General features: G+C 38.1%; 12 protein-coding genes and 1 pseudogene across 23 annotated transcripts; 4 read left to right on the top strand and 9 right to left on the bottom strand.

The window, feature by feature from the left end:
* The first annotated feature begins 10,399 nt into the window (after window positions 1-10,399).
* On the top strand, window positions 10,400-11,850 carry LOC112195875 (1,4-dihydroxy-2-naphthoyl-CoA thioesterase 1). The gene is made up of 3 exons (XM_024336102.2): window positions 10,400-10,769; window positions 10,888-11,079; window positions 11,558-11,850. Exons 1-3 carry the CDS (start codon window positions 10,614-10,616, stop codon window positions 11,708-11,710), a joined length of 501 nt encoding a protein of 166 aa, XP_024191870.1. The 5' UTR covers window positions 10,400-10,613; the 3' UTR covers window positions 11,711-11,850.
* A 209-nt stretch (window positions 11,851-12,059) lies between these two features.
* Window positions 12,060-13,386, bottom strand: LOC112195876. Its single transcript, XM_024336104.2, has 4 exons — window positions 12,873-13,386; window positions 12,729-12,779; window positions 12,506-12,639; window positions 12,060-12,423 (listed from the first exon to the last, which is right to left on the bottom strand). Exons 1-4 carry the CDS (start codon window positions 13,143-13,145, stop codon window positions 12,381-12,383), a joined length of 501 nt encoding a protein of 166 aa, XP_024191872.1. The 5' UTR covers window positions 13,146-13,386; the 3' UTR covers window positions 12,060-12,380.
* A 462-nt stretch (window positions 13,387-13,848) lies between these two features.
* Window positions 13,849-18,087, bottom strand: LOC112197385. 5 transcript variants are annotated; one of them, XR_005809704.1, is made up of 6 exons: window positions 17,620-18,087; window positions 17,479-17,529; window positions 17,266-17,399; window positions 14,476-14,585; window positions 14,220-14,341; window positions 13,849-14,082 (listed from the first exon to the last, which is right to left on the bottom strand). XR_005809704.1 is itself a non-coding variant. In XM_040518028.1 (4 exons), the coding sequence occupies exons 1-4, from the start codon at window positions 17,890-17,892 to the stop codon at window positions 14,543-14,545; spliced, it is 501 nt and encodes a 166-aa protein (XP_040373962.1). In that variant the 5' UTR covers window positions 17,893-18,087; the 3' UTR covers window positions 13,849-14,542. The 5 variants fall into 5 exon arrangements, 2 of the variants coding, with proteins under 2 accessions (XP_040373962.1, XP_024193800.1); XR_005809703.1 differs by having other exon boundaries at window positions 14,220-14,316; XR_005809702.1 differs by having other exon boundaries at window positions 14,220-14,585.
* LOC112197384 (1,4-dihydroxy-2-naphthoyl-CoA thioesterase 1) lies at window positions 15,092-16,312 on the top strand. Its single transcript, XM_024338031.2, has 3 exons — window positions 15,092-15,311; window positions 15,431-15,622; window positions 16,078-16,312. Exons 1-3 carry the CDS (start codon window positions 15,156-15,158, stop codon window positions 16,228-16,230), a joined length of 501 nt encoding a protein of 166 aa, XP_024193799.1. The 5' UTR covers window positions 15,092-15,155; the 3' UTR covers window positions 16,231-16,312.
* A 331-nt stretch (window positions 18,088-18,418) lies between the features above and the next one.
* On the bottom strand, window positions 18,419-22,863 carry LOC112197383 (aspartic proteinase). 2 transcript variants are annotated; one of them, XM_024338030.2, is made up of 14 exons: window positions 22,410-22,863; window positions 21,888-22,237; window positions 21,750-21,810; window positions 21,545-21,639; window positions 21,325-21,437; window positions 20,556-20,724; window positions 20,433-20,472; window positions 20,196-20,260; window positions 19,957-20,070; window positions 19,798-19,862; window positions 19,310-19,466; window positions 19,109-19,228; window positions 18,846-18,934; window positions 18,419-18,709 (listed from the first exon to the last, which is right to left on the bottom strand). In XM_024338030.2, exons 2-14 carry the CDS (start codon window positions 22,227-22,229, stop codon window positions 18,625-18,627), a joined length of 1,515 nt encoding a protein of 504 aa, XP_024193798.1. In that variant the 5' UTR covers window positions 22,230-22,237; window positions 22,410-22,863; the 3' UTR covers window positions 18,419-18,624. The 2 variants fall into 2 exon arrangements, with proteins under 2 accessions (XP_024193798.1, XP_024193797.1); XM_024338029.2 differs by having other exon boundaries at window positions 21,888-22,241; window positions 22,410-22,862.
* A 645-nt stretch (window positions 22,864-23,508) lies between these two features.
* On the top strand, window positions 23,509-26,027 carry LOC112199541 (annotated as a pseudogene).
* Window positions 26,028-26,729: 702 nt separating this feature from the next.
* On the bottom strand, window positions 26,730-34,986 carry LOC112200299 (SWI/SNF-related matrix-associated actin-dependent regulator of chromatin subfamily A-like protein 1). Of its 5 annotated transcripts, none has more exons than XM_040519036.1 (24): window positions 34,500-34,986; window positions 34,166-34,232; window positions 33,835-33,911; window positions 33,692-33,747; window positions 33,465-33,540; window positions 33,218-33,284; window positions 32,680-32,834; window positions 32,509-32,562; window positions 31,698-31,781; window positions 31,569-31,610; window positions 31,284-31,439; window positions 30,682-30,759; window positions 30,487-30,552; window positions 30,336-30,401; window positions 30,099-30,227; window positions 29,937-29,993; window positions 29,652-29,741; window positions 29,423-29,488; window positions 28,694-28,762; window positions 28,515-28,619; window positions 28,240-28,365; window positions 27,744-27,802; window positions 27,634-27,670; window positions 26,730-27,443 (listed from the first exon to the last, which is right to left on the bottom strand). In XM_040519036.1, exons 1-24 carry the CDS (start codon window positions 34,746-34,748, stop codon window positions 27,165-27,167), a joined length of 2,310 nt encoding a protein of 769 aa, XP_040374970.1. In that variant the 5' UTR covers window positions 34,749-34,986; the 3' UTR covers window positions 26,730-27,164. The 5 variants fall into 5 exon arrangements, with proteins under 5 accessions (XP_040374970.1, XP_040374969.1, XP_024197093.1 ...); XM_040519035.1 differs by having other exon boundaries at window positions 30,487-30,555; window positions 34,500-34,981; XM_024341325.2 differs by having other exon boundaries at window positions 30,487-30,555; window positions 33,835-33,908; window positions 34,500-34,979.
* A 3,045-nt stretch (window positions 34,987-38,031) lies between these two features.
* LOC112199539 lies at window positions 38,032-40,865 on the top strand. Its single transcript, XM_024340543.1, has 7 exons — window positions 38,032-38,058; window positions 38,137-38,202; window positions 38,521-39,452; window positions 39,552-39,642; window positions 39,794-39,877; window positions 40,251-40,520; window positions 40,569-40,865. The coding sequence occupies exons 1-7, from the start codon at window positions 38,032-38,034 to the stop codon at window positions 40,863-40,865; spliced, it is 1,767 nt and encodes a 588-aa protein (XP_024196311.1).
* Window positions 40,866-41,608: 743 nt separating this feature from the next.
* Window positions 41,609-45,730, bottom strand: LOC121052901. Its single transcript, XM_040518902.1, has 2 exons — window positions 43,216-45,730; window positions 41,609-42,980 (listed from the first exon to the last, which is right to left on the bottom strand). The coding sequence occupies exons 1-2, from the start codon at window positions 43,550-43,552 to the stop codon at window positions 42,718-42,720; spliced, it is 600 nt and encodes a 199-aa protein (XP_040374836.1). The 5' UTR covers window positions 43,553-45,730; the 3' UTR covers window positions 41,609-42,717.
* Window positions 41,919-42,554, bottom strand: LOC112199538. Its single transcript, XM_024340542.1, has one exon. It carries the CDS (start codon window positions 42,552-42,554, stop codon window positions 41,919-41,921), a length of 636 nt encoding a protein of 211 aa, XP_024196310.1.
* Window positions 45,731-45,942: 212 nt separating the features above from the next.
* LOC112200290 (proline--tRNA ligase, cytoplasmic) lies at window positions 45,943-51,407 on the bottom strand. The gene is made up of 13 exons (XM_024341318.2): window positions 51,260-51,407; window positions 50,974-51,057; window positions 50,771-50,856; window positions 50,589-50,681; window positions 50,041-50,157; window positions 49,472-49,659; window positions 49,167-49,233; window positions 48,582-48,704; window positions 48,343-48,495; window positions 47,523-47,807; window positions 46,842-47,060; window positions 46,353-46,446; window positions 45,943-46,223 (listed from the first exon to the last, which is right to left on the bottom strand). The coding sequence occupies exons 2-13, from the start codon at window positions 51,038-51,040 to the stop codon at window positions 46,159-46,161; spliced, it is 1,557 nt and encodes a 518-aa protein (XP_024197086.1). The 5' UTR covers window positions 51,041-51,057; window positions 51,260-51,407; the 3' UTR covers window positions 45,943-46,158.
* Window positions 51,408-52,203: 796 nt separating this feature from the next.
* On the bottom strand, window positions 52,204-54,004 carry LOC112200305 (diacylglycerol O-acyltransferase 3). The gene is made up of 2 exons (XM_024341329.2): window positions 53,542-54,004; window positions 52,204-53,181 (listed from the first exon to the last, which is right to left on the bottom strand). Exons 1-2 carry the CDS (start codon window positions 53,890-53,892, stop codon window positions 52,456-52,458), a joined length of 1,077 nt encoding a protein of 358 aa, XP_024197097.1. The 5' UTR covers window positions 53,893-54,004; the 3' UTR covers window positions 52,204-52,455.
* Window positions 54,005-55,305: 1,301 nt separating this feature from the next.
* On the bottom strand, window positions 55,306-62,875 carry LOC112198416 (protein CHUP1, chloroplastic). Of its 3 annotated transcripts, none has more exons than XM_040519135.1 (8): window positions 62,692-62,875; window positions 59,025-59,618; window positions 58,317-58,733; window positions 58,057-58,188; window positions 57,386-57,567; window positions 57,165-57,276; window positions 56,757-56,900; window positions 55,306-56,138 (listed from the first exon to the last, which is right to left on the bottom strand). In XM_040519135.1, the coding sequence occupies exons 2-8, from the start codon at window positions 59,586-59,588 to the stop codon at window positions 56,025-56,027; spliced, it is 1,665 nt and encodes a 554-aa protein (XP_040375069.1). In that variant the 5' UTR covers window positions 59,589-59,618; window positions 62,692-62,875; the 3' UTR covers window positions 55,306-56,024. The 3 variants fall into 3 exon arrangements, with proteins under 3 accessions (XP_040375069.1, XP_024195309.1, XP_024195308.1); XM_024339541.2 differs by lacking the exon at window positions 62,692-62,875 and adding an exon at window positions 59,881-60,031; XM_024339540.2 differs by lacking the exon at window positions 62,692-62,875 and having other exon boundaries at window positions 59,025-59,860.
* Window positions 62,876-66,950: the final 4,075 nt, after the last annotated feature.

Here is a 66,950-nt window from a genome sequence, read left to right as displayed (position 1 = left end):
CCATTTATTGAAAAGTCTTTACTTGAAAGTAGTTATAGAGTCTTTACTAGAGAGAGCCCACGCCACCTTAAATTTGTATTCAGTCAGTGTGCCACCTAAATAAAATGTGTTATTCTGAGTAAACTATTTGAGACAAAAAAAAAAAAAAAAAAAAGAACAGTAATATTCTTAGTTGTAAAGATTCTCTACTTTGATGGCTTTCATTCGTGCATATAAATCAACAGTAATTGGTTTGACACTCCAACAAGCTCCGAAGAACTAGTTGCATGGTGGAGTAGAAAGGTATTTACAAAAGCTGGGGGGGTTCGGGTCTATCACTGGTCTAAAGATGCATGGTGCATGTAGAAGTAGAAACCACCAAAAGGGACTTGCAAAAAGGGATCGGATATGTCCATTCATATATACATTTAGATATATGGTTCACCTTCATTAGTGAGTTAGAAAAGAAACAGAACCCAAGTGAGAAAGAGAAAGAGGGTACTTACTTTTAGCCTGGCATTGTTTCACTTAATGGAAAGAGAGAGAACTCAGAAACGACTTGGAATCCTTACAGAGTTGGTAAATTTTAGCAATGGGTTGGCTTCTTTAGCAATATTAGTTCTTCACAACAGCGTTTTATACTGTTTTAGGGTTTAGGGTTTAGGGTTTAGTGTTACTTTTTAATTTGTCTATTTGCTTGGTTCAGTAGCCATGAGTTGGAGGCCATAAGCATTAGGTTCCTTTGCCATTCTAATTAAAAAACTTTAAGACAGAAAACCATGGGCACTGTTATTCTTTCTTCGATTGGAAGTAGCCACTGTAACTTAACAAAGTGGATAAGTTCTGGGTTTGGCAGCACTGTTAGTCTAAAGATGTGAAGACACTGTGTAATACACTTGACTATTTCAAGTAATTATATAGCGATATATAAAGTCATAAGCCAGATATGAGTACAAATTACGGGTCTCTCCTCTTGCAAATCAAGCCACATTCAATAAATCTATAACATCCCAACATTTTCCATTGATATATGGAATATGCCTCAGTGGTATCCTGGGTAGACTGTGTGGTATATATCATTACGAACTTACTTCCTACTGAACAAAATTCTAGCTTTTCCTTGGTATTCTCTTATGGGAAAAGGAAAGTGACTGCGCGCCAGCCTTTTTCATTTACAATGCTGATTCTGATTGATTTGTCTTAGCTACAGACAAATGAGCATGAATTCTGCTGATGTTGCTTCATTCACGTATTAATATGTTTCATTTTAGACTCATATTAATTTTCTGGTATTTGTAATAAAAATCTTACACACATACTAAACTTTAAACAAAAACTCTTAACCTTTAACTGTACTTGCCATCACTTTGGATGTAAGCACTTTTGAGAGTATAGATCATATACATAAGAAAATGGAGACCTTGACTACGAGTTTATAAGGGTTTTCTGACACTCCATCAATTTTCAATTGGTTTTGGATGTGAACCTCATATTTATCATGGAATCAGAGAGAGTTATCCTACGTGTGCATCCCTCGCTGACACATGGGCTACACGTCACCCAATATAAGTTGTCCATGTGTATGGCTTCAAAATTTGCTACATGAATGTGTGAGGCGGCTTGAGAGTATTGTCAATTGATTTTGGCTATGAGCCCCATATTAGTTACAAGCACTAAAGAGGATCCTATATTATTTGGACTAGCCAAATTGACACTCTATATAGGCATCTCCATGCCCCTCTATAAAATGGCAGATTGTCATCATTAATGTAGCAGCTGGAAACTGCATAAACTCAAAAATATAGAGCATGTAAGTGTGTTAAGTGTGTTCCAGCCGCTTTTTCTGCATTAGTTGGTTAACTATTCGTGTGGCTTTAACTTTGAGAATATATGAAAATGGAGCATCAAACTCAAAAAGAACGACAAAAAGGGATATATGTATATAAGTGGGGATTTTACAACCAAAAGGAGTAAAAGGAAAAAAGACAACAAGGTTATGTATATTTTATATCGATGTAGTACATCTTTTAAGGTGGGACTTTAGTCCATTAATTATCTGTGCTGATTTATGGTATGGCTTAAGTTATAGAAGTTTACTAAAGTTGGTTGTTCTAGATTGATTCTCAATTGTTACGAACTTTCGATCACCGATTCATTTGATGCAGTTTTATTGAGAAAGATGAAAGAATAAACGGACTACTCATCTAACCAAGAAATTAAGAATGTTTGCATGGTCTACTCAAGTGTTTGATTAGTACTTGTTTCAGTTGGTAAGTGCATGTATTGCTCCAGTGAAATGTGCTGGTTTAATGACTTGATCAATTAATAACTTTGAAGTTTTGATTGATCACTGTTTGATATAAAGATTTAACAGAAAGAAAACCAACAACAGCAAAAGGACGTACGTAAAAGGAGAGAACTGTTCTCCACGTTTTATTGTCTGCATTATTGTAATTAACTCACAGATTACTGCACACTTCCAAGAAAATTACAGGAGATCGAAGAAGAAGAAGAAGGGGCTGAAGGAAGGAAGCATGACAAAAAATAATGGAAAGTACAATTAACCAGCTGCTCTGATCAATCAAATTAAGAGTACTACATTAATCTCTAGCTTAACTGATTGATCAAACAGCATGGTACTCAGCATCCGAAACGTGACTCTCGTAGAACCTTGCAATGAAAGCAGTGGCCTTGCGGTCGATCCCAGGCTCAGCAGTCCAACCGCCTCTGTCCTCATCGCTCGGACATATTCTTCTTCTATAACCACCACCATCATCAGAGTAAGTGTCGTCCCGGCTTCCACCAGAAAAGCAGGCCTTGAACATGTTGCAGAAGGAGAACAACGACGTCTTTCCCATGATGAACTTCTGCTTTAATTTCCCTAGCTAGTTTTGTTGGCTGGTTTTGTTAACAAGAAAGGTTTATAAGCCTGTAGTACGACGCAATGGAGTGGAATATCTGTGCCTATTTATAGTGCAAGGGAAACCTCTAGATCTTAACATATGGGAGTCCAGCTAGCTAAGATTGCTGAAGGTTCAAATTTACATGGACGGCTGGGATTCAATGATCTGATGGTTGTGAAAGAGAAGCATCAGTGTTATTGTCCTCTGCTTTTGAATTGACTCAGAGTTCTCTTTGGTGGTACAGTACCCAACTTTTTCTTTTGTTCTTACCGGTTTTCTTTATTTATCACCCAAAAGATGCTCTCTAACTCTTATAAAATAATGCCTACGGGAAACTAGATATTGCAAATACTTCTAATTCTAAAGAATCTCTTAAAAAATAATATGTATATGACCTTTAAAAATACAAATTACTGAAGTTAAAGTAGATCAGAACATGCTGCATGCATAAACCCAATTAAGGAACCAAAAGATGAAGTCTTATTTATCTTCTTGATAGCTAATGTTAGCTTGATATACACTGTTTTTGCTCATTTCCAAACACCTTAAAGTTTTTAATGCTAATAGCTTACATATTTCGAAGCCTTGTTCACACATTAGTTTCTAGCTGTTAGGATTTGAATCTGCCAATCCGGTCTAATTCTAGGTCTGAATGTATCTGGTTCTCATTTCTGTGTTGTTTGACAACCATGCAAAGTAATATTACTAAACCATAGAATTGATTGATCAATCAGACCAAGTAAATGCCACTATATTAGATATTGAGAACCAAAACTAAGACTTACGCAGAATATAGTTGACATTAACCGCTACATGCATATATATATATATATATATATATATATATATATATATATATAGTAGTGCATTCAATGGTGTTTGAAATTTGAATGGCATAATTAGGCACCAAAAAATATTTGGAAGTTAAATAAAGTGGCACCGCCTGCTCTGTACCTAGCTAAGTACTTCCCTTACAAGAAAACGAAGAAGATTGTAGGAAGATATATATCAGATATATTTAAGCAAAGGAAAAATTCAAAAGCAAGCCTTTTGTGTTTGCAGAGTGATAGCTTTCAGCTTTCTCTTAATTTACGTAGTTCTTTTGGTTCTTTTGGGATAAGCATCGGCTGTTTAATTACAGTAGCCGGGAGGTTTCTGGGAAAGCAGCTAGCTACTGAGCAGTGCATTCAAGCTGTCCAGCTTTGTGGCATCTCATCAAAGCTAGAAAACCCTCAACAGGTTAGAACCAGAGTTTGGTATACAATATCTTCTTTTCCATTCAAAATTCAGGCCACAAGATCTTCTTCTTTTCCGCCTTTAGTTTATTTGATTAATAAGCAATTCAGTATTATATGATTCCTTGGTGCAATCACATCTGTGATATTTATTATTGTATATGTTTCATAAAGAAGGGAGAGATATTGTATCTACGAGATTTGATCAAAACCCTAAACCTAAACCCAGACACGTGGCAGACGGGCAGTGACCGAATATATGTACAGATTAGAGCCTTAGAGGGTAAGTACTCCTACAAACATGAAAGGCTTAGGACCCTGGTGTGTAAACAATACAGATAAATTCCTCCCTACCAAGGTTTTTATTTTTATTTTTTTATTATTTTTATTTTTTTTAAAAGAAAAAGGTTTGGAACTCAGCCAAGTTGGGAGGCTCATCTCCACGTCTAACTTATCATATTAGAATAATTAGAATGCGTCGAGGGGGACATAACACCTTGACCTCGAGCATCAGTATTTGTCCTCGTAGAGTACATTCCGAATAATAACAGGAGACTCATCTAACCAAACATCTGAAAGATAATTAAAACTAGCAAGATGCGCTAATCTATTTGTAGCACCATTTGCTTCACGAAAGATGCAGCTAATCTGAAAAGAGTGAAAAGACGTCAAATATGACTTACAATCATCCATAATGCCCCCAATTTCATATCGATCTTCCACATCATGTTGTAGAGCAGTAACCACAAGGAAGCAATCATTCTCAAAATCAAGAGCAGTCATGTTTTGGTAAATAGCTAATAAAAGCCCTGCCCTACATGCTTCCGCTTCCATGTGCAAAGCGGAAGAAGCATGCATTCTGACTTAACAATATTATACCTTACCTAAAACCTCTTGACCATTCTTCATCAACTGAAATGCAATTAAAGTATTGAGCCTAAATTATTGGGAGTGAAGATGTAAGTTTGTCAAATTTCAATCTAAAGGTCGACTAGTTATTATTAATTTTCCCCACATTCCCCAATGCAGCCATGAGATCAAAGTTCAAATCTTCCTCGCTAATGATCAAAAACTAAAACGGTACGTATTGTCATTACAATCAGTTTGCTACTTTACATATACATTTCTATGGAAGGTAGTTTCTTTGACTTGTGTCTTTGTTGTCTTACCAGCTCCAAAAGCTTAAACAATAGGGAAATGTGATTGTTTGGTTTTTCCAACAATTCATTAATGTGATTTGTACAAGCTATGCCAAACTGGTTGCCTTTTACGACAGATAAGGTAATGTGAAATATTCCTTTCCTTGCCATTTCAAACACTGAATATTACAGTCATCTTTCTCCATAGATTTCTCTTGTGGTTGCATTAGAAGACAGTGAACTTTGATCTAATCTATCCCCAAGTTCTCAATTTATTTTCCGGAGCCTTTTGCTTATCACTTGGGCTACCATTATTGACTTTCTCTATTCTGATTCAAACCTAGAATATTGTAAATGTTGTAGAATAATAGAGGAGAGAGAGAGAGAGAGATTTAAGAGAAAGTTGATGTGTATTCCATTGATAATAGGGGCCTCTATTTTATAGAGAATTACAAGCAATATATTTCAGTACAAGAAATCCTATTAGTAAAAATTAGGATATCTAGAAGATTCTACCCTTATTTCAACTAGGATACATAGGGCTAGTTTGGGATTGCTCTGACTTAAAAAAAAAAAAAAAAATGTTACTGCTGTTTCTGTGTTATGAGAATAACCAGCTGTGAATTAAAATAGTTTCGTGTTTGGTAAACAATACTTTTAAAAGTGCGTCAGCACTCAGTACATAAAGTGATAAAACAACTTCAGAGCGTGTTTTGATTGAAAGCAGCTTTAAAAAGTAACATTTGGGTTGCTTCTAAAATATACTACCAGTGACCTATAATTTTCAATTAAAGTTATTTTTTATTTATTTACTAAACACAATAAAATCTAAAATTTTAGACAGAAGCTGATTTTTTTTTTAAAAGTGAAGCAATCCCAAACAGAGCCATAATCATGTTTGAACTAGACACACTAATATACGATTTCCTTCAAACAGTAAACTAAATATAGTTTTGCCCAACTGCGCAATGCGTTGTCCAATATATATGTTGAAAGCATGCACGGAGGGCCGTAGGATTAAAAGTCACTAAAAAAATCAACCATCTAAACATCAAACATAGGTGGAGGAAATATCATATACTTTCATTCCTCAAACCCTAGCCGAAAAAAGAGAAAAGCCGTGTGGGAGTTATCCCTGTCCGGCGGCGCGCCCTCCAGGCGTCGTTGCCGGACGGGACAGAATTGACCTTGTGTCCGGAGAGTGATCCGGTCGGAGTAGTGGTTGCGGGGCGACGGAGATGCACACCAGAGAGCCGGACGGCGTAAGGCAGAGGCGGGAAGACGGCAGGGGTGAAGCCAGTGTCGCCTGGCCTTTGGGAGGAGCATGGAGGGCCTGCTCGGTATTTCGAGGTGTTGATACTGGCTCGGAGGTTGCCGATTGTTGAAGGTAGCGTGGGAGCAGCGCCGAGACCCATTGTGTCTAGATCGGATCGGTTGATCCCGATCTGGGTTGAGTGTTTCGTTTTCGACATGAGGAAGGACGGCGTGGCTTGCAGGCGGAAGGTAGGAGACGGAGGTGCGCCGGCGAGATGGTTGGGTCACTACGTCAGCAACCAATTACTTCAACGTGGGCCGGATGCACTTTGGGCCTGGACTATTTGGTTTTTTGTTTTCAGTCTTATTAGGGTTTAGGGTTGGGTTTTAATTTTGTTTTGTTTTGTTGGTAATAAGGCACACCCAAGGTTTGGTGTGTGGTATTAGTTGTTGTTTCCAGTTGTGTTAGGTGTTAGCTGTCGGGTCGTGTGTACTACAAGATGAGGCAGAGACAATCTTCGTTTCGGCCTTCTAGTGGGTCCTACCTATCTGGTTTTGGGTCAGCAAAAAAGTCTGGCTGTGCCATAGACGAGCATTAATGGCCTTCTAGTGGGTAGTTCCTGTCTGGTTTTCGGTCGGCGGCGATGGCGAGTTGGGGCAGTTGTGGGTTGATGGTGTTGACAATTTGGTGGTGACGGTGTGGGGTTTATCTTAGTCCCAGGTCCGAATGTCCGGGAATCCTGTTGGTCGGGTTTAGGTCACAACGAGTGTTGGCTTGGTCGATCAAAAGCTAGTCAGGAGGACTCTGGTTGGTGAGTTAGTGTTGACACCAGTGAGTAGTCCAGTTTAGAGTTCTTATTGGCTGGACAAGAGGTGAGCTGTCAAAGATTCACTGCTCCTGCGTTTGTTGTCTGTGCCACACAGTTGTAGTGCAAGTTTAGAGTCAGTCATTATAGAGTTCCAGTGTGAAGTCTATTGGCCATTTCTGTATAAGAGATGTCGCCTAAAACTCGTTGTAAGCAGTTCATTATTAATGAAGTTCTTATTTGATCAAAAAAAAAAACATCAAACATTAACATAAACTGAGATCATTATTAGTACATTATGTATGTTGTGTCAAACATTAACATAGATCTTGGTGTCCAGAAACTGAGATGGCAGGGTTAAAAAACTTTAGTAAGGGCTGGGCAGAAGATTCGAATTAGATATGATTCGAACTTATAATGAGCTTTATATAGGTAAGGGTTATTGGATGGTGTGCCCAGGATGGTGAAGGTGGTGATGGGTTTTGGAAAAAAGGGTTCTTGGCTTCTTGCCTTCTTGGGAAGGACTTGTGACTGTGTTTAGGATGAGGACAATTTGATAGGTAAGGTGAGGGCTGAGAGCTTTAGAGCATTTTGGGAGAACATAATTGGAGCAATTAATTCAATGCACACAAGCAAGGTGAGGCCGTTGATCAACAGAAATCTACAGTGCATAAAAGCAATTGGAGTTGCCAAAAAAAAAAAGCAATTGGAGGAATCGCATTCACTATTAATCATCGATTTGAACATTTGTTATAGATATATCTATAAAGCCTAACCAAATCAAGAGAATGGATCCAAAACTTGCAAGTCTAGTGTGATCGCGATAGCTATCTAGAATTAGATATGTAAATGGATCGGATTTGGAGTAGATCAACCTAAATCTGAATCTGTTTAGTAATAACAAATTTGACTAAATTCAGTTTACCCCCTGAAATTTAGATCAAACCTCATGTTAGTCCATGTGGTTTCAATTTAAACAAGAACACCCTCTTGGAAGACCCCCTAAAATTCCAAAAATTATAGAGGTTATGTGGCATACTCCTTCTATTTTACAAGTTAAGGTTAATACTGATGGTGCAGCTAGAGGCACTCCCGGTCTAGCAGGTTTTGGTGGCATCTTTCGTGATCATTTGGGGCGTGTGCTTGGTTGTTTTGCGGGGGCTCTTGGGGTGGCCTATGCTTTGGAGGCTGAGCTTTAGGCAGTGATTCATGCTATTCATATTGCATCACAGAACGGTTGGCGTTCCCTATGGATTGAAAGTGACTCTGCTTTGGTAATTCATTTTTTGTCTTCTCTTCAGAGTGATGTACCATGGCGATACTCCATCAATTGGTTCAACTGTCGGGTTATGCTTGCATCTATGTCGGTGAAAGTTTCTCATATCTATCGCGAAGGCAACTAGGTAGCGGATTCTTTAGCTAATTTTGGGGCAAATCAGGTTGGTGTTCATTGGTGGGACTCTTGTCCTCCTTGTGCACTTGTGGCATATTCCTGAGATTTGGCAGGCCTTTCTAATTTCAGGTTTGCATAGTAGATGTTGGTTGCTTTTCTTGGGTTGTTCTTTTGGGGGTCCTTCCTAGTCCTCCGTTTTTTCTCTTCTTTACAGATAGGACGATTTGCTATCTTTAATGTTGAAAATTTCAGTCCAGTTGGGAGAGGTTTTGGTTTATGTCCCCCTCTTCCATCTTGTATTTTGTTTTTTATTATTCTAATAAAATAAAATAGAGGGACGGGGGTGGGTTCCCGGGTGTAGTGGTCCCCTCTCTATTTTGGGGAGGGTAGGCACCTTGCTCAATGACCACTAACGAGGGGCTAATATCGCCTAATCCTCTATTTTAATTTTTTTTTAAAATATTTAAACAAGAACAGCCCTAAACTTTCTAATTTCATCAACTGTGTCCAATTTCACTCATTCCATCCAAATTGAACGTTAACTAACGATGATGGGACCCACTTTAGGGGCTAAATTGTCAATTTGTCAATCCATGGAGTCAACGAGTCAGCCTAAATTACGTGCCATCGTCGTTAATTAACTTCCAATTTGGAAGGAGCGAGTAAAATTGGACACGGCTGATGAAATTAAGAAATTTGGAGTTGTTCTTAATTAAGTTGAAACCATCTTCTCAAAAACAAAAACAAAAAGTTGAAACCATAAGGACTGACATGATGTTGGACCCAAACCTCAGAAAAGTAAATTGAATTTTTATCCTTGACCATGATGTTCATGATTTTTTTTTCTTTTACCATAATATGTAGACATGAGTCACATGACTAGTCACACGTGCCAATTTTTATCCTTGACCAAGTAAATAGGATGTTTCTCGAGTGATATAAGGCCAAAAACGAGTTTGAGTGGGCTAGCTGGCCAGGCCAACAAGTCATGAATAAATTAATCAATTTGATAAGAATCGGTTATGATTGATCAATTTAAGAGTATAAGGGCACATGTGATTAAATTTAAAGTTTAAAGATAAGGACAATTTTTGGTGTAAAAACAAGGTAAAATGAATTTTGCTCAAATAGAAAGAAAGTTGGAAAGTGGCGTGTGGGGAGAAGAACAAGGTAGAACAGAAATGTAAAGGATACAATTAAGTCTCAGGTGGTGTATAACTAGGCGCACCAATGATATAAATGACATCAAATTACAACTCTAGAGTGTTGAGATAGCAACATAGTGATTGCTAGTTAATAATTTGCATTGGACTTGATTAAATTGGCAGATTAATTCCTAAAATCAATGAAATAGAGAAAGAAGATAAAAAAGAGATAATGATAGTGACATGCATGTTGTCGAAATTCACAGAGCTAGAGGGTGAGGGTGAGGGTGAGGGTGAGGGTGAGGGTGAGGAAGAACGACCGGGGGAGTGAGGAAGGTAAAGAACACCACGAGGCAAACGGACAAGTCACAAGGCCGGTAGCCACCTAATCCTCCTCCTCCATTGTTTACATCACCTCACCTACCACCTCACATCGTTGGTTGCGTGAATTGACTGAACTGCCCCTCCATCTTAGCACCGGGACCCCCTCCAAGCAAACAAAACCATGCCCACCACCAACCAGATGATGAAATGATATCATATTCCAAAAGTGAAGAGGAAAGTCTTCTCCGATCACTCACCCACTCACACCCGGGAAAAGCCACACCAATCATATTGAATAGAGTTGGAGTTATTTGGTTTGTGTCATCATCTATACACAAACAAAAGAAGCCGCATTAGAAGAAGGAAAAAATACACATAACCTTTACTTTCAGAACAACTATTTATCCTGATCATCTATCTGATACTGACATAGTCATGGCTCCCCAGTCTCAGTCCCAGCCACCACCACCGTCATCGGAGGACAAGACGGGGGCTCTGGATACTCCCCTTCGTGAAGTCGGGTTCGAGATTGAAGAAGTGACACCACAGAAGGTCTGTGGTTACCTCAGAGTGACCGAAAGGAACTGTCAGGTATGATCGTTTTCTTTGGTTCTTTGTTTCTTCATACATGAACTCTTTCGCGATGAAAGTCAAACAGAAGAAACTGATCATGGAATATTACTAACCAATTGCAAATAACCCAGAGCAGCCATTCAAGGTGTTACATGGAGGTGTGTCAGCTCTAATATCTGAGGCTCTGGCTAGCATAGGCGCTCACCTGGCTTCTGGTTTACAAAGGGTGGCTGGAATTCACCTCAGCATCAACCACATGAAGCGAGCTGACCTCGGTGACCTTATCTACGCTGAAGCCTCACCCATCAGCGTTGGCAAAACCATTCAGGTTCATCTTCCACACTCAATACCCTCTAGTAATTAGTTCATTACTACTGGATTTTCCATATTTACTACGAATGACTTGTAATTTGTAATGTTAATTGACTAATTGCTAATACAACGAATTTAGGTTCAAAACTGCATACTAGTTTTACATTATCAACTATATTATCCATATAAGGCAAACAATAATGTATGTGGACTCCATTTCCCATGTCAGTTTCCCAGCATTGTATAGTAGTCTATTATTAACAGATAATTTCTAATGGAATATAAAAATCTATTGGCACCATCCAGCCTGTCTCTCTGAAACTATGAAAATGTGAATGTCAATACCAAATTATCCGCAGTGTGAAGCAACTGAGACTGGGGGTTCCCTCCACGTTGGTTGTTCATCTACCAAAATTGTTAATGACTTCTATAAAATGACCTCGACAAACAGATTATACGATTCTGAATTGTACTGATAAGCTAATTTTGAATAGGTTTGGGAGGTGCGACTTTCAAAGATTGATCCTTCACACTCAGACATCAAATCCTTAGTATCATCATCAAGAGTTACTCTTGTATGCAACATGCCTGTGCCACAGCATGCAAAAGATGCAGGTGAAGCCCTCAAGAAGTATGCCAAATTATAGAACTTGTGTAATCTTGTTTATGTTCTTGTAACAAGTGTTACTGAACCTAATGAAGCAAGTAAAGAATTTATTACAAGCATACACCCCTCTACTTCAGTGTTGCATTTTCAGACAAGCTGAGGGTGTCAAACAAGCATCAAGTATGCATAGTTTTTTTATTTTTTATTTTTTCCAAAGAGATGCACTAAGCAGGAGGGAGTGCCTAAGCCTAGCTCTGGTATCAGAATATTTTTAGGGATGCGAAACATTACAGTGCAGATCAGAAGTTCAGAACCCAACTAGACAGGTCAATGACACAAGCTACTAGCTAAGTAGTTTCAGGTTCCTAGTATAAAAGGCAAAGAATCAGTTGAACAAAAATCTTCCATGATTATCCCAATCATTTGATACAATTTATTCTGTATAAATTACACTAGTTCTAACTGGTTTATAAATCAGTATCCCCCGCACTAAAGTGATAAACCATTATCACTCCAATCATGATCCCCACAACTGAAGTTCTAACTTTTTTATAATTCATACTAGTTGCATTGTTGTTGAAATCAAACTTGAGTCCCTGGCACTAAAGAAATAACTTACAAATATTCATACAGAGGACACTTGCACCATCTTGGAGTGAAGTCACTAACTTTACACCTACATGTATACGAGTCAAATCAACAGCGAACTGTCACTTCGAATTCTTCCCCCAGCCAGTTGCAGAAATCATTTTCCTTGAAAACCCAAAAATCAAACTAGTATGAGCAAAAGGGTCTGCTAAGCAAACAGAATTGGAGAAGCAAGTTATGCTAATACCTGATACTGGTAAGCTGTTTGGTTAAATCATTGACCTCAATGCCAGAGAGTTTCAGAGAAAGCAGAGTTCCAGGTACCTCCTGGGAGACCACATGGGATAGCTTGTCCACTGAAGTTGCTAATTTTCTCAAAGCCTGAAATCCCATTAAACTTGATTGATATACGCAAGGAGGATCCAATATTGCTCGATGCTCAAACTCAAAAACAGATAAAACTAACTTACATTGATAGTTGGAATGGAAAATATAGCAAGGGAGAAAAGTGCAGCAAAAGCCTTGCAATCACAGCCAGTAAAAACATGAGTCAGAAGTTACTAATAACTTTGATCATAAATTCATAATATTGTAAAATGGAGAAATGGCTTTACCGTGAAGAGGACGAAGAGGAGAGAGGCAAGGCCCAATTCGGGTGTGGGTCGAATGTGCAGTGCTCTGAGGAGTTGTACGGACGGAGAAGTTACAGAGGAAGAACAAGAAGAAAGCAGGGGTTGTGTTTGGGAGGATGGGATATTTGGTAGTTGCAACTTCGATAGAGATGGAGTATACAGATTCCGGGACACGACGGAGAAATCTCTCCGGCCGCCGTGAAAAGGGATTGCCGGCTTCAACGTCGCGGCCACTTGAAACAACTGACCCGACATCTGATCTCTCTAAAGGTCGAAGACCAAAATGATTAAATGAACGACGTTCTGTTTGTTTCTGGTTGGCTATTTCAATCTGCGAATTAGTGACTCTTGGATAGCTCATAAAAATAAATAGGGCTATTGCAGTTTAGTTGCCTATGTTCTAGAGCCTTGCAGGAAATTTGTGGCTACGTTCTTTTGAATGTGACTCGGTAAAGTTGCTGAAACCAAACATGTAAGTTTGTGGCTTTGTGACGGTGTGACCGGAATTCCAAGGAGTTGATTGAACATATATTTTAAAGCATATCCGGAAATTAGAAGGAGATTTTATGAGTGTCGAATCGTAATTATGTATTTTGTGTTCGTGATCTTTAATATGTTACGTCATTAGTTAACGGTCAAACTAAATTTTAGAAGTGAAAGATAAACAAATTTTGATTTAATTGCAATATAGAAGGTTGGAGCATGATGACTTTGGAAGGTAGGATAGTAGAATGAAATTAACTCAATAGTATACTTTCAAGAAAACTCAATAGTATACAGTAGTGACGCAGCTCGCCCATGTGACCCTGTCAGAATATGATCGAAGCCTTACGTTTTCTTGTTCTTATGGAGCAATTTTGTAGTACCAACGAGCAAAATACTTTCTAGTTTCTAGTACACGATTCACATGGGACGATGAGAATCAAATATTGCGGGTACTTAATGACAATTCCTAGTATGAATCAGATGGAATGTACTTTATTTATGGACAACTACAAAAGGCCCTGCATATCACATTGGATGCCAGAAAACACATAATCCAATCCATAATATCTTTACACTTCCATTATGATGGTTGAGTTTTACAAATGAAGTGGAAATCAACGGATTGCAGTGCACTATGCAGCTTGCGCAAATCCTACCCTGAGATTACACCGTGTGGTATGCACCCAAAAAGAGAGCTCCAATAACCCTGCAGCATGCAGTAATGTCGTAACAATGCATAGACCTCAAACACAAGGAGTTGGGGGCACCGTCATCTCTACAATGAGGCGCAAAATCACAAGAATGTGTCAAGTTGAGACGTAAAGGAGGATGATAGTGATTTACCATAGGGGACCTTTTGTGGAGGAGGCAAATCCAACGCAACAAATCCGCTAAAGTAGACTAAGACAGTAGAACACCTTTCTTCAACTTCAAGTATATACTGAACATTGAATCCAAGTTATGAACTATAAAAGAAGAATTTTAAGAACAGATTAAAACTGGGAGGTTTTGGTGGAATTAATTCCTTTCATAGCATTTGAGTTTTATCTTAAGAAAACCATATCGATCAAATAGGCAATGCATGTAAAGAAGGTAATACTTGTTTTCTAAGTTGTAGTTGAATCCAGTAGGCAATCATCTCACACAAAGTATATGAAGCAGTTTCATCAACGGATGCCTCCTTCCGAGTTCCATTTCGAACCATAATTACTGCAGAAGTATAAATTTGCATTTGGTTATTGTTATTTAGATGAAGTAACCGAATCAACTCCTCTCCGCACCAACAAAAAAACGTAAAGGGAAACTGAACAAAGTAAAACAACGACTACAAGAAAAGGAAAGACTCACTTTACACGAGGAGATCCATCTTACGAAAATAAGCTGATATATATCCACACACAGCACATCAGTCACCTCACCCCAACCTACCAACCCCAACATTGTAGGGTGAATTGACTAAACTGCCCCTCCATCCTAGTACCAGGACCATCCCAAGCAAATGAACCATGTCCACCACCAACCAAGTTCTGGTATGAAATGATAATTATATCACATGACCAAACGCAGAAGAGTCTAAAAGGAAAGAGGAAAGTCTTCTCATCTCACCCACTCACACCTTGGAAAAGTCGCACAATCGTCGAATTGAGTTGGAATTGTTTGGCTTCTGTTTGTATCATCTTTACATAAAGCCAAAGAAGCCGTAACAAGAACAAGGAAAAAAACACATACCATTAACTTTCAGAATAATAACCTAGTATTCTATCTGATACTGACATAGTCATGGCTCCTCAGTCTCAGTCCCAGCCACCACCACCGTCATCTGAGGACAAGACGGAGGCTCTGGATGCTCTGCTTCATGCATTCGGGTTCGAGATTGAAGAAGTGACACCCCGAAAGGTCTCTGGTCACCTCAGAGTCACCGAAAAGAGCTGTCAGGTATCATCTCTTTCTTTGTTTTTTAAGTTTCTTCTTACATGATTTCTTTCCCGATGAAAGTCGAACAGAACAAATTGATCAAGGAATATCACTAACCATTTGCAAATAACTTTGAGCAGCCATTCAAGGTGTTACATGGAGGTGTGTCAGCTCTGATATCCGAGTCTCTGGCTAGCATGGGAGCTCACCTGGCTTCTAGTTTACAAAGGGTGGCTGGAATCCACCTCAGTATCAACCACTTGAACCGAGCTGAGCTCGGTGATCTTATTTACACTGAAGCCTCACCCATCAGCGTTGGCAAAACCATTCAGGTTCATGTTCCACTGTATCCTCTTGTAGTTACTACTTGATTTTCCATATTTATTGCTAATGACTTGGGATGGTGATTGACTAATTGTTAATACAACTAGTAAGTGTTGGTTTCAAGAAACAGATAACACATTTCAAAACTGCATACTAGTCTTACATTATCAACAAAATTATCCACATAGGTCATAATGTATGCCGACTCCTTTTCCCTTCTCAGTTTCCCAGAATTATATAGTCGTCTATTGTTTACAGATAATTTCTACTGGAATATATAAATCTATTGGCACCATCCATCGGCATCCTGTCGAAATTATCCAAAGTGTGAAGCAACCAAGTTTGGGGGTTCTCTCCAAGTTGGTTGTTCATCTACCAATAATTTATCAATGACATCTATGTAATGACATCGACAAACAGATTATACGATTCTTAATTATACTGACATGGTAATTTTGAATAGGTTTGGGAGGTGCGACTTTCAAAGATAGATCCTTCAAACTCAGACATCAAATCCCTAGTATCATCATCAAGAGTTACTCTTCTGTGCAACATGCATGTGCCAGAGCATGCAAAAGATGCAGGTCAAGCCCTCAAGAAGTATGCCAAATTATAGAAATTTTGTAACCCTGTTTATTTTTCAACACTTATTTGTTACTGAACCTAATGAAGAAATTAAAGAATCTATTACACGCATACATAGCTCTACTTCAGTGTTGTATTTGCAGACAAGCTGAGAATGTCAAACATGCATCAACTACGCATTTTTTTTATAATTATTATTAAAAAAGATATGCACTAAACAGAAGGGAGTGCCTAAGCCTAGGTCTGGTTTCAGGATATTTTTAGGGATGAGATACATTACAGTGATGATCAGAACCCAAGTGGACAGGTCAATGCTGCATTCGCAGACAAGCTGAGAGTGTCAAACAATTATGAAGTACCCCTCTTTTTTCTTTTTTCTTTTTTTCCAAAGGGATTATGCATTAAGCCTAGCTCTGGTATGAGGAATTGAGGATAGTTTTAGGGATGAGATACCTTACGGTGATGAACAGAACCTGATTGGGCAGTTTCCTAGTCTGAAAATGGAAGAATCTGTTAAATGAAAATCTTCCATGATTATCCCCAATCCAAACTCCAATGGTTGACACAATTTGTTTTGTATAAATCATGCTAGTTATAACTTGTTTATAAATCATTTCCCCCAACATTAAAGTGATAAATCATTATCACTCCAATCATACTAATCCTATCATGATGACACAAAACTTTTTTGTGTAACTCCCACTACAAAACATCTAAATTGTTCATGAATCATACTAGTGGGCATTGTTTCTGAAATCAAAATTTCCTAATTGACATTGATGAAACTTGCAAATATTCATGGAGAGAGCACACACACAGACACCAAGTTGGAGTGAAGTTCCTATCTTTAAACTTTACACCTATGTGTACACAAATTGAATCATCAACGAGTTGTCACTTTGAATTCTTCCCCCACCGAGCTGCGGACACCATTTTCCTTGGAAACCCAATAATCAAACTAGTATGAGCAAAAGGGTGTGCTAAGCATTGTACCAAAAGAAAAAAGAAAAGAAAAAGGGTGTGCCAAGCAAAGTAACAGAGTTCAGGAAGTAAGTTATGGTAGTACCTTATACCGGTAAGCTGTTTGGCTAAATCATTGACCTCAAGGCCAGAGAGTTTCAGAGAAAGCAGAGTTCCAGGTACCTCCTCGGAGACCACATGGGATAGCTTGTCCACTGAAGTTGCCAATTTTCTCAAAGCCTGAAATCTCATTAAACTTGATTGGCATACGCAATGATCACATTGCTCAACGTTCAAACTCAAAAGATAACCAACTTACATTGATAGTTGGAATGGAAAATATAGCAAGGGAGAAAAGTGCAGCAAAAGCCTTGCAATTACAGCCAGTAAAAACATTAATCAGAAGTTACTAATATCTGCGTGTTTGATCATAATCATGTAAATGGAGAAATGGGTTCACCGTGGTGAGGACGAAGAGGAGTGAGGCAAGGCCCAATTCGGGACTGGGTCGAATCCGCAGAGCTTTGACGACTTGGACGGACGGAGCAGTTACAGAGGAAGAAGAATAAGAAAGCAGAGGTCGTGTTTGGGAGGATGGGATATTTGGTAGTTGCAACTTCGATGAAGATGGAGTATTCAGATTCCGGGACACGACGGAGAAAGCTCTCCGGCCGCCGTGAAAAGGGATTGCCGGCTTCAACGTCACGGCTACCGGAACCAACTGACCCGACATCTCTCTAAGGAGGCTCTTTTATCGTCGAAGACAAATATCTGGTAGGTTATTTCAATATGCGAAGTGAATAGTTGCCTTTGTAGAATTGTAGCTACGTTATTTTGATGTGACTTTGTAAAGTGCTGAGACCGTAGACATGGAAGTTTGCAGCTTTGTGATGGTGTGGCCAAAACTCCAAGGAGTCTATTGAACACGTTTCGAGCATATCCGGAAGTTAGAAAGAGATATTGCGAGTGTCAGAACCGTAATTATATATTGTGTTCGTGATTTCATCAATGTCATGTCATTAGTTAATGGTTAAACTAATTTTTGGAGGTTAAGGATATACAAAATTTGATCGGTAGATTGTAATACGTTAAATTGAGAAGAGCATGATGACCTTAAAATGTAGGATAGTAGAATGAAATAAGCTCAACAGTTTACTATGACGCAGCTCGCCCATATGGCTCCATCAGAAACAGAAAATGAAGCCTTATGTTTTCTTGTTCTTATGAGAAATTTTGTAGCCAACGAGCAGAATACTTTCTAGTGAATCATATATTGCGGTTGACAATTCATTGTATGAATCAGATGGGACGTACATTATTTATGGACAACTAGAAAATGCCCTGCATATCACATTGGATACCAGAAAACATTTAATCCGTAATATCTATGTACTTCCATTATGATGGTCGAGTATAAGGCTAGAAAATTTACAGATGAAGTGGAAATCAAAGGATTGCAGTCGCACTATACAGCTCTGGCAAATCCTACCCTGAGATTACCAAAGTCAAACACCGTGTGGTATGCACCCAAAAACATAGCTCCAAGAACCCTGCAGAATGCAGTAATGTCATAACAACGCATAGACCTCAAAACCAAGAGTTGGGGGCACTGTCGTCTCTACATGGAGGCGCACCATCACATGAATGCATTAAGTTGAGACGTAAAGGAGGATGATAGTGACTTACCATAGTGGACCTTGTGGAGAAGGCACATCCAAGCCAACAAATCCGCTAAGGCAGACAGTAGAACACCTTTCTTCAACTTTAAGTATATACTGAATATTTAATACAAATATGTTAGGAACTGTAAAACAAGAATCTTAATAAGAGACTGAAACTAAAAGGTTTTGGTTAAATTTATTCCTTTCAGAACATTCATAAGAAAACCATATCGATCAAATAGGCAATGTATGTAAACAAGGTGAAAATATAAGCTAAAAAAAATCCACCTGTTCAGGAGTGAGGGTGAAGGTTTTGTTTGCAATCACGAATGAAACATCTGGCATGGCTGCAACGTTATCACAGTTGACAAATGATCTTCGCACAGGATTTGGAAGCTTCTCACACAACTTTTAGACACAAAGAAATAAAACAACTTAAGAATCTATACATATATGTTATCCAGTGTGGTACTTTTAAGAAGCATTCACCTCATTCACATGCTTAAATACTTGTTCCCTTGATACTTGTTTTCTAAGTTGAAGTTGAATCCAATAGGCAATCATCTCACACAAAGTACATAAAGGAGTTTCATCAACGGATGCCTCCTTCTGAGTTCCATTCCGAACCACTGTCTCAATACGATTGCTGCAGGAAGTATAAATTTGCATTTGGTTATTGTTTTTTTTTTAAATACGAATAGACTATGAATTAAAGGTGGAAGCCTCTAGGGTATCCAGAGTTTACAACATCAAAGTGGATAGCATTAGCCACACTTCTCAGCAAAGAAGTGGACCATTGAATACCATCACTAGAACTATGTCCTAGATTTGCTTGCATTTGGTTATTGTTATTTAGATGAAGTTACCAAATCAACTCCTCTCCCAACAGAAAAAAAAATAAAAATAAAAAACTAAAAATTAAATAAAGGGAAACTGAACAAAGTAAAACAATAACTATAAGAAAAAGAAGGACTCACTTTACAAGACGAGATCCATCATACGAACATAGGCTGATATCCACACACAGTACATCAGGCCGTACCTGCACAAATGTGAGGTAAATTCTAATGCATTTCTTCATTCCTAAACAGAAGTGCTAAAGACAATCGAAGAGGCTACAAGGAAGAAGTACAAACCCCAGATACTAAATAATCCCATATCAGATTTCCATAAGTGGAAACGACAGTTTTACATTCCAAGCTCGCAAATCCTTCTGCTCCGATGGCATGGTTGATCTGAGCCACAACAGTCTAAAGGAAAAAAAAAAAAAAAAACAAAAACAGAGCTAACTAAGGATGGAGTTGAAGTTCTTGAGTTAAACTACAAAAACAAGATCAGTTAATTCAAGTCTGAAGCTTTAGGCATGATTTGATACAGTTGGACCGGCAAGTAAGGATGTCCCTGAGTCCAAAATGGCAGCACAGCCACCCTTGCAGAATCCTGAAAATTTTGAACTGTGATGTATTAGTCAAGTGAAGCTATTTCACTCCTTTACAGAAAAAAGGTGACGGTACATGAATTCCCACACTCAATCATAAACTTATCAGACTTTATCTTTCAACATAGAAAAGAATATAGCGAAACACCATAAGGAGTGGAAATGTAATAGCACCTGTTGAAAAGTCTGCAACAATAATATCTCCCACCTCAATCTGGAGAAATCAACATTTTTATGTTATCCAACTTGTTAAGGGATATATTACAAAGAAACAGCATTTTCCTTTTATTATATGACCTGCCAGTATCCATTGTGTGAAATTGGGACATAAGTGTGATCACCCGTAAAGTGCCTCCAATCATATCCTCCAAAGACGATTTCACCTCCCACTGGTGATTTTGGATCATGATTGAGCCAAATAGAGAAAATCTTCTGGCTCATACGACCTTGTTGCACCATGTTATACCTGTACCCAAAAAACTAAAAAGGCATAAATCCAATATATGCCTTTGATTTTCATTTTCCTTGACTAATATAAGGTAAGTTAAAGCAAAACAATTTTAGATGCTTTTTAGTTTTTCTTCCTCTTCTATTCACCTCTATCCCTCTCATCTCACCCTTTTCGTTCTCAAGAAACTTTACTAAAGAGCTAGCTCTTATCTGTGGTTTCCCTGTCACTATGAACCTAGGTACAGTATGTAGAAGTTCCTTTGATTTGGTGGGTGTTCCTAAAGAAACCTATAAAGAGATTGTTGAAACAATGTGGGTTGGTTCTTATTAATTTTGGCTATTGGGAGATGATTTTTTTCTGCTGAAGGGCTGGCTAGTGCTCCTCCCACTATTCTTAGCTACCGTAGCTAAACCCATAGCACCTTTGTTTTGGTTGTGGGTTTTTTTTGTATCATTAGCCCAGAGTTCACCAGAAAAGAGGTGTTTATAATATATCAAGATGATGGCATAGAAAGACACATATTAGAAGAAAAAAAAAACACATTACAAAAGAAAAACCAAAAAAACAAAAGCATGCAAGGAAGTAATAAATCAGCAGTCTATGTGCAGACTATACCACACTGGTGTGGCTTCACCAACAGAAATATCCTGAAATCCAAGTCCAAAAATCCCATCAAACCGTGCGGTTAAGAATGCAACAACTCCTTCCCTTGTAACCTCAACAAATTCCTAAAGCATGGGAACATATATAGCATCAGACATTTAGAAAATAGAAAATAGCTTATTGAACAACTTGATACAATCATACAAGCCAAAAAAGGAAGGAGAAAACCCACTTGATGCTTAACGATAATTTCCCCAACTTTAACATTATCCTCACTGAAGTAGCCGGAAATGGAACCAGAGCCATAAGGAATTTTGCAGGGTATTCCTAAATAATAAACACAACACCAATTCTGAGTTTGATTCTATCAACATTCATCACAAGCAATGTTTGTGCCAATCATAACAATAAAGGGTCATTCAAATAGGAAAAATTACCAATTTTGGTATAGGTACTTGACATAGTTGCCCTGTATTTAGAATGAAAATAGCAAGCAATCTGCATAGAGCCATTCTTAACAAGATACTCAACGAGGGAAAAGCATCATAACACATCATACTCATTGCAAAACTTACAGAAAGGATGCATCTCGAAGACGGGACCCAAAAATTGGCGCTTCCAGTATCAAAGACAACAGCAAAGGTTTGTGGGGGAGTCCCAATACCAATTTCTCCATAAAATTGGGTGTCAAGATAGTTCTTCAAATATACAATGTTAGCTTTAAGATCATCCCCATTATCTCTCTGTTGAGAATCTACTCTATTGGTGATGCTTGCAGCATTAATCCTACTTAAGTCTAAAGGATGCTTCTTTAGACTAATCCTCAGTAACCCATCATCGGATTGTGTAGCAGCCAAGTAAGCTGACCAAACCCATATCCATATTGCAACTGGAACCCACTTAAACGCCATGATCATAGAGCTCTCTGGCTATTAATCACATAAGAAAAACAGTATTAGCAGGAAAGATAAAAACTTTCACAGACATTTTCACAAATACTTGTCCTGCAAATTTTCATTTTCACATTCCAATGACTATAACATGATTCAAGCAAAGAACTTTGAGTAAATTAAAGTGGGTGATCAGAAACTTCATACCTGAGAGCAGTTTCAGAGGGTTGAAGGACGAACGAGGCAAACAAAGTTCATGGCTTTACGTGGTGAATTGGTGAGGGAGTGAGTAGCTGCTTTTAGTATAAGTAGCTTTTTGCTTCTGTTGTGCTTCTGCAATCGTTGTACTCCATTTGCGAAAGAGAGAGAGTTTGAGGAAAGCACGAGGTAGTTTCCAGGTTTACGTATGGATTGGGAGATAGTGAATTTAGCCAAGAGATATAGAGACAGATGCGTAGGTTTCTTGCCAAGTCTGCTAAGCTTCGTGGTTTGTTAATAATATGAATATACCATAGAAGACGGATTATGCTCGTTAGATTGATTATATATACCAAGACAAAACGATTACCATCTCTGATTCTCTTTCATATCTAAAATCTTTGAACTGTCATTAGTTTAGATACGGTAGTTTCTGAGAGCTGGGGAAGAGGTTCTTGGGCCAACATTAAACCTTGATGGACAAAGCTATAACATAATCAAGCTTATAAAAAGAAAATAACAAAAAAAAAAAGACAGAGAGAAGATTTTTTTTTTTTTTTTAATAGAAAATAACCACTAAACAACAAAGTTTACAATGGGGGGGGGGGACATGAACCAAAACCCCAAGAAACCGCAGTTACTTAGACCGTCAGGCCAAATGGCCTAAACTCTAACCACCAGACGCCCATTTCCAAGGCTACTTTGAACACCCGAACCCGAAAATTTCAGTAAAACCTCGTAATCAACCGCAGAAAAGGTAGCGTCCTCTTCAACACCGTGTCTGAAGGTACTAGATCACGTGTAAAGGATCGCTTACCAACAAATCGACAACAAAAGTAAACCAGAGTTGAACAAAATCGTCCTCGTCCTCGGGAATGACACCATTTACATGGCATAACACCTAGACCAAATCCTATCTCAACAGAGTAGGAGACCCAGCCCCACCCTAGCTCAGAAGAGTAGGGACTTATTAAACCTAAACAAGCCGAACAGAAAACCCTAATGAAAAAACAACTAAAACCAAAACAAATTAAAACCATGCAGCACCAACAAGGCCCAAGAACATAGGCCCAGCCCAACCCCCACTTCCCCCAACAGTAATCCAACGATGCCGCAAACCATTCCCGCCGCCGGCGAGCACCATCACTACCATCCTGCGGCCTTACCGCATCCTGATACCGCCTCTCCACCTTGCCAAAAAGCAAGCAAAGTCTACACCCATTTGACGCCCCCATCCAGATCTTAACCCATAACAGAAACAGATCCCAACAGGGATCCCATCTGCCACGATTTGATTGCATCCACCATAACCCCAACCACCTGGTCAATGACACCATAACCCACCACCAGGAAGAAAAAATCTGCCTCAGCCCCAGAACCGCCGTCGCTCCTGATCCGAGAGGGACAGATCAAGATCGATCTGCCCACCCCAAGGTCGAGAACCCACCCTCCTCCCTTGGACCACGTCTTTGCCTTAAGGACCCGCCACTAACCATCAACGACATCCCCTCTCGAGCCGGAAAGCAACGGCGGGATCGCCGGTGGCATTCGGCCAGGAGAGAACGAGCAGACTCCGGGTTTACTTTTTCTTCTTCGCGTGCGGGGCGCGTTCCAAACTGAAGACAATTGTTAATAAACAGAGAGAAGATTGAGTGACCATATAGATGAGAAAAATGCATGTTCCAATTGGTAATGAAAAATAGTCTACAGTGAGAGCAATGAAATTTCAGAGTGACACTTTAATAAGGATTCATTTACTATATATGATAGAGTATTCAGTTCACCGATATGCACTTGTACTAACGAAAATGAACGGTTAGATAATATCTAGTACATTTTTTTATTATTAAAAAAAATTGTCTATAAATTTCGATGGCTGAGATCTGCTAGTTCACTTGCACCGTCAGTACATAGAAGAATTATCAATATAGTAGAAGCCATATACTTGGACAAAAAAAATAAATAAATAAAAACTATCCACCACTACCTTTATGCATTTAAAATCCTTGATAACTATCCCGTTTTGAAATATCAAATCATCCCCTTGATTTTTATTCATAATCACATGTATTGATGTAGCTTGTTCTATAGCAGAATGGTAGGTAATGGTCATTCTAGTTTGAGATAAATGATAAATCGTTTTAGTTTGATTAAAAAAAAAAAAGAACGTCTACCCCTAATGAAGAAAAATTTAAACTCCATCTAATGATATTGAATTGACTAATTAAGCAAACCCTGTATAATTACCAAAATTAAGAATTTCACAGTTTCACCAACATATGTCGATAAAAATGGTTATCAAAATCTCTCAGTACCATTTGATCTAGTGTCATAAGTCTTCTCTTTATAAGTAAAATGTCGTGATTTCGACTCACATGCAATAGACTAGTTGATGTATAAGAATTGTTTATTTAATAAAAAATAAAAAATAAAAAAAAAGATTGATTATCTCAATCAATTAAAATTGCTCCCATAAAAAGTCACAAAGGGTCTAAAGAAAAAAAAAATCCAGTTCAAGCTAGAGCTTACAAAGTTTATTTTAATTAGGACATTATTATAGGATATAGATCAAATTTTCTGGGTTGTGCTCTTGTCAGTCTGATCTTCGAAACCTGTCGTCCCCCTCCGTACAATTCTTGGCCCGCCCTCGAACCTTCAAGAAACTCAAAGTGCTGGCAGCTGGGAATACTTCAGGAAACTACTTTCGGGTTACAACTTATGGAGAGTTTCGTCGTGCTGGTGTTAGTTTTGTAATGGATGGAGTTCCTCCTCGGAGTCAACTATCTGAAGTTGATTTGCAAACGGACCTCGACAGAATAAGGAGGCCAGGTCAGATCAGCCAACTTATCAAAACTGACACATGCAAGATACTCGCGGGAGTCCATGAAGGATTGACTATGGGGACACCAATTCATGTGTTTATACCCAATCCTGATCAGACAGGTCGATGTGGTTATGACGAAATCTCCGTAGCTTATAGGCCTTCACATGCAGATCTAACACGCGACATGAAGTATGGTATCAGATCCATACTTAAGGGTGGTGGTATATTTTCAGCTAGGGAAACAATAGGAAGAGTTGCTGCAGGAGCAGCTGAGAAGAAAATCCTCAAGGACTTGGCCGGAATCGAGGTTTTGGTTATGTTTCACAAGTTCACAAGGTTGTCCTCCCGGAGGACTTGGTTGATCATGACACCCTGACACTTGATCAGATAGAGAGCAATAGAGTTAGGTGTCCAGATCATGAATACGCAGAGAAGATGATAGCTGCCATCCATGCTGTTAGGGTTAGAGGGGAGGATCAACCTATTGGTGGTGTTGTCACGTGCATAGTTAGGAATTGCCCGCGGGGTCTTCTTGGTTCGCCTTTCTTTGACAAACTTGGAGCTGAATTTGCTAAAGCTCTGCAACAAAGGGATTTGAATTCGGAAGTGGCCTTGCAGCAGGTACCTAAAACATGAAGATAGCTAACAAGCCAACAGCTACAAATGCAAGGAACCAGAATGCAGTGAGTACAGATAAGGAGAGTGAACTAATGGATACTTGTGTTGTCCCCCGAGCGGTTCCAATGGTGGAGGCTCAAGTGGCGCTGGTGCTCATGGATGAATTAATGACTCAATATGCCTAAATCTATCTTTTGCCTTTTGCATGTATTCTTGATGTTATGAACCATGGCTTCACTGTACTTTTGTAATAAGCATGAGTTACGTTTAGACTCAAGAATGATACAACAAAATCAAATTTATGTTTCCTAGTTGAATACTTGAATTATATTACTTCGGCTCCTACCCGCTATACGTAGAATAAGAGTTAGAGGCGAGATCGAACGATGAAATTGTGGAAAAGAAAGTAGGCATACGTGGTACGTCGGAGTTAATTATGTGTTTCATGTATATGATCATGGATATTACAGGGTGTTTGTGGAGTGTGGAAGGAACTCAAGATATCGAGCATATATGAGTGAGTGTTCATTAGAGGTCAGTAAAATATTTCTTGACGGTTAATAAGAATATTATTAGGTTTTTTTTTTTTTTTTTTGTAAAGCTTGATTATGTTATAGCTTTGTCCATCGAGGCTTAATGTTGGCCCAAGAACCTCTTCCCCAGCTCTCAGAAACTACCGTATCTAAACTAACGACAGTTCAAAGATTTTAGATGTGAAAGAGAATCAGAGATGGTAATCGTTTTGTCTTGGTATACATAATCAATCTAACGAGCATAATCCGTCTTCTATGGTATATTCATATTATTAGCAAACCACGAAGCTTAGCAGACTTGGCAAGAAACCTACGCATCTGTCCCTATTATTACTGAGTGAATGAAAAAAGGGCCAACAAATTCCTAGACTACCCTTTTAACTCTTTTATACAGTGTCACTCAGGATAAAACAAGATTCTAGGAAGATCTGGCAAATTCTTCATTTTCTTGCAGTAGTATATACATCAGTCTGCATGTACATGATTATACAATTTAAGAAGCTCGCATCTTCCATATGATAGCCAATTGTACGAAAACCTGGGTCACTTGCTTAACATGGAATTCCTCATTTCTGGAAGCATATCCATTTGAGCGGTTTTGCAAGCATCCAACTAGTGAATTTACAAGTCAATGCTGTAGTAGCAAATGCATAGTCCGAGAGTGGCACTAGGATTCACTGGTCACCCAACCTGCACCCCTCTTTTTATCTCGATCCAAAACCCAAATGCTTCCTTATATCTCAACTTCTCAAAAATGGAACTACCTTACTACTACCATCCTGTAGTCTGTTACTGCCTTGGGTATTTAAATTTGGGCTCAATTTCATGGTCTTCACTGTTGTTGCAACGCTTCAAGAAGGAATCAAGTGTTTTTTGCTTTCCTGGGCTGATGTTTGACTGGTTGGTTGAAACTTTCAAGAAAGAATCCAGTGTTTTCTGCTTTGCAGGGCTATATTTCGGCTTGGCAGGGCTATATTTCGGCTTGGCAGGGCTATTTTTCAGCTTTGCAGGGCTATTTCGCGGCTGGCTGGCTGAAACTTCCAACGAATTCTCATGGCCATCCAGCATCTGATTGCCCAAAACCAGAGTTCAGTTTACAAGTCTAAACAGGAAACTTCTTATTCTTTTTCTTCCTAGATGGAATACCATCTCATGAAGACATCAAACCATTGTGACATAACTTAAAACTTAAGTGTGTGCGTGTATGTGCCGTGCTTTGTGTTTATATATAGAGCTAGGCAACAAGGGTTTAAGTTACCTGTCCCAGATTTTCCAACTTGCTCTGAACAACATCCCTGAATAGAGAATGGGTTGGATTACAAAAGATGTCAAATCAATCAGAAAACAGTCAATTGCTTAAGAGTGTACCATATGATGTCATCAACTGTGTCGTTCGCTAGAAGGTAGTATACATTGACCGAGGACACCTAAAACATGAACAAAGCTTCTTAAGGAAAAAGAAATGTGCATCACCATCTTAAATATGCGAGCATAAATAAATAAAAAATACTGATAGTTTTTCAAAAAAAAAAAAAAAATTGACGGTAATAATTTAAACCTTAACCAGTGCAGATAATTCATAACTCCTATTAAACAGGCAAATCTATATCATTTTTAGATTTTAAAGATGCACCAGATCTGATATCATCAAGCGTACCCATCAACAGAAAACGTAACAAGAACGAAACAAACCAAGCTGACCAAACATATAGTCTCTCATCATGGTATAAAGCTAAAGAACAGATAAATTATGAGACCCAAAACCCATAGGAAGGCATACACCAATCTAACCCTGGCCAAACATGATTTGTTATTGAAATTAATTTGAATTAGTGCAAAGAATGCTTCTGATCAATAATTTCACCTGGCCAATTCTGTGAGCACGATCTTCAGCTTGAATTAGGTCACCAGGAGTCCACGACAATTCTGCAAATATTACAGTGCTTGCAGCTGTTAAAGTTAATCCCACACCTCCAGCTTTGATAGATAGCTACATGATATTCAGAAAGATGAATCTTAGCATCTCAAGTCATAGAGCCACATTGAGCTATAGTATTCCAACTCTCAGTTGAACTTCTTTTAACAATTTCAACTTGCAACAAGAAAACGGTTTCATATAAACAATGCAAACTGCCATACCACTGCTGCCTTGACAGAATCTTTTTCTTGAAACTGCGTAACATATGCTTGCCTCTCTACTGTAGGTATACTGCCATCAATTCGAATACAACTCACTTTCTTCTTCTGAAAATTTTGCAGTTCTTATCAGCATCTGTTCAACAAATCTCATGGCAAAGTATGAATTCATGTGTCCTTACCAGAAGAAACTGATATATTGCATCGATCATGGATTGATGATGTGCAAATACTAGAAACTTGCAACCAGCCTACATGAACCATTATATAACAATGTTCAAACATCCAAAAAGGAATATATGTAAACCAAACTAATGAGGATGAAACGAAAGCATAAGCCAAACAAGAAATGGACATAACCCCAAAAAGTTACAAGAAAGAAAAGAAAAATCTAGGTCACTGAGCTTCATGTAAAAGACTAAAATCTCGACCTAATCTTGGAGCGACGGAAACCCTCAAAGAACCCAGATGGCAAGCAACCAAAAAATAGATAATCTGCTCATGCAGCAAATCATGAATAAAGATGGGATGATACATACAGGTTGCAAAATTGACAAATGATCTTATTATCTAAAAATATAGTATTCATTTCAACATAAAAAGAACGCAAGTACTAAGGAAATTATAAGCCTCTTTTAAAATTGTCAACCTAGAACTAGCTGTGAAAAGAATTCCATTCATGAAATGCTGTACAAAAGACAATTGAAAAGCATTAAATCCACTAAGCTGGATTACCCTGTCAGTAGAGTTAGAATACAAGCAAATTGCCACACACACACATTCATACCAAAACCAAATGTCATCAATAATTTGTCTTTGGGAACCGTTTTCCATTAATTGGTTCATACAATGACATGCAGTTGAGCACTTCAGGAGAGAAGTTAAGGAAAGATATACACGGGCCAAAGTACCTCGATGACAGTTCCCAGGTAATCCAGAACTGCTGGGATCTTGGCCTCCGCTGAATCAGTATAAATCTAGAGAAAATTTTGTTGTAAAAGAGTTTAAAGTTAGCTATCCCATAATAAAGCAAAAGATAAAATAAGAAATCTCATGACTATTTCAGCATTCCCAGTACGAGAATGGAAACATATACGCCAACCCTATGTGCCCTCCTCTGAGGATAATCAGCAGGCATACCTTATTGATAAGATTCTTCTCCATAAATTTAAGTGAATCAACTTCTTCTTTTGATTTGCAGGCCTTAATTTTCAGCTTTACCACCTCCAACTACAACATAGAATATAAAGGTTAGCTCTGCATTTGAGAAACAAACTTGATATAATGAAAACTTTATGAGGGACATATAAACAAACTTCGTCTTGAATAGTTGAACCACCTTAGAACAGTAGTTATGCAGTCTAAAATTATGAACTTGATTAAAGGGATTTCATATATAACCAAACTACCAATGATTTAAATTACCTCACGAAATAAAGCATTGATTTGTTTCATGTCCTTTTCAGCCAAATCTAGGAAGACCTGGGATCAGCGCAGGAAAAAAAAAACAGAATAATCAAAGATTGTAACAGGACTACCAAGGCCATCTCACAAGAAGCAGATTGAATATAACATACAGATGCTGACCTGTTGTCTGCGCTTCACAGGAAGTTCAGAGAGTACATCATTTTTGAGTCTCCGAATCATCACCGTTGCCTTCAACAAATTATGCAATTCTTCATGGTTACTTGCACCTTGATACATTCCAAATGTTCCCTGAAATTTCAAAAGTGTAAAGGAAAAGAAATTCTCTTACGACCTGCTAGAAGATCTACAAGATCATATAATGTAAAACACTTCATCACAAAGGAAATAGTAACTTACACCCTTGCAATATCGTTTGCCATATTCATGAACATTTTTGTATACATCAGGATACAAGGCTTCCAGCTGTTAGTGACAGAAATCAATAAAAGACTGATTAAATTCTATGTACATATATACCTGCAAATCCTAAGCTAGAATTAAAAATCACCTGCGTAAATAGTTCGATCGGTCGGGACAATGCAGGAGTTCCACTTAACAGTATTGCATATTGAGCCTTCTGGACAAGTTCTCAAAGTTAAGAGTTAGAGAGAGGGACATATGCTTTAATCTTGATTGTAGAAATATAAACTGAGAATAAAGTTAGGAGTTGCTAGCTAGACATCAGTGCACAAGAGTGAAAGACCTTGATGACAGGCAGGGAAGCAGTTGTCCTTTTTGCTTGAGCATTTTTCAAAAAGTGCGACTCATCTGCAATCACAATCTAAACAAAAACATATTATGGCAAGCGATGGGGGGAAAAAAAGAAAAGAAAAATATCCATATGATTTCCTAGTGACCATGAGTATCTCTTAACTTAAAAAAGACTCCAACTTTTGGGAAGGCAAATGTTATATAGTATTTGATCTCCATCACTGAAAGTAGAGTATATCCCTTTCTTTCTGCCATCATGTTATTAATTCCTTCTAAAAGATACCCAGAAGAAGCATTAAATGACTGTTTTGTGGTTTGTTTGAAACTTTTGAATTGTGAAAGAAACCCAAATCATTCAAGGAAATAACGTAACTTACAATTGTTTTGTCACATTCTGCTTTAACAAGTGTACACCATGTTTCCACGTTTCAAGTATACCCCAGATCTATATTGCAAAACCCTAATATTCAGCTAAGATCATTTTTCTTTTACATGTTCTCCAAAAGCCTAGCATTTTCAGCCCAAAGAATATCAATAGTCATCACACTAAATTCTGTCATAGGCACTAAACTAGATGATTGTTTCAATTCTTACCTTAAAATCTGAAGCCATCAGCAGATTCTGTAGTTTAGGGACTATGTCATAAGAGATTATGTTAAATAGGCCATCAAGATGAATGGTCCCTTTGGAACTTGAGGATACTAATGTATATCCAGCTCTGTTTGAACCCCCACATTGAGACAAAACAACCTAGTGAAAGTAAAATTCAAAATATCAATTTCATATTAAAGAAGGCATCAGGGCAGTGAGTAAGTACCCAATACTCCTGCCGTACAAACAAAAAATGAAACAAATATTGAGCCTGTGTAGACAACATACACTAATATCTGATGGAGGAATGTTCATCCATTGTTGAATCATCTACCAAAAAAAAAAGAAGCCAGAAGAGTACATCAGTTGGGGTAAGATCTGCCTTCTCAAGAACTGGTGTTGATAAAGCACACTTACAGAGGCCCATTGCAGACGCAATGAAGATGGTGTGAGTATAAGAACAGGCCATGAGTCACGAATGCAGGAAGCCACAGCAATAGCCTGAAAAACAGTGTAGGCTTTCAATCTTTGGTGATAAATATCAATTTTCTGGAGGTATCGCTATCATATTGGCACAAATCACCCTATAATTAAGCGAGGGGGAGCCCCAGTGCAGACATTACAGCAATGGTCCCTGTTATTACAGTTGCTAGAGATGATTCTGGATTTGGATGTAAGGAGTCAGAACTCAGAAAATAGGTGTAAGAGTAAGATGTAAGGTATCAATAAAATCCAGATCAGAAAGTCAATGTATTTGATTCTTAGAAATACATAACACCGTTGAAGTTTTAGATCTTCTATTACTATGAATCTTTTGATACTTCTTAAACTAGTTGGGAATTCCATTGAAGCTCATAATGACGGTTCAAATCTCTTGTGAAGTAAATCAGACTTTATTACTTTCCGTTGAATGAAACGTAAGTGCTGTTGATAAACTTATATATCTACCTCTACTTTTTCTTCTCTTCTCATGTTTCTCTGTTATTCTAATTAGTAACTTTCTGACATTCACAGGCCACCCATATATAATCATTGGCGCCAGTCACCTTATGTAGTCCTACATCATTAGTATTCTTATTTGGCTGTCATAAATAAAGTAAAGAGCTAAAATCCTTGAGACTACAAGCTGCTTAGCAAAGAAATAGGAGTTTGAGACTTGTCTTGTAGAAAATCCTTTCAAATGCATGATTCATTTTATGAGACTATTAATATAGGAACAGATGCTTGCCTGCAAAGTCTTCCCCAGTCCCATTTCATCAGCAAGGAATGCACGCCCTCCATGCTGCAAGATAAACCTGAGAAGGTGTAATACCGGAAATATATTAAAAATTAACAGTTCAGCAAAAGACTAAATATAATGGCAATTTGGAAAAAGAAAAAAGAAAGAAAGAAAAAAAACCTCACAATCATCTGCAGAATATAGTATCCTATGCAAGTTGAATACAACAGACATTAAATCAGGAACAAACTCCAGACTAACAAGATACCTTACGCCTTCTCGCTGAAATCCCAAGAGCTTTGATTCGATAAAGCTAGGTATCCTGTCATACAGGTCTGGAAGTGCAAACACCAAAAAAGGGGAAAAAAAATGTTAAAAATTAGCTTAAGTAGAAAAAGTGCAAAAGAAATAAAAATGAAAAAGAACTTGTTACTCTAAAATAGGGCACAGATATAGGATATTACAACTGAGACCCCAGTTTTATTCTTCATGAGCTTATGATCCAACTTTATAGGACTCGAAACAACATGCTTTTTCACTAATTTTCTTTTTTTCTAAGCATGTTCCAGATTTTATGAAATCCACAAGTAAATTACGTATAAAATTGAACATTGACTGAAAAAAAGACAGTTCTTACCTTTAACAAAGGTACTATTAACAGAGAATGTAACCATTACATGTGTACTGAACTTCACTAAGCTAGAATTATCATAATTACCTCGAATATCTGGAACAACAGACACAGCAGCAATGGCCCGGTGGACTAAGGGATCTAAGTTCTCTATCTGTAAAAATTGCAACAAAACAACAATCAGGATGAAACTGAAGTGAAAAAGAAGCATTGTTACAAAGGTTCAACCATAAATGGTAACAGTGTTCACAACAAAACTGAAACGTACGTTAATTTAAAATGCATCATCACGTAAAAGAACAAATAAAAAATGGAAAAGAGCAGAAGTTGTCACCTCAACATTGACTCCTGATACTTCATGAAGAACTTTTTCTGCCGATGACAAAGAAGACACAGGGAACATCCATAACCTGCAGTTTCATCACTATCACATCCAGCTGAAGTTCCCTCACACAGCATGTCAACCAGAACCCATTGAACCATATTCCATACAAGATATCAAAAATAAGAATAACGCAGTTTTAAAGCAGCTTTCATCAGGTGGGAGATTTGGGAAAGGACCTTTCTTTTGCATTCCATGTGGCTTTGGGGATCTTGCGGAAAGCAGCTACCAACACCTGGTGCAAGACACACAGATGGTAAGCAAAAGATAAGTTTTGAAAAGTCTTTCAAATGGTCATTCTGAAAGCAAATAGAATACATACCTGGTCATAGGAAAATTTTGCAGCAATGTTTCCAGTAGCATGAAGAAAAAATTTGACAGTGAGCTTCCGTTCAACTTCTTTGCCAAAATGCAACAATATGCAGATAGGAACCCAGAGTTAGACAGCAGGGAGAATAATACGACCAGCGAATAATATCATTATGCAAAGACTTCAGACTGATAAGGTAGGACATTGCAGTCCTTAGTTACTCATTGTCAAAAAATTCGAAACATGAAAGACAAATTTGGCCTTTTACGAATAGGAACCTCTCTTAGTGATCAATTTGAGTAGCATATGAGTGAAGCAACAAGAGTGGGAGTTAAGCACTGACCAGGGTTTACTTTAACGTCTAGAGAAGAAGGTAATACTCTGGCTCCAGGAGACAAAGGCGGCGGCACCTACACGAAGATGGTGATTAGAACACAAGTGCGAAACACGAAACTCTCAATACCTAATGCCATTGATTCTACTACAATGTGACTTTCCAGTGTATGCACATCATAAATATAAACATTTTCAACACAATCTGAACAAAAAGAATATATGAATGAAAATGGAAGCATATAATAAATAGAGGTGTTGAATTTTGAGATTAAGAGCATCCAACAATTCGGCATTCGAAACCCTAAAAACTTGAAAGCAAGAAACAAGAAAGGGAAATTCACCTGGTTAGGAAATGAATTCGGAATGAAGCTTTCGAAGGCATTGCTGTTGGTGGTGGTGGTGGTGGGTAAAGACTGGTGTGCGTGGTGGCGATTGAATGAAAAGGAAGAAGAAGAAGAAGAAGAAGAAGAACAGGAACAAGTGGAAGCGGAGTTGATGCGTTGCTGAGAGAGTTTCTGGAAAGCGTCTCTCTCGAGGGAATCAAGCTCTTCCGCGCTGAAATTCCAGTCGTCGTCGGCCCCAAAATCCATTCTTGAATACCCTGAGAGAGTGTGATCGCAGAGAGAGAGAGTTTTGGGTTTTGGGGTTCTGCGCTTTTGATTTTGGGACTTTAAAAAGCGCCAACTTGAACAATCAAACAATCAATCTGCCACCGTTAAAATGCGCCTTTTTTTGCTTTTCTAGAGTTGAACCAAGATTCTATCCCAAAAAAAAAAGAAAAAGGTTTAACCAAGACGAGAAGAGTTTATTTTATGCTAAACTTCGCCGAGAAGGAAGCAAAAAGTTTATAGCATAAACGTCTTCCTCCAAAAATCAAAAGGGTACTCCGCCGAGAAGGAAATAAAAGGTTTATTGCATAAACGTCTTCCTCTTTTTTTACTTGTGTCTTGAAACTTGAGTGATTTTTAGAATGATATCCGAATTTACAATGTTATCAACATGATACTTTTGTTGAGTGCTCCGCCCACTGCGCTTTTGAAAGCTCAACTCATGAGGTCATTGTCATTCCAATCAATAGGCATATCTGTTTCAAGCAACAAGTCCATCTATTTTTCAATAGATCTTGCAAAAAAGGATAGAGTAGATTTTTAGTTATTTGACATTAGTAAATTTTTTATTTATTCACAGTAGTTTTTCAATTACTGACAATAACTACTTTGACACAATATCATTTTCTTAAATAATAAAAATTAACAATATGGTGACACTTTTTTAAAATATTAAATGAGGAATAAAACGATTAGGTGACCTAGAAAATAAATTAGGGGATGTGATCAGTTACCCATTTTTAGCCCAATATTTGCCCAAACACTCCACCTTTAACTGTTTGTGCCCACTTACCCAATTCGACAGTGTCAAGACTCATCTAGGCTCCGGGAAAAAATGTTATTACGGTAGTACCACTACACTAAAACCGCACAACTCGTCAGTTACCCATCTGTATCAAACATCAAACCGATTCAAATCTCTTCCTCCCTCCATACCCGATTCTCTCTCTCTCTCTCTCTCTCTCTCTCTCTCTCTCTCTCTCTCTCTCTCTCTCTCTCTCTCTCTCTCTCTCTCTCTCTCTCTCTCTCTCTCACCTGGATTCTCACCGTTCTACGGAGACGACGCTTCAAGGTCCGGTGATTGTTTTACCTTTTTCGGCTTCGAAGATATCGAAACAGGTCAAAACTCAATTTCTGACTCCGTTTTCCAGTTTTTTTCATGTTTTCTGACGAACCTATTACGAAATCTTCCGTTTATAGTAGTTTGAAGTTTCATTTTGGTTACATATGTGTGAAATTTCTCAAACGACTTTGCATGTTCTGAAATCGGTGAAATATAGGGTTTCTGGTTCATAATTGAGAAAATCTGATACGAATGTTGTTTGTCGATTCCAAACTGTTAATTTAGATAAAATGAGGTGTGATTGAAAGTCTATTGTGGAGTCCTAACCATAAAAGTTGTAACATTAGTGCCCCCCAGTAGACTTGGTATTGGGGGCCAATGATCACTGCTTTATTCATTGACGGACTGAAAACTGCTATTCCAATGTAAATGTAGTGTTAAATTGCAGTAGTTGATACATGAATCAAATTGTGTGGTTTGTGTCAGTTTAGTGGGGAGCAGTAGACATATTATTGACCATCATAATGTGGGATTTTAGACATTAATTGTTGTTTTGAGTGTGAATAACTTCTATAAACTGTGAAACATAGGAAGCGGTGTAATGTTTGATGTAAATTGTGAGGTTTGTGTCAGTCTAGTGGGGGGCAGTAGACATATTATTGACCCTCATAATGGGGGTTTTTAGACATTAACTGTTGTTTTGAGTGTGAATACTTCTACAGTCTTTGAAACATATGAAGCGGTGTAATGTTTGATGGTCTATTGGGGGGCAGTAGACACATTAGTGCCACCCAATAATATCTTTCTTAGGAGTCAGTCATCATCTCTTGTTGATTATAAAATGATCATTTTGGTTTTCTTTGTGATAAAGTGCAATACACTGTGAATCCTTGAAACTGGTCCAAGTTTTGATGGTTTTGTGGGGGGCAGTAGACACATTACTACCCCCCAATAATGTCTTCATACGGAGTCAGAACCCTTCTCTTAACTATTTTAGAATGATCATTTTGGTTTTGTTTTTGGTGTAGAATGGGTAGACCAAAATTCACCTTGATGAGTGACTCAGAAGAAGATGACCGGAGTTCAGATAACTATATTGAGACAACGTTTAACCAACCCCTGCAAAAATTTTTTGACGAAATCAGAAAGAGGAAGCGACAACAGGCAGAACAGATTTCTGACAAAGAATCTGCTGAAGAAGAAGTCAATGAAGATTCAGGACGATCGACTGAAGATGAATCAGAATCAGAAGGTGAACAAACAACGAAGAGGTTTGTAATAAAAACAAGACAACAACCAAAAAGGAAACCAGTTCAAGAGGAAGAGGATTCAGAAGAAGAAAAAACAAAGAGGAAGAAAGCCAAGAAGCAAAAGAAAGGGGCAATGAAAAAAGAGCAGAAAAAAGAGACCCAGAAAGCAAAGATTGAGTGGAAGCAACAGAAGTGCACGCTCAGTGCATTCTGGAGAATGGTCAACACACACAAGGATAGAATACCAGACAAAACAAAAGAGATTTTGAGGGGTACCGACTTTGGTGAAATGATGGAACCGTTCTGGCAGGACAAGATAACCGAGATCCAACTCCACAAGCATAAAGCAGACCTGGAGATACTCATGAGGCAATTTGATCGCACAGACAACAAGTGGAAGTTTGGGGATGTTGTTATGGAAATAACGGAGGAGGATGTCACGGCTTTATTTCACCTTCCGGCTAAAGGAGAAGTGTTCAATGTGAACAGGAGGGTGGTAAGGGAAGAGATGGAAGACTCCCCAATATTTGGCAGCCCTTTAAAGAAGCAGGCTGTCCTCAGAACAAAGGTGGAATCGAAGCTGGTAACTAAGTTGACAAAGCCGGCAGAAGAGAAAGATGCCAGGAAGATAGCTGTGCTAATGATCACATATCTATTCAGCACATTCTTCTTCACCCGAGCCGGTGCTCAGATCACATGGGATATGGTTGCCGTATGTGAACGGATTGAGAACATAAACATGTACAACTGGCCAAGATTAATTCTGAACTTCTTGATGGAAGAGCTACAGAAGTATAGGAGGAACAGTCCATCTGTTTTGAATGGATGCCTTCTTCTCATCTATTACTGGTTCCTTGAGAAGACCAAGGCAAAGACCTGGATACCTGGAAAGCAGAATGAAACTCCACGATTCATCCGATGGTAGATAAAGGAAATATTTAGCCTGGAGCAGATGTACAAGAACGAGAACTTAGCCGTGGTAAGCAAATTACAAAAACATTACATCTATGTTCTTTTCAATGTTTACTACACAGTACTGACTTGTTAAATGTAACAGGATCTAATAAAAGCTGGACCATGGTCTGCGAAAATTAGACTGGAAGACCTCGAGCTGGGTGATGAGGTGACACACCAAGCTTTGACAACTGGGTGAGTGGCTCAACTGAGCTTGTCTCTGCCAGTAATTGGGGGGCAATAGATACATTATTGGGACCCAGTAATGTGTTGACCCAATAATGGGCCAGTAATAGATACCTTAATCAAAGCCTATGAAATGAATAACTGATGTTTGTTGGTTACATCTTTAAAACATTGACTTGTTTACATGGAGATATGAGCTTTTATGATAGTCTACTGGGGGGGTAATAATATTATTACTGGCCCCCAGTGAACACATTATTGGGGACCAATAACTTGATGGTTTTGATTCTATTTTTTGCAGGTACCCCAGGCAAGCCAAGCGGAAAAGGAACAAAATAAAAGGCTGACGGGGAATATCAAGGAACTAATCAGGGAGATGGAGGCAGCCATTGGTGAGACAAAGCCCACAAAAGAAATTAAGGCAAAGCTAGGAAGGCTTGCCAAAGCAAATGAGGAACTGAATGCGCAGAACAAAGATCTAAGGGGCAAGCTGAAGGTTGCCGATGAGAGGATTAAAGAGCTGAAAATTGAAAAGAGGGCAAAAAATAACCTCATCAGGGCGTTGTACATCCAGCTTGAAAAGGAGAAAGGAGAGGTCCCCCCACCACAAAGACAACTTGAAATAGTTCCTTTCAAGCGGAAAGTGGTCCCCCAAGATGAAGTTAAGGATGAAAATCCAAACTTTGGACCAAGCGTCGGAGAGGAAACGTGTTATGCAGCCAGTGTGGGAAAGTTGACGGACACGATGACGTCAGCGTTTCCTATTGCACAAGAAGTACCTAAACAACAATATGAAAGCCGTTTTCAACCGGGGCAACAAGAACATGGGAATGAAGAGGAAGATGAACAGCTCGATAACATCATAAGGATTATTGCTGAGAAAGAAGTGATGGCATTAGTTGGAAAGGAAAAACAGAAGGAAGGGACCCATGCCGAACAGGAACAACATAAGAAAACTCTGGAGATACATTCTATAGTGAAGAACGTGAAGACATACCGGAGGGCTGCCAAGAAGGCTAGAGAGGAGGAGTGGGAGTACGACACTCCGGAAGAAGCAAAAATGACGAAGCGAGCTGCACCTAAGAAAGCAGGAATCATGTCGCATGCCCAGAGAAAAATGCAACACAAGATTAAGGTTAAGGGAGTCAAATGCGATAAACAAACATGGAGGACACTGGACCCAGTAGTGGCAAGGCACTATCGAGACTTCTTCAACATTGCTGTGAAAGACACGTAAGTACACAGCCTGGTTTAAAATTGGTGTAACAATTCAATTTCCGTTTTTCATACTGATAAAATCTGCATTGGAAACAAATGTTTCTGTTTGAATAGGACCGAGTACTGGATCAACAATGATCTTCTACGCCGGATCACCAAGCACGACCTAAGAGTAATCATCCAAGAAGGGGACATCGAAACTAACGTAAGTCTTTCAATGAAAGGCTCCATTTAATGATTTATTGGGTCCCAGTATAATGATTACTGCCCCCCAGTAAAATCATCAATTCATGCAATTTTCCTTTCTCTTGTTCACTTATAATGTTCTGATGAAAAATCCACTTACCCAATTGCAGGTGATCAGCGTTTATATTGACTTGTTGAAATCTGATGCAGAAAAGCAAAATGCGCAAGTGGGATTCCTCACAGTAGACGCAGGGGTAAGTAGCCTAAACCAAATACATTGAGTTATGTGTTTATTGGAAAGCAACACTGTGTAAGGTTGCTGAATTATGGAGTACTCTTTGTGTTTACTGGGGGGGCAGTAATCATTCTACTGGAAGGCAGTAGAGCGATTATTGCCCAATTTTTGGTACCGAATATATATCATTTTGTGTTTTGAAGATGTTCTGTTTATTTCTTTCATATTGAATGAAAATCAAGTGTTCTATGTCGGTCTATTGGGGGCCAGTAGGCATATTATTGCCCCTAGTAATGTGTTTACTGCCCCCACTAAACAATCAAAACTTGCACCAGTTTCAAGGATAATTTCTAGTTTTAACTTGAGTTAACTTGGTTATGTTCTGTATACAGTACTATGCTATAAAGTATGAACAGACCAAAGAACAAGATGAGGACACTAGAACTTTTGAGTGTGGTGTCGAGACAATGATTTATGAACCCCTGTGGACAGTCTTCCGTTTCAAAAATGTGCTAGTACCAATGCACCACACCACAAGCATGCACTACACCTTGCTGGTAATTGACAATGAAAAAATGAGCTTCAGTCATATGAATTCATTAAGGCCACCAATAGATGAATTCACCAATGAGGAGAAGTACCACCTGAATGCAGCAAGAGTGGTATGTAGTAATTCCACAAATGCAGTCTTATGTTTTCAATACTGTTAGCATGCTTTTGTTGAACTAAAATTCTATATCTGCAAAAAACAAGTAAAGCACATAAAGAAATTCATACATGCTGTGAACTTGACTAAGATGAGAATGCCGGGAGAAAGCCAAGATCCAGATGTCACTCGAGAAAAATGCAAAGGCGAAGATGATAAGGAAAACCTGATTATTGTTGAAGAAGCAATGATCGAGGAGGAAAAACAAACCAGGAACTGGATCTTACAAAATAACGTTGTGGAGACAGACTATGAACTCTATGAAGACTTTGACTGCCCGCAACAGAACCCATCATCGTAAGTACATTAAAGCAAACTATTTGTCCTAATAGTTGTGTAACATTTGTCGTTGCTGCCTACATTCCTAAACATAAATTATTTTTACTTCTTTACAGTAGTAATTGCGGGCCCTTTATGCTCCATTACATGGAGAGCATTGTAAATGGCGTAGAACCAACCAAAGAAGGCGGGGACAACATGAGGAAAAGATTGCTTGAGAGGTTCATGCACCTACTATCAGGAAGAAAGTGAGGCATGAGATTAGATAAGCCATATTTAGACATGTAGTTTTCGTATCCGAAGAGTAGGGATTGTAAAGTTCTCGTACTAGCCTAATCTTCAAACTATGGTGAAATGAACTGCATTATTGAATGATATAATATACTGTTGCTGTCTTCAATTAGAAGCAGGCACTTTACACAAATGCTCCAAAGTAGACATGTTACTAACTCCCAATAATTTTTGTTGTTTAGGTCAGAATACTATTAGGCCCCACTAATATTTAAGAAGATGGCCAGAAGTATCTCAGTTGATATTTAAATTTGTTGGCAACAGATGAAAAGGGTTTCAAATTACTAGGTGTCCTTGAAAAGATGACATTTCTGGGGGGCAGGAATTTGTCTATTGGCCCCCAGAAACCAACTGTATGCACTCAAAACAGCTCAAACTTGTTCGAAAATTAACTTCAACTATATAAAAGCAACTGCAATAAACCCAAAAGTATAATTCTGTAATCTGAAAAGAATAATGATTATTTGAGCCTGAATATACAAGGAGTCCTTGAATTGAAAATTGAGCCTGAATATACAAGGAGTCCTTGAATTGATGACATTATTGGGGGGCACTAATATGTTTATTGCCCCCCAGAAACCACCTGTAAGCATTAAACCTGTTGGAAAATTGAACTTCAGCTATGTAAATGCAATTTTAATCATCCCAACAGTAAGAATCTGACATCTGAAAAGAAAAATGATTGTTTGAGCCTAAATATAAACAATTAATGGCCCCCAATAAACCAATTACTGCCCCCCAATAGACAAATTCAAAACCTAAAAACTCTTTACAGAAACATATACTACTGCTGAACGAGAGGTTCAGTGCAGCTCAACTTGTTATGAGTGTCCATTTTGCCACAACGACCACAACGAATCAGCTTCTTTTCAACCTCTCCAACCGACTTGAACCGCTTCACCCTAGGCCTCCCTGGAGGCCTCTTCGCAAGGGGAGGTAATATACATTTAGAAGCAGATTTCGAAGAAGACATATCAACATTGGTTATCGGACGGATAGGAAAACTGTAGCTGTTCTTGAACATATCAACATGAAAGTACTTATCAATATAATCATAGACATTTTCAGAATCAGCTTGTAATGCAGCAAGGCCGTGAGGACAAGGAAAACAATTGATCTGCCATTTAACACATGAACATGCATGATCGGAAATGTTGACTACATATGAAAAGTCAGATCGAACCTCATAAACTCCAGGGCTTGAATAATGGACACTGAAACGACGAGATTTCTTCATCTGCACCTTCAACCTTTCCTCCATTTTGGGAGTTAGTTCTGTGGTCCAACGTTCTGCCTCTTCCCTCCTTTTACCCGCCATCTCCATTTGTTTAATTCTTGTCTGGTCCAGCATACAATAGACTGGCATCAAACGCTCAATTGCAATCCAAGAGTTAAATGATTCAGCAATCCCATTAGCCATAATTCCATATCGGCAGCCTAGTATAAAATGCACGGCACCAATTTTCCACAGGCAATTCAGCAAGAAAAGGGTCAATAAAATCGGCACCACCAACTGCTCTAAGCAACCGCAAATTGAAACGGTATTCCTTCTGTGTAGAGGAATATGCAACCTTAAAAAACTTCTACTTGACATCTTCTATCAATTTTGAATTACCTTTACCCTTATATTTACCAGTAAGGTTCGCCACCAAGTGCTTGTAACAAAACAGATGAGGATTACCAGCAAATACCTTATCGAAAACACTCAACAATCCAACACCCCGATCACTAATAAATGTGATAACTCTTCCTTGAGGTTCAAGCAGACTCTTCAAATGCTTGAAAAAGAATGTCCAGTTTGCATCTGTCTCAGAATCACAAAAACATATGGCTAGAGGGTAGAAACCTGCATAAACCAGATCACAGGAAAATCAGTCTACTGGGGGCCAATAATGTTGTTATAGTCCTGAGAGAAAACTATCACAACGTCACACAACAATGTAAAAATGATATCTATCACAATGAAAGAAACTAAAACAAGAAATATTAAGCACACAGATGAAACTATAACAAAAGCCAATATTACTAGGGGCCAAAAATAAATTTATGGGGGGGGGGGGGGCAATAAACAATACAGTTACCTTGATTCCCATTCCTTCCAGTTGCAGACAGAATCTGCCCCTTGTAAATGCTTTTACCAAACGTTCCATCAACATACAACACAGGCAAACAGAATTGGAAGCCTTCTACACAACCTCCGTAAGCTACGAAAAGCCTCTGAAAATAATTTGTAGATGGTTCAACTTCCAACACAAAAGAAGAGCCGGGGTTACTCTGCAAAACAGCTTCCTTATACCAAGATAACTTGCTGAATGTGTCTACATCGGAACCATAAATTGCTTCCTTGGCTCGATGCTTTGCTTTCAAGGCAACCTTGTAGGAAATATCAAACCCATATGTTGATTTGAACTTGCTCATAATCTCCCTTGGCTTCAATGAAAGATTATAGCTAACATCAGCAGCAATGCAAAACTTGACAACCTTGGATCCCAAAAGCTAGTGCTTTTGAGTCCTAACTACACCCTTGCAAGTGTGAATATTATTCAACTCTGTTATATAAAGGCAACCATTGGCAGATGATGAAAAAGCACGAAGATGCCAATCACAACCTTCGGTTCCAACTTCCAACATTTGCACAGACTGCATGAATACGGTCCAAATCATTTCTCAGGAATACAAACTCGAAACCAACTGCAATTGCATACTTCCTGAGCTTCTCACGGAGCTCAGCAGCACCATGAAACTTATCCCCGACATGATGAATATAAGAACTCCACTCATCAGACAAATACGTCTTGTGAACTTCAGTCCTGAATGCACCACCCAAATAATCATCGTCATCAATAACTTCCGAACCACTATCCACCGAACAAGTTCTCCTACAACCTCCCCCAATCTTTAAAACTAAAATATCGACACACTCTAACATATGTATTCTAGCAGAGCAAAACAGCATCTGGAAATCACGATCGTTACGAAGAAAACAAACTTCACAACCTAGAATCGAATACTGAAGCTCAATAATATCACTTGGGAAAAACTGGAATGTACGGAAAATGTCTTCATACAACTCAGAGTAGCTCATGCATTGATTCAAAGGAATCATATAACCTTTGCCAGAGTAAAGGCACCTAGCAACCAGAGGATCAGCCATAGACCTGCGAAGAAAACACAGTCGAACGAATCTATTATTAAACCTAAAACACATATTACTGCCCCCCAATAAGCTGAGTAGTGCCCCCCCAATAATTTAATCAAAACTACCAAAACGAAATAGAAGCAGTACCAAATTACTTTTAAAATAATGAAAAGGATAACTAGACAACAATTACAGCTACTTAATAACACATAAAAACATTACTGCCCCCCAATACACACACTACTGGTCCCCAATAATATAGTCAAAACAGCAAAAACAATTTGGAAGATGCAATAAATTGCAATGCATTCAAATAAAACATTAGTAAGCAACAATTATAGACACTACAATATCATTGAACACACATTACTGACCCCCACTAGAAATATTACTGCCTTTCAAAAATTTAATCAGAACTACCACAACACTTCGGAAACAGCTCAAACACAAATCCAAGCATGAATTCACCAAAAGAAACACGAAATTAATACAGAAATTCAAAACTAACAAAATGCACTCAAAAACACCTGGAAGTTCAAATCAAAACTACAAAAACAATTCAAAACCAAAACAAACATAACACGAAGCTCTGATTCAGAAAAACCAGTTCAAAAATAAGACAACAATTCTTACAAAAAAATTCCTAAAATCAAACAGATTAAATCGAGCTAAAAGCCAAACAGATTAGATAGAGCTAAAGAAACAAAAGCAAACCGCAGTGGAGGAACACAAAGAGCATCTCGATCTCCATCCATGTGAAAATCGCAGCAGATTTTCTCTCTATAAATTGCAAATCTTCTTCCACCAGCTCTAAATACAAATCGCAAGAGCTTCACACACCGGAATCGCCAGAAAGCTTCACAAATCGGAACCAGGGAGCTTCTCTCTTCTGTGTATAGAAATCGCACAGCTCCTTTCTCTCTCTAAAATGATAGAGCTTCACTCTCAAAAACCATGGAGATTCTCTCTCTACAAATCCATCCAATCCTCTCTCTCTAAAATCGGAGAGCTTCGCTCCATAAATCACGTTTCTGTTACAATTTGAAAGCGTTTCAGTTATAGAGGGGCAAAAGAGTCAGGAAAATTGAATAAAACAGGCACATGTTGAAAAGGTTGGGTAATTGGGGTTTAAAAATGAAAACTGTTCATTAAGTAGGCAATCTCTTAGAGTGTTTGGATAAGTGAGGTTAAATGTCCCACTACATTGTCTGCTTCAATGATATTATATCCTTGTCAAATGATCATTTCCCCAATAAATTAAGCAAAAAATGATATTATATGTCACTGGCGCTTACCATTTGTCATTATAGAGTACTTTTGGTATCAGTCCTAGTTCAGATGGGATTATACCATTTTCCTCGGCACCAAAGTAAAATCCCGGTAAAATGAACAATGCAATACTATCAGCCACAAAGCAAAACATTATAACATGCCAAATTCCAATATTTTCATTTGATTTCCTAATAAACCGGGGAATTGACCATCTGAGGGTCAATGCAAACGACCACCTTACTGGAAGATGCCAGGGTATCCGGTAAGGAAAAAAGAACCGAGTGCTCATTTGACAAGGAATAGTTGCAACTCTGTCAGTAGTAAAGAGATGAGACTCGCTCAATCAAAGGAAGATTTCGTCACTGGTAGCACGGGACTAAAATCAACACCAGAACACTGAATATAGACTCAAAATCACATTACCAAAAGTACTTGGTACCTAGATAACCCATCACCAGAAACAAGACAACAAAATCTTAATGTCTACATGTCAAACATATTGCTTGTGTATTTGTATACAATCAACAGAAATTAACTACTGAAGTGAGTTTCAAAATTCATCCATATTTCAAAAGTCTGAAAACCAATAGACGGCATAATTGGAGAAGTGTATTTAGTAGCTCCTACCCCAGTAGGTCCACTTCTTTGCTGGCTTTCCAGAGGCAAAGCAAAGTGTGCCTGCACAAAATTTCAATTATTAATTTGTAAATACCACCAATGCACTAAATTGCAACATTCAAATATATCACTGAACAGAAATTACAATCATGATAATATATATGCTAGTATATGAACCTAAAACTGTACCTTCAGGGAGTTCGGGCTGGTCAAAGGGCGAGCATAGCGACTTTGCTGCTCCAATTTCACCCTTTGTTCGCGCTTTGACATCCTCTTCTACCGCCTAAGAAACAAGAGACAGAAATAGGCGATGATGAGTTGATGACAGCAGAATTAAAAGGTTTGTGGAAATGCAAAGCAAATAGGATATGTGAAATTACAGAGATTAATTACAAAATAGACAAACATCAGTGCATATACTCTGACCAGAGTTGTCAGCTCACTGCTGAAAGTAAACTAAAAGGTCGAGGCTCTAGAATTCGTTTAATAAACTGAAAGTGAATTACCCATTGGTCAAGGCTATGATGATACTCAGAGCATCTACTAGTCAAACCATTTAAAGTGAGAAATTGATATTGTATAAACACAAAATTGTACCATTCCAATAGATCATATTATTCTTTCAGAGGCATTGCTATACCAACTATGCTTGATCACAATATTTACAACAGTGATTACCTGTTCATCGCACCAAGGAGCCAGGATCAATTTCTTTTCACTCAAGGCTACCGAGAATTCATCCCATGTTTTGGCAACCTGGATAGAAGCATCTCGCTTTTGTTTTGCAACATCATAGAGATTTTGTTGAATTTTATCAAACATGTCTTTCACTTCCTTGACCAAGTCAACCACAGGAATGTCCACTTTCGCAGAATTGTCACGCCGAACACAGCGTACCTAAAGTAAATCAACAGTGATATCAATAGAAAACAAAGTAAAAACCCACAGTATTCAGCAATGGCATCTTAATTATTACAATTCTCCCGACTTATAATAGTTTTTCATGTATTCAGCTCTGAAGGGCTCAATCTCTGACGGTCTGTCCCCAAGTATCCTCGGCACTGATTTCAAGCAATACTAGGTGGGAACGGACTAGCTATTGCTATAGGATATAGATGCCATCTAATCATATTCTCTTTGGCAAGATCACATGGCATACTGGCATGTGGGAGGCTCAGGAAAAAAAAAACTTGAATTACATGATCAGGCCCAAAAAATAAACCAAGAAAACAGGTCCCAAGGCAGGTCTCTGGGCCTGATCACAGACTTACTAAACAGATCATAAAGAACACCAAAAATGTGCCAGTTGATGAAAAATGCAGTGTGAAAAGAAAAGAAAAGAAAAAAGAAGAAGCTCACTTGTTTCTTTTCCATATCCTTTGGTCCAATTTCAATTCTTAGGGGAACACCCTTTAATTCCCAGTGTGAATACTTCCACCCAGGCGAGTAGTTGTCCCTCAAATCAGCCTCAACACGAAATCCAGCTTCACTCAACTCCTCCACAGTTTTCAAGCAGGCATCAAATATGGCTTGTGTATCAGCGTCCTTGAAAGGCACTGGAATCACAATAGCCTGGATAGATGCTACCTTTGGTGGCAATACCAAGCCTTTGTCATCTCCGTGCACCATTACCATCACTCCAATCTGAATTTAAGGAGGAAAATTAAGAATAGATTGGAAACAGAAATAGTGATATAGTATAGTATGATGCATGACAAGCTGAAAAATAAGGTTTTGCTTTGTTCTCAACTATTACTAGGTACTTCCGCGAATCTAGCTTCAATTGCATAAAAGAGTGGTGCATAAAGAAATGCCAACAGAATTTCTTGTGAAAAGCATATCAAGTTATTATAAAGCATTCAAGGTAGTACGTGGATTGACAGTGTACAGATAACCAAACACCACACTGACAGTTAACTTTTTGAGCAAAAACATATTCTCTCTCTGGGGATAAAGATAAACCCTAACTTACAGGAAAAGAAGAGATGATTTACCAAAAACAGCAAAAAGATAAACCACCCTAAGATGCTGAACATATATTGACAAACCTACCTTTATTTTGGTCCATGATCCAAAAAATTACAGTTGGTCCATGCCAACAGTGACTAATATACGTGCAAAATTAGACTGGAATCTGAAACAAGATTTCAAACAAGAATATAAAAGCAAAGGAAGTTACCGTTCGAGTACTATAAGCCCAAGAGTTTTGCCAAATCATTGCTTTTTCTCCCTTTTCATTTTCAAAAGTGATGTCGAACATTTTAGCAAAATTTTGACCCAGACAATGTGAAGTGGCGCCTTGTACACCGCGGCCAGTATTTGGAACAAAAGCCTGCACACATGAAGTAATTTGAATCCCAATGAAGAAGCAAAAACAATATACTAAAAACCATTACAAATAAAGGGTATATTAAGTACCTCCACACTTGTGGTGTAAAGACCACCAGCAAATTTCTCATTCTCACTCTTCTTTCCCTTCACAACTGGAATTGCCAAGTATTCCTCATATATCCTTCTGTACAGTTCCAATATATCAAGGACCTATAACCAGGACGATAATCAGAAACCAACCTTCACAGATTTATTTTATACAAGGAAATCAAGAAAAACATAATAAGATTTCTGTATAAAGACCCACAAATAATAAACAGTTAATAGGTGAATGACTATATGCTCGCATGTAATCATTTCCTGTACAAATGTAACCTTAGGATGACATAACAAAATCCAATTAATTAAGTAAAATTGTTCGTGTATAAAACAGAGATTGTTTATTGGTTTTAGTAGCAGAATATTCCTAGAATCTGCAGTCGAGAGAATGATACAGGCAAAACTTATAGACCAGACTACTAAAAAAAGTGCTCCAGATATAAGTAAACTGCTAGCTTTATACAAGTTACAGTAAAATGGGCAAACAGAGCTGAAAATTGGACTCTTATAAATTTAAAGAACAGTTAGGAACGTGCTTATACAAATGGGGGTTGGAAACATTCATCTCCTTACCTCTTTATCTGCCTCTTCCTTTGTTGCAAAAGCTGTATGGCCTTCTTGCCAAAGAAACTCCCGACTCCTGAAATCACATGGAGAAAACAGTTTTGATGTAGACCAAATTTAGCATACTTGTCAAAAACTACGGTGTAAGAAGATGGGTTTGTGACCTAAGCCCTCACTAGAGATGCAATCAAACATCAAGAAGTAATTAAACAGGAGTCATAAAAGGTCATTTGACATTTTCATTGTCAATGGAATAAACAAGTAGGTGCAGACAGATGCATAAGCATAAAAAATGCATAAAGACCAGGAACTACCTGATAAATGGAGTGGGATTGCTAAACTCCCATCGAACTACATTGCACCACTGATTTAACTTCAATGGTAAGTCACGGTGTCCCCTAATCCACTTCGAGTAATAAGGATACATAACAGTCTCACTCGTTGGACGGATAGCAATAGGCACTTCCAATTCAGATTTTCCAGACTTTGTGACCCAAGCAACCTATTATAAAAATAAAGTCATGAAATATTATGAAAGAAATAACATACATAACAGTAAGCTAGTGCCTAGTGGAGACTGGTAAATATAGGGCAGGAAAACAACTCTATAAACTAGATCAGGGAGAGGTAAATAAAAGTAAAATGCAAAAATTAACCAACAACCAATTGCGTGTGTGTATTAGCAATTTAGCATGAATATGTGTGTATGCATGTACATATGTGAAATTAAATTAAGGTCTCAGTATCGCTGTCAAAGTCTATTATAACAAACAAGAGAAGAGGAAAGAGAATATGATGGAGAGTAGATTCCAAAGCATCACTCAAACCTTGTTGCTTAGATAGTTATATTGTTCTATCACATCAAAAGAGCATTATGTCTCACCTCTGGAGCAAAACCCTCTATATGATCCTTCTCTTTTTCCAGAACAGCAGGGGAGACGAACAAAGGAAAGTAGCAATTTTTAATCTTCATTTTCTTTATTTCTGCATCAAAAAATGCCTACACATCAACAGAACTGTGAGGTAAGCAGTTGTGCTGGAATTACATTACGATGGCAATTTGTCAAATGAATAGATAAATCAGCAAGCAAAAGCTATTAAAATACTCAATTAGAAGCTACTGGATAAAATTCATAACTTCAAAACTGGGGATGAACATATCACAAGTTCGGCACCAATACTAAATTATACAAGTGCAATGTGTGGTAGTCCAAAATCAGGTGGTTACATAAGGATGCCACTAAAAAGTAGCACTTGGTAAGACAGCTAGAAATAAAACTAGGGAAAAAGAGTCATCCGGCGACCCCCTCAACACTAGACAAACGCATATCACAATGCAGACACCAGATAGTTTTTTACTAGCTCTACAAGCGAAAGAAGAACGCAATTAACAGATGAAACTGCATCACTAAAGATCAAAAGTATACTTACTTGCATGGTCTCCCATATTGCCATTGTCCATGGCCTCAAAATATAACAACCAGATATGTCATAGTATTCAATCATCTCACCGAAAACAACAACCTGCACGGAACAAAACAACACCCAAAAATCTCACCTACACTTGTTCAAATAAATTGCCGAACACAACCTAGTTCAAAGAAACATCATACCTCCGAATACCAATCCCCGAAATTCTCATCCTTCTTCTTGGTCAAACCGAGGCCGGTTTCTTTCTTCACCTCCTTCTTCTTCCCACCTAATAATCAGTAACAAATTCCGAGCTAAGTTCACAAATTCCAAGCTAAGCTCACAGCAAAACGAAATCAAAGTAAAAACCCGAAAACCGAGAAACGGAAAAGCAAGGCAAACTCACCACCACCTCCGTGCTTGACTTTCACCTTGGCATTGGCATTAGGCTTCTTGTCACCGGTGTCAGCCATGTCCTGATTGTTCTAACCTAAAATTGGAGCATATCATACACACCACAATTAGGGCTCATTCAACAATTCTTAGCAGTTAAAATTCAGACCCAGAAGAACAAAAGCAAAGCAAGACTCAACATTCCAATAACGCCGGGTTGAAATCGGAAACCTTAAAAAAAAAAAACAAAAAATGCAGATTCCGATAATGGAAAATTTGTATGAATCAATTAATCTCACCGAGGGGAATCTAGTGGCTGCGTAGAGGGACGAAAAGAAAGAGAAGCTTAGAGAGAGAGAAGGAGAAGAGTAGAAGACCTGTGTTATACTATAGTAACCTAAAAAGCTTGGATAGGATGCCAATTTGTCCGAAACCTTTGGGCTTGTCGGGCCCAAATTCCACAGGCTTGCCCATCCCACAATTTTTTTTTTTTTCAAGCAAAGGTTCAAGATTTCACTTTTCAGTATCAATGGATTTCTTGGTATTTCAAAATTTCAGATATTAGTGAAAATTTTGATATCTTTCGGTCAATATTGGTACCCAAAAATTAATTTTGAAGATATTTAGATATCCTCAAGTATCAGTAATCACAAATTACGGAAATTTCGATAGTTTTGAAGAAGTTTAAATATTTAGTATTTTCATTTCTTGCCACAGAAGGGGCTCTAAGCTCGTAATGAACTTTTGCACCCTCAAAATTTAGGCAGCTAGTCAAGGATTGGATACTATTATTGCAAGAAAAACTAAAGATGAATTTTGGGCGTTGAGTTTATTGCAATCTTGATTATTTTGATACTACTTGAGCTAGAGTTGATGAACTTATCCTCAACTTTGGATCAAGATTGTCAATTATAAACTCATTCCAAGAACGTGGTGCAAAGTGATGGAAAAAATTCTCACTAAAAAATGAAGGCGGATCGTTGAAACTTAACATATGCATTGATTGCAACCAAATCAAACCAAACAAAGCCGCGTTGACTGATCATGCAGAGCAATGATATAAAGTATAAACAATTGATCATTTTCCTAGTGTTCATTTCACGTGAAATTAGCTGTAGTTTTGGTCTGTTTTTCTTCTTCAAATTCTTCTCCCTATTCCTTTGACTTGAAAGTTAGCTGCATGATCCAGATCGAAAAATATATAAGAAGAAATTTAGGTGCATGATCTGCAATACAAATAGAATATTGGGAAGAAGCACAATCCATTATAATTTAGAGGCCTGTCATATACAACCCAAATACAATGAAAACGTAGACTCTTAGAGGACTTGGGAATGTAAGGAATGGATGAGACTAGGTATATGAAAGATTGATCTAATCTATCTACATTTTCAGGATTAACAATATTTATGATCTATGCAAACTTGTATTTTATAAGACATACATAAGAAAAGAACCAATTCAATTTCATTGCAGGAAATTATAGAATTCTTCTCTAAGTTGCAGGGGCAAGCCCCAAATCCTTCTTGACTCCCCCCATTAAGTTGGCCACGATGAGGCTCACATCTTCCAGGCCCACTCCAATGTACAAAGGATTAGTGGGATTCCTTACAGAGTCCTCTGTTCCTTCTTCGGATTCAATCTCATCCAGAGAATTCAAAACCCTGACATTTGGACCATTTTTGCATTTTCCCATACACTTGCACCCAACAACACTTCCTTCGACACCCATCAACCTCTCGAATTCTTCCAACAAGGCTACACCTCCTGATGTCTTGCACTTTTTGCCCATGCATACTTCAATCTTCGTCACAACAGATGCTTCCATAACTGAGCTACTAGCCGCATTGTTAGGACCAATACTATCACTGCTGCCACAACTAGTACTAGTTCCAGTGCAGGATTCATCTTCTTGAAGTGTGGTTACCGAACTCGGCTGGGTCAATAATGCCACCCCTCCTTGGGTCGATGGCTGCAAACCCTCTAGTATCAGTTGCGCAGGGACCTCACCTCTCAGGCTGTTCATGTCAACCACCTCCCCACATTCACTCTCACTCGACTCAGATGAAGACGATGAAGATGAAGATGACGATTCACAGTCCTTCATGGTATTCATCCGCTCTGCTTTAAGCCTCGCCTTCTCTTCTTTCTTCTTTTTCTTCAACTCCTTCTCCGCAGCTCTTACCTGTTCCAATTTCTGTAGCAATGCTTCTGCACCTTCCTGCACACCGATCAAATTACACATTTAGCTCATGAAGTACAACATATCATCGCAACCAAAATCCAATTCCGAAAAACCAAAGCCCATCGAACACATCCTCCATTTTACAATCCTAATTCTTAGAGATACATACAAAAGGCTTAGGCTTTAACATGCACGTGATGAGTCCAAGTAAACAAATTCAGATTCAATCCAAAACTATCACTACAACGAATCCAAAAACTATCACTACAATACAATATGCAAAATTTCAAACAAAATAGCTGAGTTTTTGCCATGAACAAATCAAGCAAGTGAAATTACACAACCCAATTCATCTCATCAAACAAGAAGAAGAACAGAAATGAAGCAGAATCATACCGAAATCAGCTTCCCCTGAACTTGAGCAGCCAAACCCTCCTCGGAATCCAACCCAGTACTAATCTGAGAAGACGCAGACAGCTCCGACAATCCTTTAAGCAACTTCAATTTCTTCTTGATCTCCTTCTCCTTCTTATTACCACCGCATCTGGGACCCGAATAATAATACTCCACATGCCCCTTATCGCAAAACCCAGAACTCATAGCCCTTCGGGTCCTCAGACTCACTCCAAATTCATTACGACCCGGAAAGTGGACGTCGCCGGAAAACGATGAATTTGCAGACCGGGTATCGATTCCGGCGCCGGAAAAGCACGGAACTTGGCGGGAAACTAATCCAGAAACCTCCATAGATATGAACTTCGAAGCTGAAACTTGAAAGCCTTATCAAAAGTTTTGCAGCGTAGAAGAAGAAAGAGATTGACCTCGCGAATTTGAACGACCGGTGGTTTTGTGTGGGTAGCTTTCTAGTATTACAGGGGAAGAGAAGGGAGGACTGTCAACGTGGGAGTGTTTGATTGGTGGTTGATGACGTGGCGCCTGCTCGTGGTGAGAAGTTGGAGGCTTGTGACCGTTTTCAGTTAGCACGCGAATTGGGTAAAGGATCACCGTCGGTTGGATCCGACGGTGTAGATCTAGGCCAAGTGCTGTCACGTATGCCGCCAAGTAGACATAATAATTTTTCAAACTACATCTGAAGAGTATATCTTCCTGTTTCTTGTAAAATGACATTGTGAATAAAGAGAGATTCTTACATGAGGTATACCTGGCCATGTGACTGTAGGGCTGATCAATCAGTACACATGCATGAGGGTAAGGCTTCTTCGGACCGTAGCAACAAAGACAATCGATCGCACTTGGCGCAGAACCACCTAACGAGTTAAGCCTTCTTGACGAGTTTTGAGTATCGATTTTCAGTACTTGGATGATCTTTGCAGACTGTTGCAAGCGGTAGAATGCAAACTCTCGTCGACAGTCAGACACAGTTCCTCTTACTGCTCCTCTAAGGACACCTACTAAATCATGTTTTAGGTATTTCTCTTGATAAATAAAGAATAGTTTCAAAATTTTAGAAGGTGTATCCTACTTAATTAATTTCTAAGTTTTGATTGGATAACCATACTAGACACGTTACACGGCTGCTTTATGTAAGCAACGGAGAAGCACGGCTGCCTTCAGGCTTCAGTTCATCTATGTTCCAATGATGCGCTCATAGAATTTCTCATGCTACATATCGTTATGATATTTAGATATTAAATTTTTAACTTTTTAGCTTTGTTAGGTAATTTAAGCTGAAAAAAAAAAAAAAACTTAGTAATATAGACTTACAGAGTTTTTTTTTGTTTTTTTAATTTTTTTTTATCAATAAAATACCCAAACATATTAAAACACACCGTCCGACCCCTTACAAATCAAATTCTGTCACGAATCCGTTTAATAAAGAAAATTTGTATTGCTGAGCGCAAGATTTACAAAACTGGGGGATCTAAAGTTGCATACCACAGAAAAAAAGAGCCCCATAGTGTGACTAGTTGTTTCCAACTTATGTCCTATATATATGGATAATTCATCTGAAAATCATTTTGAGGTCCACAATTCTGGCCGATCGATCTTTCTCAACAGGGACAAATTCCACACTCATTTGCTGCTTTCTAGACTGAAGCTGTTGCATGCGTTCCTCCACTGTGTCCTTTACAGAGTTTGTTTGATTCTATTATGCAAGAAAAGAAAGACCTAAACCATTCACATTGTAATGCCAATTAGTTACCCATCGAACACACCGTCATAATGTCATTAATATGATATAAAGATAAACACTCGGCCATAGCTAATTAGAATAGTTAACCCTTCAACTAGTACATGATGGACTGAGAATTCTGAGCAATGAAATCTTTCTGTGGCCTAGATCAGGCTATAAACTCGGGCCAGCTACAATGACAGCGGAGGACAGGTTTCAATCTCGTGCAGCTCAGCAGAAGCAGCAGCAGTGTCAATGCTGAAAGAAAGTTGGGCAGCAGCCAACACCAACAGATCGACATTCTTGCCAAGAATGGTTCAAGCTTTTGTAACGTGCGGCTGAAGTTAATTAAAGTCCATTTACATGAAAGCTACGTATGAACCAAGGTAGTTGAGCCGGGATTTTATTCAATGCGCCGTTGAACTAGTTGAGCTAGCACAATCAGTGTACAGTCTTATTACAGAAGAAAATTAAATACAGTGCGAACATCGGTTTACTCTTGAGTATAATTAGTTGACAGCAGCTGTTAGTTGACAGCAGAAGCTTTGATTGGTGGCATGGTGAAGGAGCCACTTAATTTGTTCGCAAAACTATATGAGATTCTGCGAGCTTTGCATCCAGTTGGGAGCTGAGGCTTTTGCAAACGTGAGAAATGCACTGAAAGTATAGGAATATTAGATGGATGCAGTTAATTTTCTTTAGGTGCCTATAACTGGCAGCAAGAAGTCTCTGATTGTAGCTTTTGTTAGGATGATGCTATGCCTGCCAATAGCTCTTGCGAACCTCCTAAATGTCTTGGTACTCGTTGTCTTATCTCTTCGAAAGCGCATAATGTTTCAGAGTCGAGACCTCCAGCAAACTGCACTCAATATACACCAGGAAAAACCAAAAGGGATATTAAGAACATGTAATTAAGTAAGTCAAGATCAAGATCACATAGTGACTCATTTCAAAGTCCACTTCTAAGAGTTGTCGCCTGTTAAATGATATTTTTTAGCCTTAACAAGTTGGGCTTATCATATGAGCAGCTCTTGCTTGTTGTGAACAGGAAAAGGTAAATAGGAACCCCAAGAATCGATAATATTCAGAGGTAGCAACTTTTTGTTACTCCCATAAAAAAAATTTTAATTATTGTGTGAGCACCATGCCATTTTGTCTAAGCCACCCAAAAAAATGCCACAGGTGAGAAAACACCGTCTCTAAATTCCTTTATATGATGTCATAATTGAGATCTTTGCACAGAAAACACAGTAAGTTCTGCTTTCCCTGGTCATACAGAGGCATAGTTTAGCTTCTCATTAAAAAAGGGATAGCGAGATTCATTTTAGGAGGGATAAAGAAGCATTGACATTAGGACACTGATTTTATTCGTCAAGTTGAAACAGGACGACAGTCCATATTCACTGCTCGTTGTTAGGTGTTCAGCGTGTCAGTCTGAACCATACTATAGCAGAAATACTAGTGGCTCAAGGATTACCTGGTGTGCCCTGTATGCAAAATTCACGCCTTGAACCAGAAGAGATTCTTGACTTGATTCTCTATCTGAATATCGAATGGATTCAAGCTCCAATGTAACTCTCTTCATGTAAATTTTAGCCAAATTCATGGAAGCCAGCTTTATCTGCACATTTTGGTAATAACTTCAATTCAATTCGATCACAATGTAATATAAGCATATTCAGTGATGTACAAAATAAAAATGTGCACAAGGGTTTAAAATCTTTCCGGCATCAGCTGAAAGGTGACGAGATAAAACAGAGTTAAGTCACTAAGAAATGCAGAGATATGCTAATCTACCCATAAAAGTAGAGCTACTATGAAAGGTCTGTGTCATTGTGAAATATCATTTTCCACTCCAATCATATAATGCACAAAAGGATCATACCTTACTCACAATCCCTGAATCAAGCATCCAGTCAGTTGGAATTTTGCATTCCTGATAAGAACGCATAACTGAATTTCTCAACTTGACTAACCTTTGAATGCTTTGCTCCGACCTTAACAATGACATGAGAGAGAGAAAGAGAGAAAAGTTAACATTCTCAGCCTCGAAGTGGTCTAGCTTCAAACTTCACAACTACAGAAGATACATTAAATAGTTCTTACTTGTCTAATAAGCCAGCCATCTTCTTCAAGGCAGCTGCACATTGAATGGTGGTGTCATCCTTATACGAAGAAATTTCACTTTCCAACTGTTTAAGGTCACGATATTCTATTGCAGCTTCTCGCATGGCATCAGCTTTCCTCTCTGGCCACTTAAAGTGCTTTAATACAGCACGTTCATCAGCCTGTAGAAAACATGAGAACTAAAGGTTATCCAACCATCTCATGTATGTGAATCTTTGGACAATAATCTGCCCAATCAATAAAGTAGTTGGACCATGTACATAGTTTCGAAGGTTTTCAAACTCTAGGTGACTAACAGATGATTACCTCATAAATGGCTGACTGCAAGATAAGCATGTACATAGTTTTGAGGGTTTCCAAACTCTAGGTGACTAACAGATGATTACCACATAAATGGCTGACTGCAAGATAAGCTGACTTAGGGTGAGAGACTACCAATCTACCATCTGAGAAAGGCAAAAAGATTACCGCTATATACAATACCAGTTTGTTATACTTCTATGTTTGGCTAGCAATTCTCTCAATAGTATATCCTATAGTTGACATTAGCTCTAGAAAATCTTGCCTTCTACATATGGAATGGTAAAGAATATATGACTCTTGATTGATTTGGTACAATCGAATATAGTAGTACAAGCATTAGAAATTACCAACGATGCAAGTTCTCCATCGAGCCAGTGCACAAATTTTAGAACATCCTCAATATCTGTATAGGCAGCAGCCAGAACCCTCTGGATAAGGCCATTGATGAACTCTCCTTTTGATTCAACATCTGCTTTTATCTGAAAAAAAAAAAGTAATAATATATATATATATATATATATATATATATAAATGCATTTGATAATTATTCAAACCAATCAGCAAAAATAAATTAAGCAAATTAGATATCAAAATCTTAAACTCTTACAGCTATCAGATGTGCTGATCGATTTTGAATTTCGCCAACTATGCTATTATGTGCACTAATAGCCCCTGGTTTATGATGGTTTCTAGATTCTGGAGAGTCCCTCTTCACCTCTTGCTTCCTCAAGGAGTGATAAAACTGTACAAGCTCTGAAGCCTTCTGAGTGATTGACACCCTCGCCGAGAGCTGAGGTGGAGGTGGTGGTGGTGGCCGGAGTGATGGTGGTGGAGGTGGTGGAGGCGGTGAAAAGGTGGCTGCAACTCTAGGAATTACCGGTGGTGGTGGCGGTGGAGGTGATGCTACTTTAATAGGACTTGATTCATTCACTGGCTCTTTCTTTACTACTGAGCTTTCTAATTTGTTGGCAATGAGTTTCTGAAGGTCTTTGAATTTAGGACTCTGGTAGCCATTTGACTCCCTCTACATACAGCCAAAAGAAAATGAAGCATAATTAAAGAGACCAGAGCAACCAAATTGAATTTTATGCCACAATAAAAAAAATAAGAACATGAAGAACAAACACACCAAACTCATTAAAATTAAAATTGATATAATAATAAAACTGCATTTTAGAACAACCCAATTGAATTTTCAGTCACAATCAAATACTAAGAACATGAACCAAAAAAAAAAAACCAAGAACATGAAGAACAAAGGTGGTGCCTTTTTCATGCAAAACAATTAAAGACCCATCAAAGCTCAATTCTTTACCTGTTGAGGAGTGGTTAAAGCTGCAATCTTTGCTTCAGCAGCAGCAAGATTCTCACTAAGCTTTTTATTCTGTGACTGCAGCTCCAGGTTCATCCCCTGTTCCTTACCCAACTCTGCCTTCAATCCCAAAACCTCAGCCTCCAAATTCATGATCAAACTCTCACTCACTTCAATTTTTTCCTGCAAGTCCTTCACTTTCTGATGTGGGTCATCCTCATTTCTCTTACAATTGGCCTCCACAACAGGCCTCTGCCTTCTGGGCTTAGCAAATTGCTCCACAACTTGGGGCTTTCTACTACTACCCACAACTCTAAACTCCTCAAGTTCCTTACTTTTCTGAGATCCCAACACCAGTTCTCCAGATTTAGGCTTGTTTTGCAGAACAGCCCTCCTAATACTCCTGGAATCACTGCTATTACTCACAACTGGAGTCACTGATTTTGCTCTGGAGGGTCTTTGAGTTGGAGTTTGAGACTCCTTTGCTTTAGAGGAAGCTCTGAGCTGAGACATGTTAGTGGAATTCTTGCTCTGAATCTTTGTTGAAACTCCTTGCCTTGTGCTCATGGCTTGAAGATGGTGTCTTTTTCAATGAACCTGCAACAAAGATTTAATTAGGAGAGCTTCTGTCAAATTCTGTCGAAGCCGTCAAGCTACGTATTTATGGGGTCTGCAGTTGACATAAAGCTTTCATCTTTTTCATCAATGGCCCTCAAAAAGCCACAACAGACTAAACCCACATATCAAATGAAGCAAAAGAACCACTCAAATTTTTTGGCTCCCTCTCAATCTCAAATTCTCAAGCAAATTTGTGAAGCTAGCAAAAACCCAAATAGGGACTATACCAAAACATTCCTACCCTTTTGAGATTCTGAGGAGAACAACTAGAATATACCGATGTGATTGTGTTTCTCTGTGGACTTGTGAGCCTTTTCTTTTTATATAATCAAATAAACCAGTCCTTGTTACACAACTTTTGGCCTATTTTAAGTATTTTTCCTGCATTTAAGTGGTGAAAACAAGGGCCATTTGTATTAGGTGCTCTACTTATAAATGGTGATGTGCCAATGATGCTCAGGTTGTCTGTACCACAGAGAAAACTAAATGTCCGTGACACATGCGACAAGAGCACATTTTGGGTACTTATGAATGCTGATACTGATTGAAAATTGACGACCAATTACTGCAGGAATGAAACACTTTCTAAATTTGAGTACAAAGGTCTTCAAAATTATAGCAAATGGTGATATTTCTTAATGCGTAAAGACCAATCATAAATGGAAACGTTTTGAATATTCATTCCAAGTTTGTCTTCTAAGCACAAACTGCTCCCCTCTAAAAATGGTTGGTTGGTTGCAAGGTCACAAACTCACAATAATGTCCCATTATGGTAGTCTAAAACTCTCAATTAAATCTCAATGATGGACAAATTAAATTCCTCTGGTTTAATTATGATGGGATTGGTGCTTATCCATGTCATTCTTCTGAAAACAACGTTCTTTTATCTTTATTTTTTACTTAAGGTAAAGTGCTTTGCTTTGAAATAGTATATAGTTAAGTTTTATGGGTTTGTTGAAGGAGAGCATTTGATATTGGTATGCTTTTTGTGCTTTCCACCGTACATAGCTTTTCCATATCAGCCTGAAAGGGCTAATAGATCACACAAAAGCAAACCAGTCTTGGCTTTATAGGGTCAGATTGCCCTTTTGATGTAAAGGAAGGAATATAGCAGAAACTCAGAAAGTATACCTTGATGGGATGGTATTCCATATTAATTTTGTTCCCACAATTAAGGGAAATTGTCAATATTACTTATCGACCAAAAAATTTTTACAAAATAAATTGTTAGTTACTGCATGCATTTAATTATAACTTTATAAAATTCATGTAACTTTACACCCTCTTAATTTTAAAAATGTCGGACTTATGGTATATGATAATAAATCACCCCATAACAGTATGGGTTGACCTAGTAATGAATATTCCAAACACAAATAAGTTAAATATTCTTGATTATTGTCAAAGCAACAAACATATATATTATAGATATCCAAACAACACGTCCATAATCACCAAATCCACCATAGGCTATATGAATCAAGATATGTGACATGAACCATGGACCTATGGATTGGAGAAAAAAAAAATCGCAGTGCATAAAAAGACACAAAAAAGCGAAAGTAGTTGTGTGAGGGAGTTAAAAGCCATCATGATTATAGACCCTTACTTAACCCTCAAATCATCAAATGAAAAATGAAAATCAAAGCACTAACTAATGCTCTTTCTCTTGTGCCAGCTTTTTCACCATATAATATTATAATTGCCATTAACTAAATAAATCATAAACAAACAACTCAAAATTAAACAATAATGGTCAAGAAATTCAACCCTTTATAAGCGCTTGTATACAACTTACGGATCTGAACCCCCTTGATACCATGATCAATGTATTAAGTCAAAACTATGTGACAAGATAGAGACTACAGAGTCACCAGGACTTGATAAGAACTTTATGCAAAATCTATTTTTCCCAACATATGCATGGGTGAAGGAAAACTTGTATAACTAGGCCGGCAAGTTTTTCAGTAACTAGCTAACTTGATTGGTCTGAATGTCTGATTCCTCTGAATCACTGAAACTGATGTAGGCAGTGAGGCAGGTATACATGTATAAGTTAACCAGCAGTACTGGCTTCCGAGCACTGAATTTTAGGGGGACTCGAAGTTGATTTATCGGTGCATGCACCAAAACATGCCCGGCCAGTTAAGAGTTGGGACATATATACATAAAACCACCCGTGAAATTTGAACCACCTCATCGATCTCCATCTATATATGCTTAAATAGTTACAACAGTGCACGTGACTATACATTGAGAAACTGTGATCGATCTGTGACTCCATCGGCATATTTATGCATATGCTCTAATTAGCAGACCGGACCATGCATGCATGTATTAGTAGCAAGACCAAGGACCAAGGAGGAGGACCACCTTAACATGCATGGGACTTGGTTTGGTCAGCTGGGTTTCAATTTTCAGTTGGATATAGAAGTGCTATTCAAAAATTTCAGCTTGTCATTCATAGGTAAATTGAAAACGCGTTTTGGTTTCATTACCCGTAATACGGATGGTAATTCTTTAGTTGCAATACATGCAGGGTGTTGGGTTCTACAGGTACATTAACTGCGGAAGCTACTGCATTAAGAGAAGACCTTCATACAACTTATCTTCAAGGATTCAATCAAATTATAGTGGAAGGTGACTTTAAGTTACTCATAAACTGCATAAATGGAAGGGCTATGATTCCTTGGACTCTAAATATATTAATCCAAGATATTAAAGATTTAACGGAGAAATTTCAAGATATTATTTTTAGACATATATATCGAGAAGCTAATTTTGTAGCTGATCATCTAGCTTCGTTAGCATATAACCTTAATCATCCCAGAATCTGGTTTTTCTCCTTACCCCGTACCCCTTTCGGTGTACCCAGCATTCCAGTTGGATCAGCTGGGAGGAGGCCGGGTGTCTGTCGTGGTTTTTCTTTTTCGTTGTTATTTTATTTTATCATCAACCAAAAAAAAAAAAAAAAACTCGTTTTGGTTAAATGACCGGTATTCCTGCAGTGCATCAATCAAAATATATAAGTGGTAAGTGGTTAATGGCGTACCTGAAGGGCGCCGAAGCTAGATCGACATATATACATGACTCCATCTATCAGCTGCCATGCATATATATCATCAAGCTTTCATCATGCAGATATATGCGCACTAGAAATCGATCAACGAACAATCGATATATTAGCGAATATTCGATCAAAAATAAGACGAAGATTGAGCAGCTGGCAATGGATGTATTATCGATCTAATCGAATGAGAACTTGAGGGGAGGAATTTGAAGGATTGTTAGTGATACTTCAAAGATATATAAGAGTTGGAGTACTGTCATTCGCTGATGATCATCAGTTACAACTTCACATCACAATATCACATGATGATGATGTTTTCTTTAATTTGTTGCTTTGTGACAACTAACAAGAGCGAATTTTATATAACAATGTTAGTTTCCTTCCAACTTGCTGACTCCATCAGCTACCAGAATTACTGTAGGTTCTGTTCTGTTTGGTTAGAAGAATGTAATTAACGATCACGTGCTTAATTAATCAATTTCTTAATCCATAATTAATGATCCCTAGAAAAATTATCCAGGTCAGTATTGCTAAGCACTTGTCGTTTTTTTTTTTGGGAAATTCTCATACACCCAAAATCCACCAATATACTTCCCATGTACACCCCACCAACTTATTTTTATTCCTACTCACACAAAACTTTCCACTTTTTCTCCCTATTTTTCAAAACCACTCATTATTCATCCCACTAATAAGCCTCTCCATCATCCTTTTCTTTTATCTTAAATATTTATTATTTTTTGATAAAGCGTGGTGGGCCCATCTTGAAATTATTTGTCTAGATTATAATTGCAGATCAAAAGTTCATTCTTTATTTATTTTTATTTTTTCTTCCTTTATATTCAAAGGTAAGCAGTTAAATTCTACTATTCATAATTATGATCGTTGACAGACTTGAGTTAATTGCTATCTGTAATATTACTAGCAAAGAATTGAAAAAAGAAAAAGATAAGTTGAGAAAGTTGAAAAACTTTAGAGAAAGTATTAATAGAGAAACCTCGATTACTGGGATATTATCTTTAGGATTCAAACAAGAATCTATAAAGTTGAGCAAGATATTGAAAATATCCTATATACTCTTAAAGAGGAACAAAAACCTCTTGATTATTTGAGCATTAGTTATAGATCCGCAAATCACTGGTATCAGAGCTTGTAAAATAGCTCAAAAGGGGAATCCCCCATGGGGACAATGTCTGAATTAATAATAGAGAAGTTGAATTCTCTACTTACATCCTCTGATGAGAAACATCAGAACCTGTTACAAGAAATATCTAGATATCAAGATCGTCTAGATAAAGTACCAGATATAATCGCCCAATTAGAAAAATTGGAGCAAAAAATAGATTATATCAAAGAACTTCCAAAAACGGAAGAAGAAAAACTAACAAGTGTTAGTAGAAAAATCACTGAACAGCAAAAAACGCTGGATTCTATGAAAAATATACTGAAGGACAAGAAAGTGCCTCCAGTAAAAACAAAGAAAACTAATGGATTTAAACCATTAGAAAAACCAGAAAAGAATCTTATTCCAAACATGATTTTTCTAGAACCTTCTACTAGTCATACTAGTATTCGGTATGAAAACCCGAAAGAAAAAAGAGATGTCAAAATGATGAGCATCTTCGGGAGAAAGAAAGGAGTACAACTCCTAAATGCCGAAGAATTTGAATACAATGAAATTAAACAGGAGGTAAAAAACTCCGCAATTCCAAAGTTAGATTTTAAACAAATCTACAAAAGGGGAAAGTTTGAACTAATGGATAGCCATCATTTCAAATTATTGGAATTTACAACCCCCTCAACAACAGGAGAGACAGATCTACTGATGATCACTCCTGAAGAAGTTGAGCAAGAACAAAAAATTATCAATTTATGCATATTGGAGCAGTCCAAGTAGGCATAAAACTTCTTGCCCGAGAAAGCATAAACTGTTCAGTTCTATGTGTCTTACAAGACAATGAACTAACAGATTTTCAAGTTAGTCTGTTGGGAACACTTGAAGCATCTTTATGCAATCAAGTGGCTTATTTCAACTGCTTCCCAAATTTCTCAACCAGCTTGAAAGATGCAGTTCACTGTCTAAGACTGAGAGTCAAGATATATAGATGACATATCAATGAAAAAATATATGCAAGAACTGACTATAGTATATAGAATATACTATAAACTGATGAGTACTACAGTAGAATTAAAGACAAGGATATCAAATATCCCAGGTCTTACTACTGGATTTCTCACCAGCCAGAAGAACCATTCTCAATAGATTCACAACGTTACTTGGAATGAAGTAACTTTTCCCATTAAATGGAAATTATCTGGTAAAAAAAAACCAGCAGAAAATGCCAAAGCGGCAATATATGAAATAACTTACCACTGGATTTCTCACTAGCCAGAAGAACCATTCTCAATAGATTCACAACGTACTTGGAATGAAGTAACTTTTCCCATTAAATGGAAATTATCTGGTAAAAAAAAACCCAGCAGAAAATGCCAAAGCGGCAATATATGAAAGCAGAAAGACTGGAGATATCAGTCTAAAATTCGACGATCACAGAAAAAGTGACGTCTGTCCTGAAAATATCAGAATAAACAAAAATCTTATGAGAAGAAGCTACAGCACTAGAGAAGCTAGTGTTAGCGGTACTAAAAACTCTGAAGAACCATCAGAGTCTATCACTGAAGAAGAATTAGAAGCTGATCTAAACAGACCAGTAAATATGCTTAGAGCACAAAAGCTCTATGACCTCTATGATGAAGCAGAATCTTGCGAAAATCCTGAACGATTAGAAAAACTAATCGAAGAAATGAAAAAGTTCAAACCAGGAAAGGAAAGAAAACTCCTTCCTTATTAGGATATTGAAATGGAAGAAGGAGAAAGCTCCAAAACTTTCATCATAAGAGAAAAGGGAAAAATAAAACTCCCTATACGGCTATACAGAAAGCCCTTACGGGAAAAAATGGAGAAAGAAATTCTCAAAGATTTGTCCCAGAGGACAATATACCCAGAATACCAATTTCCACTCATGGTATCTGGCTAAATCTAGACAAAGCTCTAGACAAGAGAAAAACTCTTGACCAATGGGTTGATACCCTGATGATGGCTTATGCTCTAACCCTTGGAAAATTTGAAGCACCATATCTTTAGGTGTACTACGAAACTACTCTCACTGGAGTAGCAAAAAAGTATTACTTCTCTTTTAAAGAGACTGCCAGAGGAAAAGACTGGCTAGAAGAGATAAAAAAATTCAAAATCTCTGTATGATTTTGCAGTACCTCTGTACGATCAGTTCTGTGGAGACCTCTCAAATCTGAGTGAAAAGGCTAAAGAAACGGCCAAATCAAATATCTATGCTCTCAAAATTTGTGATATGAGATATTTTGAAGAATACTTGAATGAATTTCAAGAATATTACTGTACAATCGGCGAACTAGAAAATACTGATCCAATCAACCTGTTGCACAGAAAACTCCCTGAACCATGGAGAACAGCTGTGAGAGAAAGCATAGCTGAAAAACCAATTGAAAGATTTTCAGTTGGAGGAATTGCCGATAGAATCAGGCAATTACTGAAAGAGCAGTGCAAAGCCAATCTTAGAGCAAAGATGGCCAAGAAACAACTCAAAGGAGTTGAAAATTTCTGTTATGGAATACTGGATATGCCAACCAACTGGGGATGTCATGAATCCAAGTTCCACAGAAAGAAAAAAGAAAAATATTACTTTAAAAAAATTCAAAAAGAGTAATAAGAAAAGAGATTGGAAATTCAAGAAAAGTTCCAATTTCAAAAAACAACAGGACGAAGATCCTAAAAAGAAATTCTTCAAGAAAAAGAAGAATTATCAAACTAACCATCAGAATAAACAGCCAAACAAGAAAGCTTGTAGATGCTGGTTATGCAAAGCTGAAGGGCACTATGCCAATGAATGCCCAGAAAAGGGTAAAAGATCTACTAAAGCTCTATATGAAGAATATGAGCCTATAGTAGAAACAACAAATATGAAGGGCTACGAAATAGCCTATTCTGATGAAGAAGTTGACGACATGTCAGTTTATTCTGCCTGGTCTGAAGAAGAAGAAGAATCATCTGATTCTGAAATAGATTCTCAAGTAGAGTACTTAGAATCTAGACAGATGAATGTTCTACATGTCAAAAACTGGGAAGAAAGTAAGACAGAAGCAATATCGTCTTCTTATCAGGTGAACCCTGGTACATTCGTTTGTGAATACTGCTTACGTCACGA

The sequence above is a fragment of the Rosa chinensis genome, chromosome 4 (genome assembly GCF_002994745.2).
Source record: "Rosa chinensis cultivar Old Blush chromosome 4, RchiOBHm-V2, whole genome shotgun sequence".
In the NCBI taxonomy this organism is placed as follows: Eukaryota; Viridiplantae; Streptophyta; class Magnoliopsida; order Rosales; family Rosaceae; genus Rosa; species Rosa chinensis.
The sequence above is the reverse complement of the archived record's forward strand: the minus strand, read 5'-3'. Positions and strand labels throughout refer to the sequence as shown.

Coding starts and splice junctions, on each gene's coding strand:
- LOC112200290 (XM_024341318.2), bottom strand. CDS start 51,040: ATGGCTGACACCGGTGACAAGAAGCCTAATGCCAATGCCAAGGTGAAA. Junction 48,705..49,166: donor AGGAAGAGGCAGATAAAGAG/GTAAGGAGATGA, acceptor TCCTGGTTATAG/GTCCTTGATATATTGGAACT. Junction 47,061..47,522: donor AGGATATGGAAAAGAAACAA/GTGAGCTTCTTC, acceptor GATTTACTTTAG/GTACGCTGTGTTCGGCGTGA.
- LOC112200305 (XM_024341329.2), bottom strand. CDS start 53,892: ATGGAGGTTTCTGGATTAGTTTCCCGCCAAGTTCCGTGCTTTTCCGGC. Junction 53,182..53,541: donor TTCAGGGGAAGCTGATTTCG/GTATGATTCTGC, acceptor ATCGGTGTGCAG/GAAGGTGCAGAAGCATTGCT.
- LOC112198416 (XM_040519135.1), bottom strand. CDS start 59,588: ATGAGCACAAGGCAAGGAGTTTCAACAAAGATTCAGAGCAAGAATTCC. Junction 58,734..59,024: donor CTTTAACCACTCCTCAACAG/GTAAAGAATTGA, acceptor GGCTGTATGTAG/AGGGAGTCAAATGGCTACCA. Junction 56,901..57,164: donor ATTCAGGGATTGTGAGTAAG/GTATGATCCTTT, acceptor CAAAATGTGCAG/ATAAAGCTGGCTTCCATGAA.
- LOC112199538 (XM_024340542.1), bottom strand. CDS start 42,554: ATGGCTAATGGGATTGCTGAATCATTTAACTCTTGGATTGCAATTGAG.
- LOC121052901 (XM_040518902.1), bottom strand. CDS start 43,552: ATGAGCAAGTTCAAATCAACATATGGGTTTGATATTTCCTACAAGGTT. Junction 42,981..43,215: donor TGGAAGGAATGGGAATCAAG/GTAACTGTATTG, acceptor TGGTTTATGCAG/GTTTCTACCCTCTAGCCATA.
- LOC112199539 (XM_024340543.1), top strand. CDS start 38,032: ATGTACAAGAACGAGAACTTAGCCGTG. Junction 38,059..38,136: donor AGAACGAGAACTTAGCCGTG/GTAAGCAAATTA, acceptor TAAATGTAACAG/GATCTAATAAAAGCTGGACC. Junction 39,453..39,551: donor AACATTGCTGTGAAAGACAC/GTAAGTACACAG, acceptor CTGTTTGAATAG/GACCGAGTACTGGATCAACA.
- LOC112197385 (XM_040518028.1), bottom strand. CDS start 17,892: ATGTCGGGTCAGTTGGTTCCGGTAGCCGTGACGTTGAAGCCGGCAATC. Junction 17,400..17,478: donor TTTCCATTCCAACTATCAAT/GTAAGTTGGTTA, acceptor ATGAGATTTCAG/GCTTTGAGAAAATTGGCAAC. Junction 14,586..17,265: donor AAACAGCTTACCGGTATAAG/GTACTACCATAA, acceptor ATACTTCTGCAG/TAATTATGGTTCGAAATGGA.
- LOC112197384 (XM_024338031.2), top strand. CDS start 15,156: ATGGCTCCTCAGTCTCAGTCCCAGCCACCACCACCGTCATCTGAGGAC. Junction 15,312..15,430: donor TCACCGAAAAGAGCTGTCAG/GTATCATCTCTT, acceptor AACTTTGAGCAG/CCATTCAAGGTGTTACATGG. Junction 15,623..16,077: donor GCGTTGGCAAAACCATTCAG/GTTCATGTTCCA, acceptor AATTTTGAATAG/GTTTGGGAGGTGCGACTTTC.
- LOC112200299 (XM_040519035.1), bottom strand. CDS start 34,748: ATGGATTTTGGGGCCGACGACGACTGGAATTTCAGCGCGGAAGAGCTT. Junction 33,541..33,691: donor ACATGGAATGCAAAAGAAAG/GTCCTTTCCCAA, acceptor ATGAAACTGCAG/GTTATGGATGTTCCCTGTGT. Junction 30,760..31,283: donor TGATGGCTTCAGATTTTAAG/GTAAGAATTGAA, acceptor GTTTTTGTTTAG/ATTGTGATTGCAGATGAGTC.
- LOC112195876 (XM_024336104.2), bottom strand. CDS start 13,145: ATGTCGGGTCAGTTGTTTCAAGTGGCCGCGACGTTGAAGCCGGCAATC. Junction 12,780..12,872: donor TCCTCTTCGTCCTCTTCACG/GTAAAGCCATTT, acceptor TGTGATTGCAAG/GCTTTTGCTGCACTTTTCTC. Junction 12,424..12,505: donor AAACAGCTTACCAGTATCAG/GTATTAGCATAA, acceptor TGGGTTTTCAAG/GAAAATGATTTCTGCAACTG.
- LOC112197383 (XM_024338030.2), bottom strand. CDS start 22,229: ATGATCATGGCGTTTAAGTGGGTTCCAGTTGCAATATGGATATGGGTT. Junction 20,071..20,195: donor CCTTACTTGCCGGTCCAACT/GTATCAAATCAT, acceptor TTTTTCCTTTAG/ACTGTTGTGGCTCAGATCAA. Junction 18,710..18,845: donor TCTCCACAAGGTCCACTATG/GTAAGTCACTAT, acceptor TGCATTCTGCAG/GGTTCTTGGAGCTATGTTTT.
- LOC112195875 (XM_024336102.2), top strand. CDS start 10,614: ATGGCTCCCCAGTCTCAGTCCCAGCCACCACCACCGTCATCGGAGGAC. Junction 10,770..10,887: donor TGACCGAAAGGAACTGTCAG/GTATGATCGTTT, acceptor AACCCAGAGCAG/CCATTCAAGGTGTTACATGG. Junction 11,080..11,557: donor GCGTTGGCAAAACCATTCAG/GTTCATCTTCCA, acceptor AATTTTGAATAG/GTTTGGGAGGTGCGACTTTC.